This window comes from Engraulis encrasicolus, chromosome 22 (genome assembly GCF_034702125.1).
Source record: "Engraulis encrasicolus isolate BLACKSEA-1 chromosome 22, IST_EnEncr_1.0, whole genome shotgun sequence".
Taxonomy (NCBI): Eukaryota; Metazoa; Chordata; class Actinopteri; order Clupeiformes; family Engraulidae; genus Engraulis; species Engraulis encrasicolus.
The window spans coordinates 40883744-40955832 of NC_085878.1; the positions used below are offsets into that span (position 1 = coordinate 40883744).

Below are 72089 nucleotides of genomic sequence, written 5' to 3' on the forward strand. Positions count from 1 at the left end.
GTGCGAGACTAGGTAATAGACTACAAAGTGCGGCTCACATATTTGATGTGAACTGAGGCTGAAGGTGCGCAGCCAGCCCTACTGGCTACTGCTGCACCGCAGCTAAGTGGCTGCACGTCAGACATGCAACTTCTCTTGTGTAGTCCAATACTTACATGTTTTTACATGCTCTCAACTCGCAAATCACTTGACAAGTTGACAGTCACACCATTGTTTGTCATTAATTCTGAGGTACAGCATATGTGCGATCAAGGGGGTAAGGCGAGGTGGATTGGAAAATAGGTTTGATCAGTCCACTACAACCCAATTTTTTTTACTTCTCAGGCCCCATGAACAATCTAGAAGGGGCGGAGATTGAGGCACCTCATGAGTAGTCAAAGCCAAGGCATTGATAAGGTGTAGCCAGCCCAGCGCATTACTTGTGGTGATTGGAGGGTATGGATGGTCAAAAGCTTTCCATCGATATGGTGTAGCCTGGCCAGACCATTGCTTTCATTGAGTGGGGACTATGGATAGACAAATGCTGGGCATTGATAAGGTGTAGCCTGCCAAGACCACAGATCTGTACTAGATACGTCATCGCGTATTCCAGGACGTCCGCATAGGTCGGCCATATTAGCCCAGCCAAACTCTCCACAGATTCTCCGTTACAGTGGAGGTAAAATGAAGTATTGAAACATTGAGGTGCTTAAATATGTATACTGTTATCTTGCTAAAATGTTGATGTGTGGCGTGTATATAAATGGTAGGGTGCCTTAAAACTTAAGTGTAGACTGGGATAATATGCTTCCCGCCTATTTGTCTAAAAATAGAGATGGGCCTAGAGCAAAATACACATTTTAACCGTTGCTATGCATTACGTTGACTGCAGGGATATATTGATTGCACCAAATAAAGACGACAGAGACGACGTAATGGAATAGAGATTTATACATCGCAAGTCATACCAATTCTGGGGATCGCCTAAGCGTCACGACTAATTTTGAACACAGGGTGGAGCTGTCGTACCCAAAGCAGAATGGGAATGTTTAATTGTTATTTTCGGAAAATATAAAAGAATACTGTGTGTATTTGTTTATGGGATCTATTTAATTACCTGAATATAGGCATACTAAGATATATTACACAGGATAATATCCTATGTATATTATAATATAATGTAATAATATAATGTTCATATTCATCACTATGCACTGTCAACATAATATACTTCCGTTTGTTTTTAGAAAATACTTTTTAACAAGCCAAACTTTACAAAATTCCATGGAAATTTGAAGGAGATACGGCCATGTGAAGAGTGTGTATCACTAAAAACTCATTGCAATAGGTTGGGCCAGCAGGCTGGGCTAACATGGCCGCCATGCGCCGACGTTCGACTTTCATTGATGGGAATGCGGATGACGTATCTAGTGTTCTGTACAGATCTTAACTTTTGGTGGGTGGGGACAGTGGATATTAAATAGTCTTCCAAAAAAAATACCTTGAACATAAAAATGCATAAAATATGCACTTGGCTTGATTGCTGTTTGGTTGTTTATAAGTTTATAATTCTCTCTCTCTCTCTCTCTCTCTCTCTCTCTCTCTCTCTCTCTCTCTTTGTTTTTTCCAGGTCTTGTGAAGTTCATCGAGGTTAAATACTGTATTTGAAGACTTTCTCTTCTATTCTGGGATGTGAAATAATTTTAATTCCTTCTCTGTCCTGTGTGTAAAGGTTGGTGGACCTAATAAACAGAGCAATATTCACATGTCTGTTGTCTGCTGTCGTCAATATTAATAGACTAAATAGCCGCAGTGTGGCAGAGGGTTTCAGTGATGATGATATGGGGTCCCTTTCAATATCTCACCTCTCAACCTCTCCGTGAGCTTGTGGCCTTGTGTGCTTCGCTGACGTCCCGCCTCTGTGTAGAAAACAGTTTCCTAGTTAGCAGTCGGCATAAACACGACTTTTTAGAAATTTCACCCATTCCTTTAAATTGTGCTTTTGTGAGATACCAAATCAAACTACAATCGTCGTTTGACGTCTTGCCTCGCATTATAAGGCCAGCCACATGTAAAAGGTGAGGACTCCACACACCCCTGTTCAACTGCCAGGTAATAAGTTAAGCTTTTTATACCGACATACAGTACTGTATATTAGCTATTCTAGGTATATAAGATGTGTGGCAGTGTACACCAGAGATGTGAACTTGGACTTGAGACACACTTGAGTCACAAATGACTTGACTTTGCAGTATTAGGAATTACTTGTGACTTGACTTGTACACTATCGACTGGAGACTTGACATGGCAGTTTTAACTTGCAATGACATGTCAAGTCTACATATACTGTATTCCAAATGTTGACACAACATTCTTAATGACAACTATAAGGAGTTGGAAGCTAGAATGTTGCATTTTTCCTGTGTATCTGGGAGACAACATGGCAATACCACAGCTTACAAAATAGGCTCATTCAATGTTGATGGTTAGGGTAGCTTCAGCTGTTCGAATTGTACTAAGACACTGGAAGGCACCCAAACACACTTCATTCCAAAAATGTAAAGTGATAATCACCATTTCCCAATGTCAAGTGTTCTACCCTTGGTAATGTGTGAAACGCCCAGTGATTGGATACTCTTCGCGGAGTAGTGAATGACTGGAACTGTATCATACAAAGTTATAATATGCTCACTAGAAAAGCCTAGTGTATGTGTAGGAGCCTACTAAATTTCATGTGAAATCGGCTATACCACATAAATCAACATGAAAACCCGTTCATGCAGGGACTGATAGATGTTAAGGTGCATATACATTTCATGTGTGCAAATATTCAGTAGGAAATCTATTGTAGGCCTACAGAGGTCTGAGTTCATGAGGCCCTTGAACTAATCTGGCTTGCAGGTAGGGATGGCGAAAATTGAAAAAACTCTTAACCGGCTACTGAGACTCATTAACCGGTGGTTAACCGGTAATCTTAAATTATACAACGTTTGTGTGTCATATGCACAGTACTGATTTTTTTTTTTTTTTTTTTTTTTTCCACATAAGCCTTTTTTTTTGCTGTGCAGACAGGACCTGCCATGTCCAGCCACTGTTACCAGATGGAAAATGCTAAATTATTGTACTAAAACCTCAAAATCATCGTATTTTGGGGCGTTTTGGAGGAAATTATTATTATAATTATAATTATTATTACAACCGGTTAACCGGTGGCAGAACATTTGAACCGGTTAATGTTGATCCGGTCGACTATCGGTTAAACGGTTACCGGTTAACATCCCTACTTGCAGGGCATTACCCAGTGTGCCAACACATCTCAGGGGCCCGGCCAATACAGTGTGGGTGTGTTTTTTTTTTGTTTTTTTTTGTATTTCCTGAGAGGATGCCCCACAATTCAGAGAGGGATGAACAAAAAAAACACAGGCTCTTTTTGGCCCCAGTTTCAGCCCTCTAAGGTTGTCAGCTAGATGTCATGTAAAGAATGTGATGCGATGGGCTGGTAACCCCTTCCCAGGGCAATGTGGTTGTGGTGACTGAGTGCTGAGTGTGATTTTGGGAATCGCTATAGAGTTGCTGTGTCAGCAGGAATGACCTGACCTGAATCACAAGGAAAGAACAACTCTACTGTTTACATTTAGGTGGCTGGCTGACTCATGGGGCTGACTACTACTTGGCAGTAACCTATGCCTCTGCCTCTCGTGCTCTCTTCCCCACTCTCTCTTACTCCCTCCCTCTCACACTTCTGCTGCTGTGTCTGCTGTATCTTAAAGGATAACTTCTGCCAATTTCGACATGCAGTTGTAATGCTCACACTACCCTAGACTTGTCAGTACCTGAGAATATTTTGTTATTTATTTCTTCAGCCTTTTCTGAGATCCTGGTCATTGTGATGGGGGCAGAGTTTGTTTACATAAAAAAGCATGTTGATTTATTCCCAATAACATCCAAAATGTTATTATGCAACATTAGCAGACAACTAGCAAACAGCAATACCTTTTGGGATAGTATTTGGAGGAGGCCTATGTTAAGGTTTTTAATGTAAACAAAGTCTGTATGTGCAGGCCAGCACAGTTTACATCTCAGGCATCCATTACACGCCTCGACTTCTCCTCAAACACACACACACACACACACACCTGCAAAGCACTGCTGAGCTTGTTTTCGCTGGCAGAATCATCCACACTCACTCACCTCATCACCTCCGCCCAGAAGAGGGCAGCAGTATCCCAACAACTACATACTCTAGTCTTTAGTACTTACTGGAGGAATATACATCTCAAAATCACAATTACAGCCTTATGGGGTTTTTATTTGTCTGGTTGTATTGTGGTTTCTGGTGTGTGCCTCTTTGTTTTACCTCTGTATCAGTTATTGCGTCCTCCTGTCAATAAAACATTTACATTTATTTCCCACTGCTAATAAGCAGGTGTACCTTGTGAGGTAATGTCATTACACACATGAAAAAAGTGACAAAGAAAGCCACTTGCGTTTTGTAAAATTATTCATTGAATAGAGAACTATTTTAATCTACTGTTTGAGTTAGTTATTCAGTGTATTCCACCCAAGTTGGTGTAAAAAATATATAAAGCCAACTGACCTTGACCTCGACCTTGCAAAACCATGTATTCAGAATGCATATAAAAGGGTCTATTGTGCCAACAATAGGCCTACAGAAAATTGTAAAATTTAAGAGAATAAAGTGTAGATGAGTTAGACTGTTAAATCATCTGTCATTTTACTGAATTCATCTTTACATGCCCATTGATTGCATTGCATCGTGCAGTCTGCATTTTGAACATTTTAAATATGTAATATGTTTTTCTATTATCAGATTAAAGTGAGCTATTCGGATGAGTTGTTAAAGTAACAGGGGCTTAGGTCAGGATCGTGATGACAGCTTGGGGAGGGTTCCACAAGAACAGACATGTCAGTAGGTGTGGACTGCTATGCCATTCAGGGTCCACTCAGTATCACTTCCTCTTTTTGACATCCAGGTGGTGCTGTCGGACCCAAAGCAGGAAGGGGGAATGGGAGAGTGGGAGAGCCGGAAGAGTGGACGCAAGGAATATTCCATTGGGCAAAGCCTGTCAACGTTAGCACCATTCACTGTTCAGTTTAACATAAATTCAAGTGAATTTTAAAGAGAAACGTGCACGCGGTGAAGGTATGTACATGGACTTATGTGTTGTATAATTTTGAAGCAGCATTAGATGTTATCCTGCGGCAAAAATGCGAGATGGAAAAACAGCTCCGACAACCAACAGTAAATCATTGACGTTAGCTAGCAGAATCTCAAGGACCGAAGGACTGGAACAGGAAATACCTGAACGATGAATGATTCTCTGCGTTTGTAATTGACTGGCATAGAGCTACTCCACTTATGGACAATATTTGTCCAACATTGGGTGTCTGTCTGTGATGGCTGAGGATTTTGTCGCTGAAGCACAGTGTGTTAAACAAAGAAATCCTTTAAGTGTTGCTGAACTACAGCTAAGTCAGTAGTCCAGATCATTATCTTAAGACATGGGATGATCTGATAACGCAATCCATTTGTAACATTTAAAGTGTATTTTACGTTTATTCAGTAGGCCAGTGGTTTTGGGACTACTACTACTAGGCTCTCCGCCTCAATAAACAGTCCAATATTGTGTCGTGTTCTGTGTGCCACTTCCATCAGAAAGGGTTTCCTGGACCTGGCCGAATTGGCCTACTTTCCACGATTAAGGTTTGTAGATCAGTGGTACGTTTTGGTGGCTAGAACTCTAGCTGTTTTGTTACACCTGTGGCAGCGAAATTATGTATCAATCTGTCAAGCGGGGTAACAATAGCTTGTTAGGATACAATGTGTCCGACTATCTAGGTTGGAATGTTTGGGTCGTCCTCACATTCCAGCATTAAAGCGAAATACATTAGTCTGCCTCTCGAGACGTATGACCTGGTCATTACGCAGGCACACCTTCAAAGCTACTTTGAGTACATTAACACAATTCCCTGGTTCTCTTTGACGTAACTATAGTTAAAAATGCTAAACAGCCCGCTGGGTGTGGTACCGTCGCCCAGCTGAAGTTGAGTGTTCTCTGCTCTGCTCATAAGGCTATCGGCTTAGCCACCTCGTCAGTGGCTGAAATATGCCGTCGTTGCCCGCTGATAACTGGCTCAAAGCGATGCCAAGGCTGTTTCATCTTCAGAAGCGGAAGCATGAAGACGAGGCCACGTCGGATGGTCTCCAGTGTGCCCGTTATTAAACACAGATGTGCCAGTTCAGTTCAGCTGAGTCAGAGCCACAGTCGTGTCTACAGTACAGCCTCTCTGCAGTCAGTGCCAAGAGAACCACTCCATTAGGCCAGGTCACAACAGTACAGTACTTAAAAGATGTTTGGATATTCAAATATATTTAGGGCAGGGGTTCGGGCCGTTTTATCTGGGGCCCCGATATAATTTTGATGTCATGCAGCTTCACATGAAATTTGACATGTTTTGTAAAGGAATCGTAGAAAGCACATTTGCAATACAATTAAGTTCAGGGGACCTAGAGAAGGTGGGGGTCTGTTTCATGGGCGGAGTGGGAAGAGTATTCCCACCGGGAGAATTTTTCCCTTAGCAGCCCTTTTTACCCCCCCACCAACACCAAAAAAAAAAACAAAAACAAAAAAAAACAACAACAACAATGCGAACAACATGGTTCCCTAACCAAAAAGACAAAAACCACGAAATCTGCAGTCGTAGGTCTACTACATGTGGACATTAGTGTTGTCAAAATATCAACCTGAAGTGGAGAATTGTAGCCTACACTTGATGAAATAGGCCTACACAGCCATCATCACAGTCCAAAGCATTCACCATAGAACATTGCAGGTTAGGCTACATCACGCTACTGTTCCATGCAAATTTGCACTCCACTGTCATTTTGACAGTTAGGCCTATTGAAATATCGTTTAAGGAAGACAGGATGAGCACGGGCACAAAGTTTTGAGTGTGGGGATTTTTAGAAGAGTAGGCTATAGCTTACAAAAAGTCTGTCTACATTGTGCAATAAACCCACCATGCAGCAACTAAGCCAAACCTAGGCTACTTCAAAGCACAACCATAAGTCAACAAAATTAATAACCAAACGGTGTAGGCCTACCTTAAAACGCTGTCTTCGTCGCAAATGTCTTTGTTTCTTGCAATTACATTTTAATCCACAGTTTAGGCTACACACCCAGCACTGCTCACATCAGAATCTTGTGTGGTAATTATTTTGTTCCTTTTCTTCAGACATTACATAGGCTACATCCTAAATGTGCCACATATAAATATATGTATGATATCACATTATTTCGGCTGTAAGGAGATATACCGCTAGTTCTAACAAACCAATGCCATCAAAACATGTACAACGTGTTTTCCTGCTTAGCTGCAGTTCACTTCCTTACCACTTGGTGGAGTCTGTTCGTAACCCAAGTCAATAACCACAGAAGAAGTGAATCTGGAGTGGCAGACTGTAAACTGTAACAGTCATGTGGAAATCGGAAAATAAATCACAACTTACTAATATTTCCATCCCTTGGTAACCAATCTAAATATCACAGGTTCTTGAAATACTGAAAACGAAACTATGTTACTAAGATCTAGTAAACTTCCGCGATCTACGGTGTATGAACATTATCAGTAGAGAAGAGGTGTGGCCACTTTACTGTTTGACACCGTCACTGAGGTATTGCGGTCGGATAGACGGTATATACTGTATACTGGTGAGTCAACTCATTTAAAATAAGAGTACAGTCGGAGCTCATTGGCCTTTGTTCTGATATAATAACACTTTAGGGCCGGCTGAATACATAATGGGGCCGGCTGAATACATAACGCGGCCAAATACTTTGAGGCCGGCTGAGAATATATTACGGCCGCTATAATACATTTCGCGGCCGCGGCCCACCGGGACAAGTCCCCGATCTCCCGATGGCCACTCCGCGCCTGGTCTGTTTTAAATGTGTCTGCCATCAATAGGCCTAAAGTGCAGTGGGAAATCCTGGTTTGTGTTCATAGAACGGCCTTGGGAGGAATTTGAAGTGGCCCCTCGAATGAAAAAGTTCCCACCCCTGATTTAGGCGAAGGTGCTGCCAACCTCTTCATTAATCTGCATAGAAAGAAACGGATTTGGTAAAGGGTTCATGAAGGCACGGCCGTCATAAGTCATGAGCTGGAATGGTTTCCCTGCCTGAAGTATGAGCATGTTATTTAGTGAAAGCCGTGAAGTGAAAACTCAACTGGGAAACTCCAACTCCCATTGTCATTGTGACACAGCACTCCACAGCACACAAGTGTTCACTGCACACAACAAAATTGCATTCATGCCTCCCCAAGGGAGCAGTGTGTGGCGGGACGGTCACGGTACCATGTTCAGGGTACCTCAGTGATGGAGGAGGATGGGGGAGAGCACTAGTTAGTTACTCCCCCACCAACCTGGCGGGTCGGGAATCGAACCAACAACCTTTGGGATACAAGTCTGACGCCCTAGCCGCTTACCCATGACTGCCAATAATTGTATTTATTATTTATTGTCAGATGTGGAAGGCAGCAGCTGGCCAGTCTGTGAAGGTCGCAGTGGATGACGGAGGGGACGACTGGGAAACAGACCCAGACTTTGAGGTAAGCCACCCGTGCTATACACGCAATCTATGTAGTTTCTTCAACCTTTTATGTAATGTAAGAAAGAAGTAAGGCACTTCTAAATTTGCTTCACTGCCCTTAATGCAATGGTGTAGTCTACATAGAACGCAGGTATATGCAGTATACCCACTTCAAAATTTCAGGGATTTCAGTATACCCTCTTAAAATGTATTGATCCATTATTTAGAATAGCACAAATATATGCAGTATACCCACTTCAAAAAATGCTCAAATATACAGTATACCCACCACAAAAAAGTAGACTACACCACTGCCTTAATGGGTTACAAGGGCACAGAGTATTTTAGTTTGGAAGTGTGGGACGGGACCGGGATGTCAATGTCTTTGTATTGGAATGGGAAATAATGTTGCCAAAACCAAAAACTACTTTAGTGTTGCATGTGTCTGCTGCCAATTTAACAGGGGTTGTATTGTTCAGCATCACTTTGCTTCCACCATGTAATATGACACAAAAGGCTGACTCCTGTCTGATCTGCTTGGTTTCAGAACGATGTGTCTGAGAAAGAGCAGCGATGGGGTGCCAAGACCGTGGCAGGCTCAGGACACCAAGAACACATCAAGTGAGTCACAGGCATTTCTTAGCATTCAGTTAAAAACACTGCTCCTTGACAACTGGCTTGGGAAAGCTCAGGGCAAATGTGTATCTTATGTATATTAGGCCTAATTCACACCAGAGCAGGGCGGAACGGCAGTGAGACGACTGAGGTCTTTCTGCTTAGTTTCGGCCGGCGTGTTCTACTCGGCCTTTCACACCGACAGCGTCGGCGTGCGCGGGCAGTCCTGTTCAGTATCCAGCCACAACCAAAGATGGCATGCTACTTTGCCATTCATTTGAATGGGAAACCGCCGGTCGCTACCGTCCAAATTCCGCTCAAGTTCTATTTTCCAAATGCAGCGCGAAACGGAGCCGGCTACCGCAACACTACTGCCCAACTACTACCGCCGGTTGGTGTGGAAGGACTGATCTGTTTCCATGTATTTTCGCCACCGGCGGTAAAAATCGCTTCCGTCCCGCGCCGCTTTGGTATGAAATAGGCCTTAGTGTAGTAGTCCCAGATAGGAAAGACATACTTCTTTTCTCTAGTGGCCAAATAGACAAACTTCGCAGTAGCTGGGATACCTCGGTATGGACCATATGCTTGCATCCTCTTCAGACACAGATTATGGGCCCATTCCATCATCCAAACTCCCATCCTCCCTTGTGCTTGTGGCCTCATGATGTCGTCACAAGACGCCTTTGACAAAATAAGTTTAATTCAATATCTTACAAAAGCGCAATTCAAAATGTCATTTTCTCATTTGGGATCGGGATGTTGAATGGGGAAAAGTCCCGCAACAGTTGCTGCGCTTAGGCTGACAGCGGGAGAAACTTGTTTTCTCCACGGAGGTGCGGTGTCAACGGAGCGCAAGGCCACCAGCACAGGTTGAGGACGAGAGTTTGGATAATGGAATATACACTGTGCCTTAAGTGCACGTAATTCTGCCCCCTAATGATGAACGCAGGAAGGTGTGTCAAAATAAGTGCTTGAAATTCCTTTTATGGTTCTGCTTTGTTGTAGATGTTGGCCTGTAAAGTTGCCCACGACAAGAGTTTTTAAAATAGTAGAAGGAAAGTTAGCTAGTGTGCCGTCGGTAAAGCACCACTTACAAACTTTATTATAAGAGCTCAGGTCAACACATGTATTTTATTTCCTTTGTGATCACCACAGAGTTATAACAAAAAAATTCTTGTCAAAATATGAGCAAAAACAAAAAAAAGCAATTCTTCACATTTATGTCATTGCGTGACAACTGGGGTGCATTTCTAGAAACCAAAGTTGCTTACTACTTTAGCTACTTTGTTGTTTTCTATGCATTTTCCCATTGACAACTACTGAAGTTGCTAACAGGCTAACAACTTCTCTTTTGAGAAATGCACCCCTGGATTTTGGCTGACGCAGCAATGGAGTAGTGGAGTAGTGGCAGCAATGGAGTAGTGGAGTAGTGGAGTAGTGGCAGCAATGGAGTAGTGGAGTAGTGGAGTAGTGGCAGCAATGGAGTAGTGGAGTCAGGGGTGTAGTGGGCGTGGTACGCGGGGGTATGCAGTCCACCCACTTCTCTTGAGATGAGATTTAAAAAGAAAAATTATGTCCGTGTTTGAATACAAAAAGGGGGTTGACATGATAAGTTTCTTAATTAATTGATGACCTCACAAATCGCGTAATCCCAGTTTAAAAATCCCCACTACACCACTGAGTGGAGTAGTGGTGTAGTGGAGTAGTGGCAGCAATGGTGTAGTGGCAGTAGTGGAGTAGTGGATGTAGTGGCAGCAATGGAGTAGTGGCAGCAGTGGAGTTGTGGAGTAGTGGCAGCAATTGAGTAGTGGAGTAGTGGCAGCAATGGAGTAGTGGCAGCAATGGAGTAGTGGAGTAGTGGCAGCAATGGAGTAGTGGAGTAGTGGAGTTGTGGCAGCAGTGGAGTAGTGGCTGCAGTGGCAGCAATGGAGTAGTGGTGTAGTGGAGTAGTGAAGTAGTGGATGTAGTGGCAGCAGTGGAGTAGTGGCTGCAGTGGCAGCAGTGGAGTAGTGGATGTGGGAAGAGCCAGGTGCACAAAGACCTGGAGGTTTTACCGTCCTTGAGTAAACGTGCTCGGAATTCCTCTGTGGCAGGAAGGCAGCACAATCCTCTGACTGGATGAGCAATCCTCTCACTGTAGGGGCAGTCCACTACAAGCCCTCTATACGTCAACCTCTATAAAAGAGCCATGTCATGCACTTTTGAATCAGTATGGTTACACATTGTATATGGAACCCTATCCAGACAACACTCCAATAAGTGAATAGACATTGTGTAACAATATAGCAGGCAGAGATGCCTCATAGCAGACTGACGCCCACTCACCCCCTCTCCCACACCATCATAAAGAAAGATTACATAGTATACACACAATACAGTACACCACACCACACCACAAGAGGTGTTACCAATGCATCAGGACATGCATCCCTCTCTCGTCCCTCATCCCTCTCCCACACCATCATTCATAAAGATTACATAGTATACACACACAATACAGTACACCACACCACACCACACCACAAGAGGTGTTACCAATGCATCAGGACATGCATCGCTCCCTCGTCCCTCATCCCTCATCCCTCCCCCACAGCATCATGTACATCATGTGCTGTAGCTGCTATACTCCTCTAGCTACCGCACAGTAGTGTGTGTGTGTTTGGTTGGTTGCTAAGATTAACATCTACTAGCCATTTTGGCTACTGATGAAACAAGTTATTTTACAGTAGAGCCCTGGTTGTGACCAATAAACTGATGCCCTCTCATCCGTCACCCCACGGCATCACATACAGTAGACATTAGGCGGCACGTCAGTATACAATACAGTTGGGTCAAGGACGTGCAAAATGGCATTGTCATTCAGTGTAACGGATACCGTCTGCTGACTTTAACTGTGAAAAACATGACTCTTTTTATTTATTTATTGTTACATGGAAGTCATGAAAGCCTCGGCTGTCATCCATTCACTTGAAACAATTTAAAAATCATGTTTTTTTTGCAGTTACAATCGGCGGAAGGTGTCCGTAACACTGAATGACAAAGATGTCTTTGACCCAGTTGTGACACAAGTCAAGGTGATCAGTAGACTGATGCTCTCATCCCCCAGCATCATATACAATAAACTTTAGGTAGTATACAATGCAGGAGTGCATTTCTCGAAAGCGTAGTTGTTAACAGTTAGTTGTTAACTGCTTTTGTAGTTGCCAATGGGAAATTGCATTGCAACCAACAAAGGAGCTACCGTAGTTAGCAACTACGCTTTCGAGAAATGCAGCCCAGTACAGTTGTGTGACACAATACGAGGTGATCAGTAGTCTGATGCTTTTCTCTCATCCCTCCCTCACCCCACAGCATCCATGCCCTGCGGGACAAAGTGTCCTCCGAGCACTCCACCCTGAAGGCCAAGGAGCTGGAGAACATGCCCAAGGCTTCCCTCGGCTACGGCGGCAAGTTTGGCATCCAGGAGGACCGCATGGACAGCGTAAGTCACGCGGCTAACTAACAAATACGCCGACTTTGTACACGCGCTGGCACCAGACATGAGACACAGTGAGACGCAGTTATTTGGTGCTCAAAATGTCCGTCTTCTCTTTCAATGTTGTCGCCTTTTGGTTCTCTGTGATGTACTTTGTCAGCATGTAGTGAGTGAGGCTAATGTGTGGGGCTGAAGTATCTTCTCAGTAGGGCTGCACGATATTGGAAAAATAATGCAATACACGATAACATGACCTGTATACTGCGATATCGATATTACTCGCAATATTTAATATATGCATATATTTTCCCCTCTCTACTTGCCATTCTACTAGGGATGCAAACGATTAATCGATTAATCGACTTTAATCGACCAATGCATTAATCGATTAAAAAACATTAATCACAATTAATCGATAATTCAACTGACAAGAGACCCAGGTGAAATGGGCATGTGAAGAGTGTGTGTGAAGAGGGGTGTGAATAGAGTGAATATTTAGATTACCTTTGGATTAAAGAATTGAAATAGAATTCATTTAAATGTGGTATTTTATCTCAATTTTTAATTCAAAATGTTCAGATTTAGTAGGGTTTTTTTCGAGAAACATTGAGATTTCTGGGGGAAAATGCCGCTTATCAATTAATCGTAAGTCGATCGATAAGGCTATCAACTAATGATTAATGAATTAATCGATAATTTGCATCCCTACATTCTACACTTTATCATGTATAAAACGACTGAGAGCAATGTTTTATTGCCAACATTATTTTTTATTAGGAAAAAAACATGGCTGATATACAGCATCAACTTAAAATGACAACATTTTTAATGCATTTTTTAACCTTCTCACCTATTTGCCATTATTAAAAATTAAAAACGGTCTGCGATACGTGCACAACTTTTGCGATACGTGTATCGCCAGCTGTGATATGGCGATATCGATACATTTTCGATATATCGTGCAGCCCTACTTGGCGGTGGTAGCTCAGGTGGTAGAGGAGCCGTTTGGCAACCCCCAAAAATCTATGTAACAGGGTTCGCACAGATGTTTCAATTTGTGTTTGACCAGTCTCCAATGTGCAGTTAAACTAACTTAAATATAAAAGAGGAAAAGAGGCATAAGACGACTAGAAAATGCAAACCTCCAGGTCCTACAAGACCTGGGTGAATGAATGGGAGTCTCCACATTCACACCACAGCAGCTGCTTCTGAGAGGGCTATAGTCCACGGGCTGAAAGCTAAATGACTAAAAAAGAATTTGTCAGAACCAATGATCGTCCTTGAAAGCCGCCTGAGGCTGCAGTCTCACGTGTGTGTGTGTGTGTGTGTGTGTGTGTGTGTGTGTGTGTGTGTGTGTGTGTGTGTGTGTGTGTGTGTGTGTGTGTGTGTGTGTGTGTGTGTGTGTGTGTGTGTGTGTGTGTGTGTGTGTGTGTGTGTGTGTGTGTGTGTGTGCGTGCGTGCGTGCGTGCGTGCGTGCGTGCGTGCGTGCGTGCGTGCGTGCGTGCGTGCGTGCGTGCGTGCGTGCGTGCGTGCGTGCGTGCGTGCGTGCGTGCGTGCGTGCGTGCGTGCGTGCGTGCGTGCTTGCGTGCGTGTGTGTGTGGAATAGTCAAGGAGTGTAATGGATGCCTAAGATGTAAACTGCTGGCCTGCACATTCCTATACACGTGCGCACGCACACTCACACACACACACACAGGAGCATCAGATCTATACAGTGAACCACAGCAGGATCAGCAAAGCTACATGTCTCTTGACATCTGATGCCAATGGTGAATAATGTGGCCGTTTTTATAACCGAAATGATGAATCTTTTCTCGTTAAAGGAAGCATTTGCCCAGTCACAGTCATAAGGGGTGTGTGAGTATGAGGCACACACAATTCTGTGTGTGTGTGTGTGTGATGAGCGATGAGCTGAGCTGAGCTGTGTGAGACCCATTATCTCACTGTAGTCCTGGCACTGACTGTGGCCTTTATCACAGTGTGGGTGTGTGTGTGTGGTGGTGGTGGTGGTGACAAAGCCATTGTACAGTACCTTGTGGGGAGTGTGTAAGTTGTAGTTGTGTGTGTGTGGGCATGCTTGTGTGCGTGTGCTATCGTCCATGTGTGTTAAGTTAATGTGTATGCGCCAGGGCTGTGTAATATATTGAATTTATATCGTTATATCATATATCAATATTGCTGTCAAACAATATAAAATTTCCTAATATCAAGTTGAAACACTATTTTTGTCATTTTTCTATACTGCCAAAGGGTTGGTTACGCTATACAGTCCCTTCCACTTGAGCCATTGCGAACACAGAGCAGACTTGCTGCCCAACACTCGTGTAGAACACCACTGTGTGTTTCTCTATGGCCCTTCAATCACACTGCTGTAGGGAGGGAGGTTTGTGAATTGTTTAGCGCAATTATTTGTCTTTAAAACAAATATCGTCTAAAAAAAATTGTGATACCAATATTGACTGAAATAATCGTGATATTGATTTTTCTCATAATCGAGCAGCCCTAGTACAGTATGTGCACATGCAGATATGCCTAGAATGGCTTGTGCTCCAAAAGGGCTTAAAAGTTCTCCAATGTGTTAACAGGCCATACAGTAGCAACGCTGACTCAAGCGTGTGTGTGTGTGTGTGTGTGTGTGTGTGTGTGTGTGTGTGTGTGTGTGTGTGTGTGTGTGTGTGTGTGTGTGTGTGTGTGTGTGTGTGTCTCTCTCTCTCTCTCTGTCTGTCTGTATTCTGTGTGTGTGTGTGTGTGTGTGTGTACGTCTGTCNTTCTGTCTGTCNGAGTGTGTTTCTATTTGTGTGTGTGTGTGTGTGTGTGTGTGTGTGTGTGTGTGTGTGTGTACGTCTGTCTCTCTGTCGGTCTGTATATATTTGTGTGTGTGTGTGTGTGTGTGTGTCTGTCTCTCTGTCGGTCTGTATATATTTGTGTGTGTGTGTGTGTGTGTGTGTGTGTGTGTGTGTGTGTGTGTGTACGTCTGTCTCTCTGTCGGTCTGTATATATTTGTGTGTGTGTGTGTGTGCGTGTGTGTGTGTGTGTACGTCTGTCTCTCTGTCGGTCTGTATATATTTGTGTGTGTGTGTGTGTGTGTGTGTGTGTGTGTGTGTGTGTGTGTGTGTGTGTGTGTGTGATGTGTGATGTGTGATGTGCTAACCCGGATCACTGGGCCAAAGAGGCCATGTTTTACCTCTCTCCACTCACGAGGGATTAGCAGTCATGCACACACACACACACACACACAGACACCTGTGTCTACTATTGTCCATTTCAGTGGTAGAGCTTGAATGTGGTTTTCTGGTGTGGGTTTGAGTTCATTCATTTGTTTCTCTCTCTCTCTCTCTCTCTCTCTCTCTCTCTCTCTCTCTCTCTCTCTCTCTCTCTCTCTCTCTCTCTCTCTCTCTCTCTCTCTCTCTCTCTCTCTCTCTCTCTCTCTCTCTCCAGTCGGCTGTGGGTCATGACTACCAGAGCAAGCTCTCCAAGCATTGCTCTCAGACAGACACCTCCAAAGGCTTCGGTGGCAAGTTTGGGGTGCAGGACGATCGCGTTGACAAGGTATGGTTGTGGTTGTGTTGTCCAGTAGCCTAGTGAACTAGACCAGCGGTTTTCAAAGTGGGGGCGGGGGGACTAGGGTAGTAGGGAAGCCACAGCAGGTTGGAATGAAAAGTAGGCCTATTTCAAAACAAAAGAAATAATTGAATACGGTACATTAAATAACTAAAGGAAACCTAAATAAACAAAAGTATAAGCCACAATGTATTCCCAATAGTTACAGTTTCTAGTCTACTCTTTGAAATGGCCTCAGTTACACACTACTCTACACTGCTAGGCTATATTGATTGAGTTGGCATGACCCATGTTAGGGGGGCCTTGGCTGAAATGTCCTGCTATATCCTGGGGCCATGTCATGGGTAAGTTTGGGAACCCTGAACTAGACATCCTAGCAGTTAAAAATATTTCTGGCTGGCGGCTTTTGTCTAGCTCCGCAGTTGCCATGTTAATTGACCAGATATAATCACAAATTGAGCAGGAAGATATGGCCTACTGAGTGAGCATGTTTTCACTGGGAGCTCAAGGAAGGAAAATGCTGCATAGCAAGTCCGTTGCAACAAAAAAAAATGTGTTACAGAAAATATGCAGCTGAGCTGTCAAGACGGACATTCAGATGAACGATGACTTTTGTTTTGTATTCTTTCCAGTCCGCTGTGGGTTTTGAATATGCTGGGAAGACGGAGAAGCATGCCTCGCAGAAAGGTAAAGCAATCCGCTTCTATATCCTGATCCTGTTACAGGAATCAAGTGGAGCTCTGGTAGGTTTGGTGTAGGTCTGGCTCACACTTGGCATCTACTGGCATGACTCAGGATTCCACATCTAGATCTAGCCAATCAGCACCTCCTCTAAAAAACTGTAGCCATGGTATCTCCTCTATGATGTCACCTCTCCTTTCCGTAATGGTATCCAAATTCTAAAATATCAATATGGAGGAGACTGACTGACTGGAGGCAGGGAAAGAACAGATGACTATGCGTCATTCTATAATATGCATTTGCACACAGTAGATATATCCGGCCTAGACAAACTGCGCACTCCTCTGTATATATGAGCAGGACCGCTGACAGGCGGGGACAAACGGGTATTTTGTCCCGGGTCTAGGAATGAGGGGGCCCAGAACTGGGTCCTCATGAAGTTTGTGATTAATGGTTCTATTTCATTAAGTTGGTTTGAGGGAGGGAGAATGCACTATATTTGCATCAATTAAATGATTGCGAGATCTTTTGCCTCTCCTGTCCTTAAGAAGGGATTAATAACCCCCCAGCTCCCCCACCCCCAACGCACAAATTGGTTTGGTCGGGAGGGGGGGTCTCATTCAGAGATTTTTGTCCCGGGCCCAGCCAAACCTGTCAGTGGCCCTGTATATGAGCTCCATACAGACTACAGTAATGGATTTCCCCTTGAACTATAATTGGCCAATCAGAATCACTTAAATGACTCGGCTCTGAAGAGGTTCTGAAATGGTCTGATGTGATGATACCACGTGGACTGCCAGGCAGGCCATGCTTGTATCTGCTCTCAAGTCGTTAAGTGCCCAATGCAGTTTCACTTGCATGTGGCTGTTGGAGAGGCTGTGTATTTGCCAAGTGTGAACAGAGCCTCCATCTAGAAGAGTGAGTGTGTGTGTGTGTGTGTGTGTGGTAGAGTAGTCTCATTGAGGATAATCAACAGCAGCCCTTAACAAATCCCCCTCGTATCAACTGAGTCAGGTCTTTAATGCTTTTTCCATGAATATTGTATCAACTGGGATTAGGTATAATCCTGCACGCATTTCTTTTATTTTCCAAGCAATACAGTGGAACACAAAATAGCTACTTGCTTAAAGTAGAGCGAGCGTTGTGCAGTATGTGAGTGGAAAGCAACTGTATCTATCCTGGTGTGCAGTTATTCTGTGCCGTAGCCAATGCGGCCAGGCCAGGGCCAAACGGAAGGGGTTCGCCACAACAAGACCAGACAATCATGCAAATCTCCTGAGATTGTATCAGCACAGGGGAACGATTGATGTCCCTTGGTCTCAGGAAGTGCCACTGCTGTTGGGGAAGCAATGTGGGCATGTAATCAGAACTCCTGCTTTACATGTGGGGAAGTTGCAGTTGATTTATTTGGCTTAGTTTGTTTTTGCTCTGGCATAGATGTGCTTCATGCTTTATGCCCTTTAGCACACACACACACACACACACACACACACACACACACACACACACACACACACACACACACACACACACACACACACAAAGCCTGTAAGCCTTGGGTCATTTATTGAGTAATACAGTAAAAAACAGGCAGGTTCCAACAGTGTAAATCACTGATCCTTGTTCTCAATTTGCATCTTTGTCAAGTTTAGTTTAGGTTAAATATATTATGATGCATTATAAATATAGAAGAATGTGGGTCATGTATGGCATTGTGGCTCTGATTTCCTCACCCAAGAGCTTATACAGGAATTTGGCAGGGAATTTGGCCATAGTGACTGTATATCATGCAGAATACCAATAGTGCCCAGGGTTGCCAGATGAGGCTGATTATTTCCAGCTGATGATTCCAAAAAATGCTCAAACCGCGCCTGGAAGCACTAAATCCCGCCCAAGTCTATTGCAGCCCAATTGGGCAGGAAACCGCCCAATCTGGCAACACTGATAGTGTCATGCAGAATGCCAATAGAGTAATGTCAGACTGTTGGACAGCTGTAGTCCTTTTTAAAAGGGCTGATCTGCAGTCATATACTCTGTTTGGAAACACAAAGCACATCTTCTCATCTTACCAAAACATGAGTATGCAGCTAACGATAGGGCCATATCAACACAGACATTTTGCACATAAGCAACAATCCTCAGTGTTGGCAGCCTTTATCAGCTGTGCTGCTTTCTGCATTACCAAGTCTCCTTTTTTGCCTAGTAGACCATCCCTTCTCCTCATTTACCCATCTCTCTCTCTATCTATCTATCTATCTCTATCTCTATCTCTCTCTCTCTCTCTCTCTCTCTCTCTATCCGTCCATTGCTCCCTCCATCCCCTGCCGCTGTGCTGCCGCTGCTGTGTGTGCCCCTGGTGTGCTGTGCGCCCCCTGACCCCTCACCCCAGACTACTCCACGGGGTTTGGTGGTCGCTATGGTGTGCAGACCGACCGCGTGGACCAGAGTGCCCTGGGCTTTGATTACCAGGGCAAGACCGACAAGCACGAGTCCCAGAAAGGTTGGTGAGACTGAGACGCTTCATCACAATCATAACGCAGTGCAGCGTAACGTAACGCAATGCCTCACAATGCAAGACTTCGTCCTCGGAGAACGACACACACATAGTCTAAATGCACACACACACACACGCACACACGCACACTCGTATGTTATATATACACACACACACACACACACACACACACACACACAAACACACACACACACACACACACGCATTACAGACACACAAACGTATTACTTACACAGAAGTTACACACACATGCACACACGTGTCACACACACATGCACAAACACATTTATGAAGGGTACACAGCGCATGTGTGTGTCCCAGCTCCTGACGGGCCAGAGGTATGTCGGTTCTGTCACTTTTTACCTGCTCCATACTGTTCCTTTTTCATGTGTGTGTGTGTGTGTGTGTGTTTTAAGCCTCATACCTTTGTTATGTTTTGTGGTAGTTGCTATGCTGTAGTATAGTAGCAGCAATGCTGAACACACGTTTGGGTTTTTGACGGGTGAACCGCTCTTGGATGTTCAGGTTCAGTTCCCTGTTTTGGAAAGTTTACACTCTGTTAGCCTGTTGCCAGTCATCCTATACTGTACATGCAGTTTCCAGCTGTTTCAGCCATTGATATATTCTGAGAATTGTATGCCTTTTCACATTAACCTGAAAGTTTTTTCATTAGCTCATGTAATAATACATTGGTATAGCTGCGGTTACCGCCAGACCAAGTGCTTGACAGCTGTTCAATACATTGAGCAATGCACATATTCTTTGTCTGTTTAAATAGTAAAAACCTGAAACTGAGCTGATATGCTGGCTACAGGCTACAGCAGTGGTTCCCAACCAGGGGCAATGACAATAAAAGTGTAATGACAACAAATGAATCGAATACGGTCACAGGTCACATTGGGATAGAGGCAGAGATATAGAGTATGAGTTGGCGGGTGGTCATGGAATGAGCAAAAGGCTTAGGGCAGTGGTCTCCAAATAGAGGCCCGCGGGCCAGATCCGGCCCAGGCATGGCAAACATTTGACTCGGTTGGAACAAATGAAAACATACATGTGTTCTATCTAGCTATACGGTTGGGCGATTTGTTTGGCCCTCAGCCTCATTTGGGCTACATAATTTGGCTCTTGAGGAAAAGTACTTGGAGACCACCGGTTTTGGGTGGTACACAAGACAAAAATAGGTTGGGAAACACAGGACTGCTGTGTGCTAGTATCTTACGTGTGTGTGCCATGTTGATGCTCTCCTTCTCTAGACTACTCTAAAGGTTTTGGCGGGAAGTTCGGTGTGGAGACGGACAAGGTGGACAAGAGTGCTGTCGGCTTTGAGTACCAGGGCAAGACCGAGAAGCACGAGTCACAGAAAGGTGAGTGCTCTTTATGTGTGTTTTTACAAATCTAATACAACCTTTTGACTGCATTTCCTCATCGCAGGCTGGTGAGAAATCCAGACATTTTTGTTATTGGCTGTCAAAGTACTAACTATATACATGGGATTTCCCCTGACTGCGCACAACTCGACCTCTGATTGTTGGAAACTGCTGTTGGTAAAAAAAATAGCTCACGTGGTTGGCTGCCAGTGTCTTGCCCCTCCTCACAACACCTTGTTTATAAACAAAAAAACCCATGCATATGCTGCTAGCAAGAAGCAATGGCACCTCTCTCCTGCAGGAAGTTTTTTAACACTTGATAAGTCTACTCAGCATGTGGGTATTGCTATATTGTTTTGCTGCTGTATTTACCTGTGGAGCACACATTTTACGGTCATTTAGAGGCTTAACCATCAGCTGTAAAGAATGGAAGTAAACACGAGACTTGTACTAATGGGTGTAATTTACGGTGTGGATGGGATGGAGGGGACATGTCCATACCACTTTTGGTGTAACCCTAGCTTGTCCCCACCACTTTTTCACAAATATAATGCAAACATAGCATGCCCAGAGAATTTCCCATATTAATGTCCCCACCACTTTCCAACCCAAACCTACACCTCTGCTTGTACTGATGTTTCACAGCCTCTGTGGCATGGTACATTTATTGTGGTGTTTTCAGGGCTTTAAATCACGTATCAACAAGGCAACAAGAGTCCAAAGGTCTTGTACGTACGTACGTGTGTTTTTGACCTGCTGGGATATAATAGTCCTTCATTGGGCACCAGTAAATTAACACTGCAGTGTCACAGACATCATTGCACCCAGACTGCACAACAATGGACTCAACAATATCAGTGAAAGCTATTTTTTTTCTATTGCCCCCCAAAAATCTATTTTTTTAGATGTAATTTCCTGCATTTTAAATTCCATTTCAGCTCAATACGGAACCCATACTTTTATTTCTAAATACAAGATTTCTTAATACAAGATTTCAAGGGACGGTTGGCAACCAACCACTATGTTTTCAGCAAGTAAGCATGTAAAAAGATAAAATACACAGAGTACATTTGCAAGCATATGAACTGTACAACTACGGAATCAAGGGGTCTCTGAAGTCCTGGGGAAAAAAAAACATGAACTCTGCCTTGAAAAACTCTCCCATACCATTGGAGTGGCCCTGTTTCTTTGCCGTCCCCTCAGAAAAGACAGCCCCTGTTTGGCCAGCACCCTTCGGGTCCAGCTCCCAACACAGTAGGATACTATTGGGAGCTCTCTCAGTAGCAGCAGGACCACTATCAGTGGCGGGCCAGCTGTGGTGGCATTACGTCTGAATAGCTCATCAATGAATAGTGGATCAAATGGCTTTGGAAGCCAAAACAAAAACAAAAAAACACAGAAAAGCTGCCATGCAAAGCCTCCCGCCTCATGGGGCCAGCCCCACACTGGGTCATCCCTCCCTTCAGCAATAACAAAGCCAGCTCGACTCGTGCTGTGTGGACCAACAGCAGAAGGCTCCATATTTTAGCTCCAGCAGCATCAGCAACAAATATGGTAGTAGCCACTCCAGCAGCATCAGCAACAGATCTGGTAGTAGCTACTCCAGCAGCATCAGCAACAGATCTGGTAGTAGCCACTCCAGCAGCATCAGCAACAGATCTGGTAGTAGCTACTCCAGCAGCATCAGCAACAGATCTGGTAGTAGCTACTCCAGTAGTTGTGGTAGGGGCAGCAGATCTAGTACTTACTCCAGTAGTAACCAGGGCTTTGAACCATACATTTTTTTTCCAATCAGTTCACTCTGAACAGAAATTAAATTTTCCGGTTTTGTGTTCCACCAATAAATTGAAGGGTTAATGACACTCCTTGTCAGCTGTTTAACAAATGGTTATAAATTTGTGTCTTATCCAGATTCGACCAAATGTAATACTATTACAACATTCATTGAATGAGAGGTCAAGTAATTCAAGGCAATTTTTTATTTCAAGTGTGTTGTTTATTGTTAACCGAAGGATTTTCAACACAAATGTCAACGACATCATGAAGTAGCGCAGCTATGCCACTCAGTGGGCAACAACAAAATCCCACACCCTTGAGGAGCAAAGAAAACATTATTTTTAATAAGTGTTTCTGTTCTGGAACATAACAAAAATAATTAAAGTTTCTGGTTTCGTTTCAGTTCCTAATTCCAGTAGTGGTAGTAGTAGTAGTAGTAGTAGTAGTAGTAGTAGTAGTAGTAGTAGTAGTTGCAGTTGTAGTAACAACAACAGGGCACCATGAGAAGCGTGCCAGTCGTCCCTCTCTACGCACGGTCCCTTCTCGTGGTCCTCTTGGGACATGGTGTCCTGTGGACGAGTCTCAATGAATGAAGCTGAACCAGGCCCCAGTAGCCAGAACCAGGCCCCAGCAGCATACTCCCTGCTGACACTGTTGGCAGACATGCTTTTTTTCCCCTCCTCTGTGACCTCCTCCCTCATTCAGATGTTTGAGAGAGAGAGAGAGAGAGAGAGAGAGAGAGAGAGAGAGAGAGAGAGCTGTGCCAACCAAGGGCTGTGCTGCTGGGAGCCTCGTTGGCTGAGCTGGGGTCCTTGTTTTACACACAGGTCATTCCACTCTCCCTCCCTCGACACTGTAGAGTACAGTAGAGATTTCTGCTTTTAAAATGAAAAGTGAGGCTTCCGGCCGGCCATGACGCGGATGGCAGCATAAAGCGGTAGCTCCCGAGTAAATTTATATTTCAAGCCCTAACTCATTAAATTTCAAACAGAACTATAATTTTCACATTAAGGGGCAAATATGGCAGGTAGGGGCCAAAAAGACTCGAAAGAACCCAGGACACAGAGGCAAACAGGGACTCGAAATACTGCTAATCCTGTCGAGGAGCCGACGGCTAATTTGGATCTGATACTTCGAGAGTTAAGAGAATTCCGACAAGATAACAAATCACAGATGGAAGAAATCAAGGAAGAACTTGCCAGAACCAACACAAAGCTGGAGGAAGCCGAAAGTCGAATCGAAAAGGCAGAAGAAAGAATTCAAAATGTCGAGGATATTGTGTCTGAAATGCTAAAGCTACATGCTCAGATGGAAGCGAGGCTAACCGACCAAGAGAGCCGCTCACGGCGCGATAACCTTCGGTTATACGGGATCCCAGAGGGGGCTGAAAAGGTCAGTACATCAGTGATTGAGTTTGTGGAACAGTTGATACGGGACAATCTTGACGTTGGCGATACAGCCCTGAACATTGAGAGAGCCCACCGCTCACTAGGAGATGTGCCCCCACCAAACGCCCAGCCAAGATCTGTCGTTGTTAAATTCGCCAGCTTCCTGACCAAAGAGATGGTTCTCAGGAAAGCGTGGCAAAAGAAAGGCTTATTGCTGGATACAAACCAAATTAACGTGGACAATGACTACCCCCCGAGGATTCTACATAAAAGAAAGGAGTATGCGGCGGTTCGAAAGATCCTCAAGGACCATGACATCAAGTTCAACACGCTGTTTCCTGCCCGGTTGAAAGTGCGATATCAAGAAGGAGAGGAGATCTACGACACGGCCGAGGAGGCAACAAGAGATCTGGCTCGGAGAGGTTTCGATATCGCCGCCCCTGTCAAGCAACCGGAGACGATGATGGAGCGCCTAAAGAAATTATCATGGCAGAGGACCGGGCGAGCCTAGCCTGGTTCACACCAGACGGTGTGTGTGTAGCTTTGGCGCCCCCTGGCGGAGCAGAGCTACACACACTACCGTCTGGTACACAGCCATAGAGCACGCTCCGTCTCCAACCAGAAAATAGACGGAGCATTTATTTCTTCAATATAAACGGTAACTCACATTGAGGAGTCACAAGACAGATTAGAGACTATATTGACTCTTTAAAGATTAACAGGAAGGTTTTTGAAGGAATTTGTTGGTGAGGAGGCCGTGCAGAAGCAATAAATTCTCAGCTTATTTTCTGGTTGGAGACGGAGCGTGCTCTATGGCTGTGTACCAGACGGTAGTGTGTGAAGCTCTGCTCCGCCAGGGGGCGCCGAAGCTACACATACACCGTCTGGTGTGAACCAGGCTAGGGCGAGCCCGCCGGCGAGGGAAAAACACCGGCGCAGAAGCGCCAAACTACAAAGAGCGTTTACAAGCATTCCGAAGAGATGAATCTTCCCACAACGCGGGTAGCGGTTAGTAAGGGGAAAAGTGAATGGGCTTGATCCCTGCCTCAATATGGTGGTGAGTTTGCTTGTGTGTAGTCCATAAAAGAACAATGGTTCAAACCTTTGCTATAAAAAGTTATATTGTGCTATTATACACTCGGGAATACAAATGGACATGGGACCTAAAGCGGACACTTCAGGGGGCCCTCCTACTTACCGAGAGGGAGGCTATCCCCCAAACCCACCTACCTCCACCTGGTGGAGGGTCTTCAGTAAGACTCATTGCGTGGAAGTTTTCTTTTCTGTTTATTTCTTCTTTTTCAGTTCAATGTTTACAATGTTTGCAGTTGTTCTTTACTGCACAGGGGTAGTTTTTCACTCAAATAGGACATGATTATTGACGAGCCTTAATGCAGAACGTAAATATAGCCACATATAATGTTCATGGTTTAAATAACCCAGTCAAAAGAGGGAAAATTTTAGCACAGCTCAAAAAAGATAAGGTTCAAGTAGCCTATCTGCAAGAGACTCACCTAAATACCACAGAGCATGCCAAACTTAACAGAATGGGTTTTAAATATGTCTTTGCATCATCAGATAGGTCAGGACACAAAAGAGGTGTTGCTATACTGAAGTAGGGATGGCGAAAATTTAAAAAACTCTTAACCGGTTACTGAGACTCATTAACCGGTGGTAAACCGGTAATCTTAAATTTTAAAATGTTCGCGTGCCTGATATGCACAGCACTGATTTTTTTCATTTTTATTTTTCACATAAGCCTTTTTTTGCTGCGGAGACAGGACCTGCCATGTCCAGCCATTGTTCCCAGATGGAAAATGCTGGATTATCGTACTAAAATCTAAAAATTCTTGTTTTTTGGGAGGAAATTATTATTATAATTATTAATATTATTACAACCGGTTAACCGATGGCAGAAAATTTTAACCGGTTAAAGTTGATCCGGTCGATTATCGGTTAACCGGTTACCGGTTAACGTCCCTAATTGATAGCAAGGGGTGTGAATTATGAGCATATGTCAGAACTCACAGACACAGAAGGCAGGTATTTGATGATTACAGGTAAATTAGAAGGCACTGTAGTTACTTTACTCAATGTTTATGCTCCTCCAGGCAGTGGATGGCTGTTTTACAGGAAAATGTTTGATTTGATGACAACTAAAGCGCAAGGGGTGGTCATTTGTGGAGGGGACTTCAACACACATCTCCAGCCATCGCTAGACGTCTCAAATGGCAAGTCTGAGACAAAACCTATTAGTAGAAAAATGGTTGACTTAATGAAGGAACTGGGTATTATAGATATATGGAGAGAACTACACCCTACTACCCGAGACTATACATACTATTCAGCGCCACATTCAGTGTATACCAGGATAGATTATTTCTTTATTTTCAGTAGGGATTTACATAAAATTGAGAGGTGTAACATAGGTCCAATTACTCTTTCAGATCACAGTCCTGTGTTTATCCACATGTCATTTAACAGGGAAAAAAGATCTACACTATGGAGACTGAACTCAAATATACTGAACAATCCAGATATTAAGAGGTGTTTACTAACGGAAATTGACATATTTATGGACTTAAATGATAATGGGGAGGTCACACCTGGTATCCTCTGGGATTCACTTAAGGCTGTTATGAGGGGTAAAATCATCGCCATATCCTCCTTTTTAAAGAAAAGTAGACTACAAAAGCGTCAAGAGTTGGAGACTAAACTAAAGCACCTGCAAAGGGTCCACAGTACCACCTCAGATGAGGCCGAAAAACAGAAAATCAAAGAGGTTAAGAGAGAAATAGAGGAAATGAGCACACAAGAAATACAAAATAAGCTTCTATTTCTAAAGCAACGGTACTATGAGGTTGGAGGGAAGGCAATGAAATTATTGGCATATAAATTGAAAAAGCAGCAAGCAGACAACACAATTTCTAAGATTCGAAATCCAGATTCTGGGGCAATTGAACATAGACAAGGGAAAATCCAGCAGTGTTTTGAAAAGTTTTACCAGACATTATACTCTCAGCAACATATAGACAATTCTTCACATATTGATACATTTCTGGCTGCACTTGACCTCCCCACTATCTCTGCAGAAGAAAATCAACAACTAGCTGCACCAATCACAACAGATGAGATTAATGCCGCCATCTCAAGGTTAAAAGCAAACAAGTCACCAGGCCCAGATGGTTTTACTGGGGAATGGTACAAATCTTTAAAAGAAAAGTTAGCTCCTATATTGTTGGACACTTTCAACTGGGTCTTGAGGGAAAACAAAATTCCACCATCTTGGAAAGAGGCAACAATTTCATTAATCCCCAAGGAAGGGAAAGACTTGTTGGAGTGCGGCAGTTTCCGCCCTATTAGTGTATTAAATATAGACTACAAATTATTTACATCTATACTGACACATAGAATTGATAAAATTCTACCAATGTTAATCCACACAGACCAGACTGGTTTTATAAGACAAAGACAAACTCAGGATAGCGTGAGAAGAACACTTCATATCATCAATCATATTATACAAAAAGATACAGAAGCTATGTTGGTAAGTCTGGACGCAGAGAAGGCGTACGACTCAGTCCGATTGTCCTTCCTATACAAAGTTTTATCAAAATTTGGATTTCATAAATCAATCATTAAGACATTCCAAGCCCTATATGATAAACCTACTGCCAGGATTAAGGTAAATGGAGCCCTTTCAGAATCATTTACCCTGGAACGGGGAACAAGGCAGGGATGTCCAGCCTCCCCTATGCTTTTCGCACTATTCATAGAACCCCTGAGTCAGTGGATAAGACAGAATGGGGACATCAAAGGGATAACTATACACAACGAGGAACACAAACTTGCCCTTTTCGCAGATGATGTTTTAGTATACATAACAAAGCCTAACCTGACATTCTCGAAACTTATGACTGGATTGGAAAATTATGGTGCCCTTTCTGGTTATAAACTAAATGTCCAGAAGACCCAAGTGCTAACATTCAATTTTTGTCCCTCCAGCTCCCTGGTAGGAAAATACAATCTAAAATGGGAGACAGACCATATTAGATATCTTGGAGTAAATCTCCCAAAAGATATCACAAAACTGACCTGCTTAAATTATGGGCCACTAAATAGCAACATTAAATCTGACATACAGAGGTGAGGCTCTATTCCTTTCCTTGGTCTCTACTCAAGGGTGGAATCTATAAGAATGAATGTGCTACCAAGACTTCTGTACCTCTTCCAGAGTCTGCCAGTGGACATACCAATAAAACAGTTCATGGAATGGGACAAAATGATATCTAGATTTCTGTGGCAAGGCAAAAGGCCCAGGATTAGGTTCAAAACTCTCCAACTACATAAAGATCATGGCGGTCTTGGCCTTCCCTGTTTGCGGGAATATTATTTTGCAGCCCAATTAAGACCTCTTCTGGGCTGGAGCAACCCATCATATTCCGCAAGATGGAAAGATATAGAGAGCAATTTCAGCAAGATTCCTTTAGCAGCAGTAATGGCAGACACAAAATTAATAAACAATATGATTGGGAAAAACAACCCATGGATTAACACTACATTGAAAATATGGCAGAAAGTAATAAAACTTTGTGATTTAGAGCAAAGCATAAAAATACTACGTTGGTGCGCCTATGACACAGATTTCTCCCCTAACACTTTGGATTCTAGTTTTAAGACCTGGTCTAAAGTAGGGCTGACTACTTACCACTCCTTTGTAAGCAAAGGCGCACTCAAAAGCTTTGAGCTTCTGCAGCAGGAGAATAGATTACAGCCTCAAGATTTCTATAGATACATTCAACTAAGGCGATATTTTCAGGAGAATATCGCCAGTGCGATAGAGGGGCAAAAAACGGGCATCTTAGATGTGCTCCTTGTGACAATTAGCTCAGGAACTTGCAAGAAGGGTGTATCTAAACTATACCAAGCATTACGCCAAGCTAGCCCAGACAACACCCTGTACATTAAACACAGATGGGAAAAAGAAAGTGGCATTATAATATCTGATGAAGAATGGGGAAATCTGTGGAGATTGCAATGGGCAACAACATGCTCAAACACATGGCGCGAATACAGTTGGAAAAATGTATCTAGATTTTTCATAACACCACTACAGCAACGTACACAACTACCAAGTACTGCCTGCTGGAGGGCTTGTGGGGCAAAGGAGGCCAACCATTTTCACATCTTCTGGGATTGCCCTGTAGTATCACCTTACTGGCAGGATGTCCATTACCACCTGAACAAGGTCTTTGATGTAGACATTCCTTATAGTTTTGAGACTTTATACTTGGGAAATATTACAATGGATGTCTGGGATTACTGGGATAAAAAGCTGTTACTTATTCTGCTGGTAGCAAGCAAAAAAACAATATCCAGGAGATGGTTAAAGCCAAACCCTCCTACAATAGGAGAGTGGTTAGATGTAATTCATGATGTATATACAATGGAAAAGTTGACTTACTCCCTAAAAACAAAGTTAGGAGACTTCTCCAGTCAATCTTTGCCAGATCCTGGATATGTTAAACAAGCGAATTTAAGATCAGATTTTGCTTGAGGCACCTTTTTCTAATATATACTATGTACATGTCCTTTATTTCATTTTGTCATTTCTTTTTCTTAAGCAATACAGTGAAACTCCCCTCAATGTTCAATTCCTGTTTTGTTTTCTCATTGTAATTGTAAAAAAAACTTTTGTTGGAAAAAGTGGCTTAGTCATACAGTGTTGAGAAGACTATGGTGGGATATTCTCCTGGGATTCTTCTGCCGTAAACAATCCTATATATACGTTTTTTTTTGTGTGTGTTTTTTTTTGTAACAAGTTGTGGATTTGGCAAGGAAAGTGACTCTATAAACACTGAAAGGAGAAAAGCATGAATAATATCCTGTGATGTATGTATCTCTTAAGCCTTAATAAAGAAAAAATTACAAAATAAATAAAATGAAAAGTGAGGCTGGTGTCATTATTACTTGAGGGCCTGGGAACGCAACGCACTGTACTGTACCTCATTTGGCCTTTCTCTTGCAACAGACCTCCGTTCACTCAGTCACAGTGTATTGGGTCAAATAATCAGTTTAATACATTGCAATGTGGTATTGTATGATTTGTAATGTGGTAATGTGGGATTGTTTATACGATATCAAGCTATCAATGCTGCATCACCTAACTGTGTGTGTGTGCGTGTGTGTGTGTGTGTGTGTGTGCTTGCGTGCGTATGTGTGCAGACTATGTGAAGGGTTTCGGTGGCAAGTTTGGCGTGCAGGCTGACCGCCAAGACAAGTCAGCTGTGGGCTGGGACCACCAGGAGAAACTGCAGTTGCACGAGTCCCAGAAAGGTAATGCTGAACCATTTAACCCATTTAACCCGTTTAACCCAGTCTGCAGGCCTAGATACACACGTGCAGTATACCCGACCCAGTTCACAGAACATAACAGAACACACACACACACACTGTCTCTACCTTTCTCTCTATGTCTTCCTCCCTCTGTCTTTCTCTGCTTCAACTTCCCTCTGTTGCCGTCTTATATCACTCTATCACTGTCTCTTTCTCTTTCTTTCTTTCTTTCTGTCTTTCTTTCTTTCTCTTTATTCTGCATGGGTATATTTTTAATTCTAATGTTATATTGTGCCCAGTAATAAATGGCGCTTGTACAGTGTTGTAACAGAAGGCTTCACCTCTCCTTTAAGTATCTATGTCTGTGGGAGACCATCTAAATATAGCAGAGTAGCTAGCCCATCTGGCAAAATATGTACACACACACACACACACACACACACACACATATACACACACACACACACACACACACACACACATATACACACAGATTGAATTCCATGTGATTGTCTGTTGTGGGAGTTGTGCGTTTGTTGTTTGTTTCCTCATTTTGCAGCCAAAGCTTAATGTGTCGTGTAACTATATCCATCCAGTGTGTGTTTTTTCGACATAAGTCGACATAAACCTAATAACTGACGATGTACAAACCTCACACTGACACTATATGAACGGAATTGGAAGTCATTGACTCCATCCTGCATCATGAAGGAGGGTTTGACTTTGTTTTGGTGGAGGGTTGTAGTGTGTGTGTGTGTGTGTGTGTGTGTGTGTGTGTGTGGTAGGGTTGGGGTTTAGACACACTGTTACTTTTCCCCGGTTTCTGGTGGAAGAGGAACTAGAAGTGAAAGGCTGTGGGTCAAATATAACCTCCACCGAGACCTAATGCTACTACTACTGAGATGTGAACTCGGAGAACCCAGAGAGCCAATGCTACTAGGCAACCATTTCAGTTGTTGTTGTACGTCATTGTTGTACCTGTCCATGTGTTTTGTATGTATATATACATGTATGTATGTACTGTATGTGTGTTTGTCTGTCCTGTCCCTGTCTCTGTCCTTGTGTGTGTGTGTGTGTGTGCGTGCGTGCGCGCGCATGTGTGCGTGTGTGTGCGTGCGTGCATGTGTGTGTGTGCGTGCGTGTGCGTGTGTGTGTGTGCGTGCGTGCATGTGTGTGTGTGCGTGCGTGTGCGTGTGTGTGTGTGTGCGTGCGTGTGTTTTGCGCCCCTCTTGCAGACTACAAACGTGGTTTCGGAGGGAAGTACGGGGTAGAGGCCGGCAAGCAGGACAAGTGTGCACTGGGCTTTGAGCACAAGGAGGCCCCGGCCAAACACGAGTCTCAACAAGGCACCTGTCACCTCTCCCTCCTTCCCTCCCTCCCTTCCTCCCTCCCTCATTCCTTCCAGATCTCTCACCCTCCCTCCTCCCCTCCAGACACCTCCCAGCCTCCCCTCGCCACCTCTTGCCCTCCCTCCGCCTCTCCCTCACTCCTCCATCCCTCCCTCGCTGCCTCACTCCTTCGCTCCCTGCTCCCTGGCCAAACACGAGTCTCAACAAGGCGCCTGGTACCCTCCTTGCCGCCTTCCCTCCAGACACCTCCCAGCCTCCCTTGCTCCCTCGCTCCCTCCGTCTTCCCGACCTCCCCTCGCCACCTCCTGCCCTCCGCTCCGGACCTCTCAGCCTCCCCTCGCTCCCTCCAGACCTCCAGACCTTCCAGCCTCCCTCCCTCCGTCTTCCCGACCTCCCCTCGCCACCTCCTGCTCTCCGCCTCCCCCTCACTCCTCCTCCATCCCTCGCTGCCTCACTCCCTGCTGCTCCTTGCGCTGTTCTGTTGTCTGTACATGTCAGTCAGTGTGCTGCAAAGTGCTGGCTCACCCAAAACACACACACACACACACATACGCCCTCTCCCTCCCTCTTCCACGTCCCCTGTTCTCAAAGTGAATCCACCTGAAACCTCTCGGTGAATTCACAGCAGTACCCTGAAGAGCAGAGTGTGCCTCAGTTATACCAGTACTCATTCCTAGACTGGTGGAGGTTACATTAAATTACATTACATTGCATTTGGCAGACGCTTTATAACCAAAGCGACGTTCAAAAGAGGACATAATCAAGCCAACATCACAAGCAAATACAAAGTGCACAGGAAATATACAGAACAACAATTGCAGTTGCAAATAACGAGTAAACACACACACACAAACTAAACTAGTGTCGCCTATGTAGTATTTCCTGTCCTCGTGTAGCTCAGTAAATGACAAAAAACAACAGAGGTCGGCGTCTGCGCCTACACTTTAGACCTGTGTATTGCTTGGTGCGTCCACTCCCAAAAAGTAGAAATCACTCAAGGACGAGGTAATGAAAAAAGGAGGCGCACACAAGGCTTGTGTGAAAAATGTATGTTGTAGCCGAAACGTCTGTTGCGTCTGTTGTTGTACATTTTCAGACCTAGTCCGTTCTCAATGTCTCCAGTAGGACAGTAGGACTGTCCTCGTGTAGCTCAGTTACGCCAATAGACCAGACATTCGTAGACTGGTAGATGTGTCACACATAGTCACACATCATATTCTCTGATCCCCAAAAATTAGGTACCTAAGAAGTACCGGTAGCCTACTACTCAAGTGTCAAATCCTGTCTGGATGGTAGACATTAGGTGAAAAGATGACAAATTGTAAGAAAGATTAAAAGACCAGGAAAAAAAACGTGTCTAAAGTGTTAATTTAGTTGCTCCCCCGTCGGAATGTTTTATTTGTGCAATTTGTCTCGGCACATGTGACCCATTACAGTAGTGATATCATGTAATAATTAGAGGTGTCTTAGTCGAGCGTGTCTTTTTGAAAAGTGTTAATTGCTCCTGTCGTTAAGAGTAATGCTCTCCTGCCTTAACTGTTGTCCACTAATGACTTGGCAGAGTATGTCGTATTCATCAAATATCTAGAGCGGCTCATTTGCTCTCACTTGGAGCTACGAGAGAAGAGCTGGATTTGTTGTCCTAGTGAGGTGATTTGTTGTACTACATACGTAGAAGTATTATTTTATTGTTCGCTTGGCTAACGGACAAATGCACATCTACCGAATGCCTCTGTGTGCTACTGGTCAGAGGTACAACCAGTTAGTTAACTGGGAAATGTCTGGAAATGTGCTGTATGTGCAGCATTCGTGTTTTCATTGGACGAGGAAGAACTGAGAAGTCAGCTTGTCTGGATTGACATAAATGTGAAATGCAGAGTATTGTCTTAATGTCTTGCAGGCAGTATGGGCGTCCCCCGTCTAGTATAATGTTGGGTGGAGTAGTTGAAATGAAGTCAGATAATGTGATCTCGTTGGTGTTGCCCAGCTGTTAGAGCTCACCCTTGGAGAGTTTAGCTTGGGAGCTTAGTCACTATGTGGGTGAAGTTATTAGTCAATCTTTGCATGTTTAGTGTTCGTTAGTTACTGTTGTTTGGTTATTATTAGCCAAGGCACTATGTGGTTACGATGTTAGTTCATCACCGAGTGGTTAGCATTGTCAGTCAGTCGAGTTACTGTGCGGAGAAGTCAGTGTTGTTGTTGTTGTTAGGGTTGAAACAGTGTGCTATGTTTTCCCGGCCAGCCCTGCACCGCTAAGCCCTGTGCTGGGCTGCACCATGCTCTGTTGTTGTGCTTTCTTCAGTGTTGCCAGATGTGTCTGACCAAATCCCGCCCAAAAGGTTCTCAAAAACCGCCAAAATTCGCTAGATTCCGCCCAAATTCAACAAATTACATTGACTTCTATGGGCCCAACACGGCTGAAAAAAACGCCAAATGGCCCATTTTTCCCGTTTTTACCCGCCGGCACCCGCCCAATCTGGCAACACTGGCTCTCTTGTGTTGTGATGTGCTGGAACACCTGATTGGGTTAATCCCCAGCTTTGTTTACGTGGCAACAGCAGCAGCAGCAGCAGCAGCAGCAGGGGTGACAGCAGTGTGTTTGCAGCCAGGCAGCAGGACGGGAGTGAGCAGCATGACTACTACTACAGGGCAATCATGTGCTCATCTGCCTGCCTGCCTGTCTGCCTGTCTGTCTCTCTTCCTGTGTGTCTGCTTTGCTGGCCCTCAAGGCTTCGGATTCGCCACCAAACCGGTTTGACAGCGAGTGTGAACTTGTAGTACAGTAAGAGCTGCTTGCCTCTCCTGATGAGGCCTGACTGGGTTGTAATCAGTTAGTCCACTCCTGTCATGCGCTGAACTATTCCTCTCCTGTAATGGTTTTTAAACAAGGTGAACGGCACACCTGTTAGGGGTGTAACTTAGCCTAGCCCTAGCTCCATAACATAATAGAAGTGGAAAAGCAATTGGAAAAAAATTGAATCTTATCGTATTCTGGGGCATTCTTAAATATCGAAAATAAATGAATCGCTGCCTTAAAAAAATGATACCAAATCATATCGTCATGGAGGCCGTGACTTAACACCCCTAGTGCAAGTCATCTAGGCAGAAAACTGGGTTCTGATCGATGGCTGGCCTGGACAGACCACACAAACATAGCGTCAGTCACTGCAGCACGCGACTAGCAACAGTTTTTAGTCTGCTCTCTCAGGCTCCTGTGGGTAACCCAATCTGCCCTGATTATTTGTGTGTATTTGTGTATGTTTCGTGTTGTATACATGGGTTCTAATTTTTTGTTTTCTCCTGGCTGCGCGACACTAGCTGCGCACAACTCCACCTCTGATTGTTAGAAACCACTGTTGGTAAAAATTAGCTCACGTGGTTGGGCTGCCAGTGTCTTGCCCCTCCTCACAACATCGTGTTTATAAACACGGTGAACCCATGTATATGTTCCCAGAATGTCCTCCCTTTGTGACTCCTGCCTACACTGAGCTATTAGCAGCCCCTCATGCTATAATGACGAGCTATAAGCCCTCGTGCTAAGCTAAGAATATCCTCATCCACCTGTCGACCTTCGTCCCAGACCTGTACTAGAGTGCCCAATTCTATTGATTTCTATGGCAAAAATTGGGCGGGTTTTTTCAGCAAAATGTCATTTTTACCCGCACACGGCCATCCTAAGCAGCCCAATTTGGCGGGAAACAGCCCAATCTGGCAACACTGGTCCCAGCCCTGTACCAGAATTCCCTCCTACCCCCTCGCCAACCTCAGTCCCTTCCAGCCCAGCCCCTCATCAAGCTCCCCTGCCCCACCTTTCTACCTCAACCTCGGTCCCAGACCTGTACTAGAGCATGACACGGGAGTGGATTTTCACTCCCATCCCATCCCGGTCCCAGAAAAAAAAAATCCCGTCCCATCCCGAGCTGGAGTAAAAGAAACAAATCCCATCCCGTCCACTCCTGTACGAATGTCTCCCAATCTCGCCCACTCCCACTCAAAATCGTTCATTTTTATTCCCGCTTCTGCCCGCTCCCATTAACCTTTATTCGCGCTCCTGCCCGCTCCAGTTCATCTTTAAAATGTTGACTCCCATTCACGGGACCCACAGGAATTCCCGAAAAATGTCATCCTCTCTACCCTGTACCTCAAACCCCTCCTTGTCCACCCACCTACCCGTGCGTGTCCACCGCTCTTCCTCAGTCCCAGAGTCTCATAACTGCACCGCAAACCGCTCCTCTCAGTCCTCCCTTGCCTCCCTCAGCCCCTCCATCCCTCTCTCCTCTCAGTCCTCCCTTGCCTCCCTCAGCCCCCCCCATCCCTCTCTTCCTCAGTCCAGTCCCAGACTCTCACAACTGCACCTCAAACTGCTCCTCTCAGTCCTCCCTTGCCTCCCTCAGCCCCCCCCCATCCCTCTCTTCCTCAGTCCCAAACTCCCAGGCCTGTCCTTCCCACAACCCCCTCCTCTTCTCTCCTTCCTCATCAACCTCAGTCTTTGCCCCATCCCTCCACCTCAGTTCCCAGGCCTGTCCCTCAAACCGCTCCCTCCATCCCCTGCAGCTTACCATCCAGTGGTTACGCTCATGTCCCAATTACGTGTCGTGCATGATGGCTGCACAGTCCAGTTGCAAAGGTGCCTCCTGAGAAGGCCACTACACCATGCTGCCTGCAATGGCCACTACACTACACTAAGCAGTGCATCCTACAATGACCACTACACTGCACTGCACTACACTACACTACACTACACTACACTGCACTACACTACACTACTCTGCACTACACTACTCTACACTACTCTACACTACACTAAGCAGTGCATACTGCAATGTACACTACACTACACTACACACAGTGCATCCTGCAATGACCGCTACACTACACTACACTACACTACACTACACTACACTACACTACACTACACTAAGCAGTGCTTCCTGCTAGCTATGCCCACTACACTACACTACACTACACTACCCTACCCTGCAATGGCTCGACACAGACCCCCAACACCACCACCACCACCACCACGACATGACATGGCTACCCGCACACAGAGCTTGTGCAGACATGGCTTCTGTCAGTCGGACACGCAGAATGCAACACCACAGCAGTGAATGCATCACCAGGCCATGTGTGTATTGTGAATGATGTTCTTACTAGTATTGCTATTGTAAGTGTCCCAGGTTGCATGGCTGCCTCTCAGCCGGTTGTGTGGTCTTCTGGTCTTTGCTCCTCTGTTTGTGCCTATGCCATCATGACTGGACGCCCTCCTCCTCCTCCTCCTCCTCCTCCTCCTCCTCTTCCTCCTCTCCCGTCATCCCTGTCTGCACTTCTCACTAGTCTTCTCTCTTCTCCTCTTTGCAGACTACTCCCATGGCTTCGGAGGCAAGTTTGGGGTGCAGAAGGACAGAATGGACAAGGTATGGTTATGTTATGTGCAGGGCTCTACGTTCACTTTTTTCATCACCAGCCAAAAGGGCTAGTTGGTGTTATAGTAGACTCGAGTAGAGTAGAGTATCAATTATTGATCCCAGGAGGAAATGAAGGTGTCAAGTAGCATACATACTGTACATACACAGCATACACACACATAAATATAAAAATACATTGCCCACGAGACATCATACACATACTTGCACATAATAAAAAAACATATATAGCTCACTGTTACATACATTTAGCCAAGCCAATCTCACTCTCTCTCTCTCGCTCATACCCACACACACACACACACACACACACACACACACACACACACACACACACACACACACACACACACTCGCACTCGCACTCGCACTCGCACTCACACACACACACTCTCACACATCACTTAATCTTATTAGCCAAACACACACTCATAATGGGTTGAAGTGGCCAGTAAGTTGGTCTTTTCTACCGGCCAAACTGAAATGTCACCAGCGTTTGGCCTGTTGACTGGTGTTAATTAAGAGTCCTGGTTATGTGTCAGGCAGTAGTGTTGTAATATTTGCAATACTTCACATGACTGGGCAACTTGCTGTGACTTGTAGACCCCTATGTTGAAAAATGCAGAGTATGTACAGGTATTGTTAAAGGCTGTTTCAACACATTTTTGAGTGTCTTTTGGTTATTTTCAGATCTACATGTATAACGACACCAAAAATGTGCTTTTATTATTAAACTCACTTTTTAGTTTGTTTTGGTTTAATGCGTCCAAAACAAATCTTAATCTAAGGAGCTCATGTCCTTAGTCATATAGACTACACAAGAACCTGTAACCACTTTGCAGCATTAGATGCTGAGTAGTTTGTTGCTGTTGAGTGTTGTGGTCTCCTTTGTGACCTCCTGGCTAAACATTTGGATGCGGTTGCAATAGGGCTGTAACGATATTGTATCAAACCGAGAAATCGTGATACTCACAAGTGACATGATACTGTATCGCAGTGCAAAAAGGCAGTATCGTGATATGCCCTTTCAAAATTCTGTTACCCTTCATCCAAGCTTCATATGTGAAAAAAGCAGATTAATTCATTACAATTTTTTCTTTTTTAAGAAATCGTTGGGTGTATCGAACCGTAGGTCCAAAATCGTGATACAAACCAAATCGTGAGTTCAGTGTATCGTTACAGGCCTAGGTTGCAATGCTGAGTGGACTGTGATCTGGCCTCAGTCACCACCTTATCAGGAGCACAGGAGCCTGCAGTCTTGACATGAGACATGCAAATTAGGGCTGTAACGATACACTCAACTCACGATTCGGTTTCACGATTCATGACCTACGGTTCGATACACCCCTCGATTTTACATTTGCCAACATTGTAATCTTTATTAATAAAAACTATGATGGTTCAAAGGTAGAACAGGTTACAAGAGGCTACAAATAATTTTTAAAAGTTTCTATAGAATAATGATGATGCTTGGAAGCACTATCACTTCATATCATGAGGTTGTTTTCTGGGCAGATGGGTATCAGAACGTTAAAAGGGCGTATCACAATATTGCCTCTTTGTATCACAATACAGTATCGTCACTTTGTCTATCACGATTTCTCGGTTCGATACAATATCGTTACAGCCCTAATGCAAATATTTACCAGCAGTCTCTCTGTGTGTTTGTGTTTCCTTCAGAGTGCCGGGACCTTCGAGGAGGTTGCGAAGCCTGCGTCTGGCTACCAGAAGACCAAGCCCGTGGAAGCAGGTGGCGTACCGTACACATGACACCTGACACCCCGGGATGGGATCTCCTTACAACCCATTTTCTTGTTTTAATTCATGCACCTTTGTAAACTAGCGCACACACGCACACGCACACGCACACGCACACGCACACGCACACACACACACACACACACACACACACACACACACACACACACACACACACACACACACACACACACACACACACACACACACAATTATGCACACTCATACACACAGGTGCATACAAATTAGCACTGTATCCCTATTGCAAGGTCAACCATTACCCTGGTTTCACTCTAGATATTCCCTTGTGTGTGTGTTGAAGCTGGTCTTTCTCCTGTTTGTTGTTTGAGTAAACACACTTGCATTCTCTCGCCCAGTATCTCTCTGTCCCAGTCTCTCTCTCGCTCTCTCTCCCTCTCTCTCTCTCTCTCTCTCTCTCTCTCTCTCTCTCTCTCTCTCTCTCTCTCTCTCTCTCTCTCTCTCTCTCTCTCTCTCTCTCTCTCTGGTGTGATGAGGTTGATGTGGTATGTTTATTATAATGATTTGATGATGACTTATTTAACTCATTTTAGCCTGATGACTCGTATATGTTGGAGACGCACACATGCTGCATTCAGGCTCTTGAGATTTTAGCTTTTTTAATAAAAATGTGTGGGTATGTTACTGAACACATTCTTAATGCAAGATGAAGGTCTTGGGGTTTAATTGCAACTTATTTAAGGAATATTAAAGCTCTCCCTCCCTCCCTCCTTCCCTCCCTCCCTCCATCCCTCCTCCCAACCCTGTTCTCTCCCTCCCTCCTCCCAACCCTGTTCTCTCCCTCCCTCCTCCCAACCCTGTTCTCTCCCTCCCTCCCTCCCTCCCTCTCTCCCTCCCTCCTCCCAACCCTGTTCTCTCCCTCCCTCCCTCCATCCCTCCTCCCAACCCTGTTCTCTCCCTCCCTCCCTCCCTCCCTACCTCCCTCCCTCCTCCCAACCCTGTTCTCTCCCTCCCTCCTCCCAACCCTGTTCTCCCCCAATCAGCCAGTGCCAACACGGGCAGCATCAAGGCACGCTTTGAGAACATCGCCAAGACGAAGGAGGAGGAGGACCGCAAGCGGGCAGAGGAGGAGCGGTCGCGGCGCCAGGCCAAGGAGAAGCAGGAGCAGGAGGAGGCGCGACGCAAGCAGGAGGTGCAGTATTGCATGTGGGGGGAGCAGTGGGAGGCATGCGCTTACAGAGATGCAGTATTGCATGTGGGAAGGGAGCCACAGTGGGGGGTCCGTTCCAATATGCTACCTTGCGTCATCCACTTGTGCTTTTGGCCTCGCCCCGCCTTCTGGCCCCACCTCCGTGGAGAAAACATAAAGTTTCCCCGCTGTCAGCCTGGCCAAAACAATTTTTGGGGGACTATTCTTCATTCACTATCCAGTTTGTAAATGAGAAAATGACTTTACAATTGAGCTTTTGCGAGATATTGAAATATAATGCTGTTGTCAGTGATGTCATCATGACATATTACTTCCTGGTACAAGGCCACAAGCACAAGTGGAAGACGCAAGGTCGCATGGTGTGTAGTCTGCATGTGGAAGAGCATTAGAATGCATGCAGAGGAAGTGCAATACGCATTGAGCTGCCATAGGGGGCAGTATGCATGCAGGGGGAGGAAGTGCATGCATGGAGCTGCAATGAGGTTTGCTAGGGGCGGAATGCATGTGGTCAGGGGGGTGTAGGGAGTCTTGTCTGCAGGTAGGGGGCACACTACTGCTCCTACTGTAGGAAAGACCTCCTGCCAAGCCTTTAAAGCAACACTATGTAATTGTACTTACAGTAGGCTTGGGCGATGTCCCCCTAATTGGCAGCTGACGATGTTTACAGTGAGACGATGCGATGGACGATGACATCGTCGTCGTTGGGGGGCGGGGGTAATATTATTTTTTTATCATATGTTTCGTTTTTTTGGCTTTCACTAAGCTATTATTTTAATATATTTGCTTTAAGAGTAGGCCTAAGTCAAATATATTAACAGTTTTTAAATTCTTACAAAAAAAAGTTTGAACCTCCTCCAGCTGCGCTACTGTCTGCAACAGAGATGGTCGCTCCTCTGCTGTCTGTGAGAGCGACTCTCCCCGAGCGACCCCTCCCCATCGTCCTTCTTGTCTCTCGTGTCACCATCAGCTGCTTCAAGCCCGCTCTTCCAAACACCACCGGGTGGAAACTTATTTTCAGTAAATTTCGCAATGCAGCCTACTGCAGGCTGCTACTAGAGTGTGTTATTTAACGGCCTAGTTCTGTTTCACTCAAGAAAGGCTGCCAGACGGCTAGCCCAAGGGGCTGGAATATAATCCGCGCATGCGCGAGTTCTGAGGTACATATATCAAAACTTTATCACGTGAGTGTGCCGCGCTACTGTACACAGTATATAAGTCCCAGCGCGGCATACTTCGTCCTCTTTAATCCCTCACGCGATCTGATAAGGTACGAATTGATACTGGTAACGAGGTGCCTACTGGCAGTTAGCTGTCCGAGAGCTGGTGACTACTGTTGCCCCTCTCCAGGCTATCGTTATCAGGCTATAAATCCCCCCGCCTTATTAAAAGTGTGCTATCGCAGCTTATAGTAACGGTGGCTTCTCCCTGTAGCTTGTGCTTTCGCATGTGAAGCTACTCTCGTGGAATCCCCGAGGCGCATATCCACCTGAAATTCAACTTGAGGTAAGTAATCTGTTGTTGTGGTTTGCTCTAGGGAGGAAAGGAGATTACAGAGACATCTCTCTAGCTATATCTCTAATGTTGCTACGGGCACCTTTCGGCGCCGTTCAGTAGCTCACTGTGATTCTGCCGCCACTCTCCCTCTATCGAGCCGAGTTGCTTGCGTGCATGAACTCTCTCCTGCAGGACGGCCGCGACTCTTCCTCTGTCGGGGAAGTTACTCGCTGGGCTTGTTGGTTCCGCAGTGGAATAATTATCCTGTGTAACAAACTGCCGCCACTCTCCCTCTATCGAAGGAGTTGCTTGCGTGCATGTTATACTCCAGCTGCCTCATCTGACGTGATCTCGTGCTGCGCAACTCTCGGTACCGACAATCTCATTCTCGGCACCGGTGAGAGATCAACGCTGGTACCAGAGTCGGTACCGAGGGTGATTAGTGCTACTACTGGAGTGTGAGACCCTAAATACCCACCATCTCTTGCACCTCTGCTGGAACCATATCTGGTACCAGGCAGTAACGATGCTATCAGGTTCATGCCTAAAGTCAAGGTGTGACTGAAATCATAATAATAACTAACTGGGGAAGAAATAATAATAATAATAATAATAATAATTAAAAATAAATAATAATTTAAAAAAAAAAAAAAAAAGCCTGGATTCCACAACTGTACTAATTGCAACAGTAGAATGCCAGTGGAGGATGGTCATACACTGTGTGTGATGTGTCTCATTCTCGGTACCGGTGAGAGATCAACGCTGGTACCAGAATTCAACTTGAAATTCAACTTGAAATTCAACTTGAGGTAATTAATCTGTTGTTGTGATTTGCTCTAAGAAGGAAAGAGATTACAGAGACGTCTCTCTAGCTATATCTCTAATGTTGCTACGGGCACCTTTCGGCGCCGTTCAGTAGCTCACTGTGATTCCACTTGACGTGATCTCGTGCTGCGCAACTCTCTGTACCAACGATCTCATTCTCGGTACCGATGAGTGATCTACGCTGCCTGCCTGCATGTTATAGGCTACTCCAGCAGCCTCACATGACGTGATCTCGTGCTGCGCAACTCTTGGTACCAACAATATCATTCTCGGTACCGATGAGTGATCAACGCTGGTACCAGGGTCGGTACCTAGGGTGATTAGTGCTGCTACTGGAGTGTGAGACACTTAGTGCCCACCATCTCTTGCACCTCTGCTGGAACCATATCTGGTACCAGGCAGTAACAGTGCTATCAGGTTCATGCCTAAAGTCAAGGTGTGACTGAAATAATAATGATACTTAATGATGAAGTAATAATAATAACAATAATAATATTTATATATTTTAATATAAGTTTAAAAAAATAAAAAAAATAAAAAAATAAAGGATGCCTGGATTCCAGAACTGTTCTAATTGCAACAGTAGAATGCCAGTGAAAGATGGACATACACTGTGTGTGACATGTCTGAGCCCTGATCATGCACTAGCTTTAAAGGCAGGGAGAGCGGTCTCCCCTTCTCATCACATAACATCTACTGAGTAAGGTGAATAAGGCTACATGAGATAATACACCACAGCCCCATTAGGGCCCGAGCACCAGGCTGCGCCATCAGGCACAGAGTGCCAGGTGGCCCCTTCAGTGCAGCCTGCAAGGGTGTCACCACAGCAGCTGTTAAATGTCTCGATGTGGAGATGCCTGCAATACCTGACGCCCAACCGTCTCGGTCTAATAGAAGGAGGGAGGCTGCAAACAAGCCAAGCACCCTCCCTGACCTCCCGGACTTTGTCAAGGAAATGACGACTGTGTGGGAGCAACTAGAGGCAGCTACCCCTATGCGACAGTGGGGCACAGTTTGCCAACATCCATGGAGCGGATAACGTTGGTTTTTGGCAACTATTTCGCGATGGATGACTCTATTGCTGCTCTCGTCCTCCCTCCTACAGCTCTTGTGGGGTAAGACCCTCCATGCCCGAACAAACAGTGTCGCACCACTGATAAATGGCCGAAAAAGTCATTCTACAATGCGTCCTTTGGGGCACACCTTATGAACACAACATCTTTACTCATGTTGTACCAGATGGAGTTTATTGAAGACCTCTCAGCCGCCCCTGCTCAGGGACTGGTGGAGGAGTTTAAAAAGGGTCTTTGAAATCCTTTTGCACCTTGCCAAGGGTGCAGCACACTCTAGTGGGAGATCCATTGCTTCACTGTGGATGGCACAGAGGCACCCGTGGCTGGCTCAGTTGAAGTTGCCCAAGCTCAGGACAGGAGCAGGCTCATGGAGCTACCTCTTACCCCTGGCGTTGCCTTTGGACCCGGAGCAGCTGACATGCTCCACCGGGCCAAAGAGTCTAGGGTGTCAAAGAAGGAGTGGGAGTAACTGTTGCCAAGGCCCCCTCCACCCAAGCAGCATCGGCCTGATAAGGGCTATTCAGGTAACCCCGGTGTGCCCCTCCCAAAGAGCTGCCCCAATATGCAGAGACATGGGCAAAAACAACCGGCGCATGTTTCCCCCTTTGCCAAGCCGCCGGCCTGAAACCCTGCTAGGCCTTATAGGCCTCGGCAGCGTGATGGCCACAGACCAGTTCTGCCGCCCCGCAGCCTCTTCCACACATTCAAGTGGCCCTGCCGCACATTTTCTCCCACACTCAATTGGAGGTGTGGGGAAAATGTGTTTCTCCCAGTCTTGGGTTGTTTCAACGGTAAGGTTTGGTTACCGGCTACAGTTCAGGCGCAGCCCACCCATGTTCAAGGGTGTTCTTGTTTCTCATCAGCCAGACCCAGAGCGGCAGCTGGCCTTACAGAGGAGATAAATACTCTGTTAAGGAAAGGAGCAATGAGGGAGTTAAGTCGCAACGAACGGCGGAGTGGCTTTTATTTGAGCTACTTCCTAATTCCGAAACTAGATGGTGGATTCCGTGCAATAAGTTACTGGACCTAAGGCCACTAAACCAGTGTTTACGCCCGTTGCATTTCAAATGCTGTCACTGACCCAAATCTGTCAATCGATTCAGTGCGGGGATTGGTTCACGAGTATAGGCCTCAGAGGTGCCTATTTTTCCACATTGCAGTCCACCCTGCTCATCACGCCAGTTCTTTCTCCGATTGTGTTGGAGGACAGAACTTTCGAGTTCAACGTCCTTCCCTTCGGCCTGTCCCATTCACAAAATACATGGACACAGCCTTGAGCCTGCTGTGTCAGAGGGGCGTCAGAGTCAATTATCTATCTCAATTACGACTGGTTAATTTTTTTTTTCCCAGTAGAGTCAGCAGGCAGGGCAGGACACAGCAATGGTAATGGAATACTTGCAAATGTTGGGCCTGTCTCTCAATTCAGACAAGAGCCAACTGCCTCCCTCACAACAAATCACCTTCCTTGGAGTGAAACTGGACTCTGACGATGGTGGCATGTCTCTCGAATCAGAGGGTTATTGCCCTGAAACAATGCCGGTCACAGTTCATGGGACGGAGGAATGTGCATGCTCACCAGTGTCAGAGGTTGCTGGGCCTCATGGCTGCTGCATCCTAGGTGGTACGCCTTGGCCTTCTAGATATGGGTCCAGTGCAAAGTGGTACCTGCCCAAGTACACTCAGTACTGGACAGGGGAAAACCTGTCCCTCTGCCACCTGTGTGCCTATGAGCCCTCCAATAGTGGGCCATACCCCAGAATTTGTGCAGAGGTGTACGACTAGGCAGAATCTACCAGCGCAAAAGTTCTGACCACCAGACGCATCGCTGTCAGGCTGGAGGGCATCTTGAATGGTGTAGGAGCCAGAGGAGTGTGGCGCCCACTTGGAAAACTGCCCATATAAATATTCTCGAGTTGAGACCAATATATCTTGCCCTCCGGCACCTTTTGCCAGTACTCCAGAAACAAGAGTGTCTTCATTCGAACAGACAACATGTCGGCCATAGCATATGTGACCGCCAGGGAGGCCTGAGGTCCCAGGCGTTACGCAACATGGCCCGGGAACTCCTCCTCTAAGCGGGCACTCGACTCCACTCGATCAGAGCAGTGCACCTGCCGGGCACTCTGAACACAGCAGCATACTTGCTGTCCAAGGGGTAAGCCACACCCAAGTGAATGGCGATTGCACCCGGAAACAGTGCATCTGATCTGGTTTCATTTTGGGAAGGCACACAGCGATCTTTTCGCCTCAAGGGAGTCGGCCCACTGTCCACTCTGGTTTTCCTTAAACCAAGACGACGCACCACCGGGGGTGGACGATCTTCCCCCCTCTCTCCATGATTCCTGGAGAAGACCAGGAAGGAGAACCTGAGAGTTGTCTTAATGGCTCCATTTCGCCCCCAGGTGCCATGGTTTTGCAGAGATTCAGACCCTCCTCTTGAGCATCATCCCATGGCAAACTCCCATTGCGCAAGGGGAGAGTTGTGGCACCTGACACCAGCCACCCTAAATCTGTGGGTCTGGCCGTTTAGAAGGGATACCCTCCTCGCTCGGAGGTTGTTATTCTCAGTTACAAGAACCTTGCAGTGTGCTAGGGCCCCATCGACAAGAGCCTTGTACTCTTAAAGATGGGCAGCCTTCAAAGCATGGTGCGAACAGTGGCATGAGTGCCCCCGGTCCTGCCCTCTAGCTTCAGTCCTGGAATTCTTGCAAAAGAAACTTGGTGAAGGCAAGTCCCATTCAAAGCTAAAGGTTTTTCTCTCTGCAATATCCGCCTGCCATGAGCGAGTAGATGGCAAAACGCTCGGAGCTAATCCTCTGTCTATCCAATTCATGAGAGGAGCTCAAAGACTGCGCCCAAGGAGGCTTCAATCTGTGCCGCCATGGCAGCTCCACATTGTCCTCAGTGCTCTGGCGAAGCCCCCATTCGAGCCCGTTGGGAGTATCGACCTAAAATGGCTGTCTCAGAAGGCGATTTTTCTTATCGCCATCACCTCAGTGAAGCGTATTGGAGAGCTACATGCGCTGTCCATTCATCCTGACTGCTTCCATGTTTCAGCCAGAAGGCACCGGTGTGGTCCTACGCCCTAATACAGACTTTATGCCGAAGATTCTTTCAACACAGGATCTCAACCAGGCGATTGTGTTGGACTCCTACCGCCCTCCTAACTCTGAGCCACCTCATGGTCGCTCCTGAAGGGAGTCCTTTTACAAGAAGTTTGCCCGGTGGCCTGCTGGGCTTCACCGTCGATCTTCACAAGGTTCTATAACCTCAACATGTTATCTCCCACATCCTTTGGGAATTCGGTTCTAAGTTTGTGACAGATGGTCACATATTCGGCTGTGTTTAACTTGAGTTCTGTTAACCAGTCACTCTAGCCCTGTTGGCATGTGGACATTCAATAAGGGTTTTTGACTCTTGCATTGTCCAGTGTCTTTATTCAATTGTCGTATGGTTGTCCGCCGCGACGTTTGGGCATACATATTCCAGCCCCTTGGGCTAGCCGTCTGGCAGCCTTTCTTGAGTGAAACAGAACGTTGGGTTACGGATGTAACCTTGGTTCTGTGAAGGAAAGAAAGGCTGCCAGACTTCGTCGTCGCTCTGGACTTCGCGTTCAGAGGACGAAGTATGCCGCGCTGGGACTTATATACTGTGTACAGTAGCGCGGCACACTCACGTGATAAAGTTTTGATATATGTACCTCAGAACTCGCGCATGCGCGGATTATATTCCAGCCCCTTGGGCTAGCCGTCTGGCAGCCTTTCTTTCCTTCACAGAACCAAGGTTACATCCGTAACCCAACGTTCTATTTCAAGACGAGCTGTGTCACAGCGTTTTTGCATATAACTTAAGCCATGCAGGGAAGCCCAGAACGTTTGTCAAATGGAAGAGATGAGAACCCACGAGGTTTTGCAATGGATTTTAGCCCGAGTTAGCAAATTACCCGACGCGAATGTTTCTTAAGCACACGGCGAGACTTTTTAATTAATCAATGGAAACAATTGCGGTGAAGCCACAAAGACGCGGGCAGACATGGAATCGCTTGCGCTCCCTCTTGGCAGTGGGCTAATCAGAAGTGTAGCCTACAATCTTGTGTGGCTACTTCACAAGACATCTCCATCGCGGAGAGATTAAACATTTTGAGTCGAATTTCCGTTAAACATGAAATGGTACTGTCGCAATTGCTGAACGATTTGTTGCTTTCACTTTAGACTACTCCGGAGGGAGAACCAATGCCTGACTCTCCGTTGTAAAAACTTGGGTCACATAAATAAATGTAGGCAATCAGACACTTACTTGAACTCATATGCAGCAAACAATAGTAGGGCTTAGTTCACAGGGTTATTATTTTTTTATCCCATTGCGGTTTTTTTCGTAGCTATAACATTCACTCTGCTTGAGGCTTGTGTTGACAACCTCGGTCCGTTCAGTCCTGCTACCTGCGCAGTCCGCTGCTACTAAGGATTTTACGGTAATGTTTCAGTTTATTGCAATGCCAAGCACCGTAATGATGGCAATAGCAGCGGCTTCAAAAATTCAAATTCCTTGGCATCACGATGTTGGCTGTCCATCGTGATGCCAGCTGTCCATCGCCGATGGACGATGACATCGTCTATCGGCACAACCCTAACTTATAGGTTTGAAATATAATTGTAATCCATAGATGACATAGACACCGGTTCACTAATTCACATTCTGCGTATATATCCCATGGATGTCTGGAGCACAAAAATTACTGAGTGTTGCTTTAATATCAGTTGATTAATCAATTGATATGCAGTTGATGGTGTCAATGCATGTTGTTATGCATGGAGTTATTCACATGCATGTTGAATAACTTATTGTTTGTTTTCTCATCTGTTTGGATGTTCATGCATCATATGCATTGTTTGTAACTCACACCGGTAGATAGATACAATCATACGTGCACATACACACACACACACACACACACTCTAACACACACATGCAAATGCACACAGCCACACATGCATGCAGTAGGGCCACATCAGCTAACACACACACACACACACACACACACACACACACACACACACACACACACACACACACACACACACACACACACACACACACACACACACACACACACACAAATATATACAGAGAGACAGACAGACAGACACACACACACACACACACACACACACACACACACAAACGCCCATTTTTGCAGTGTGGTTTTGTTTGTCACGTGTGATTGTTTTGTTTTGCCATTGTCATCGTCATCGTCATAGGAGGCAGCCAAAGCCAAACCTCCATCCCCCGTGCCCAGTCCCACCCCGTCACCCACCCCATCACCCACCCCTGCCGCTCAGCCAGACCCAGAGCCTGAACCCGAACCAGAGCCTGAACCAGAGCCTGTGTATGAGGTCAGGCTTGTGGATCGCAACCTCGCTCCGTTACCTGAGACAATACAAACAAATACTCTGCCCACTTCTCAATGTTCTAGTGTGTGCCCTTCGAAGTGCGTTGTCAGCCTAATTAGTCACGCCCAGTGATTGGATACTCTGTTGAACTAACTCTGCGGAGTATCCAATCACTGGGCATGACTGAATAGGCTGAGACACTTTGAAGAGCGCACACTAGAACATTGAGAAATGGCCTCTGTGTACACCGTTAGTATTAGACTTTTCAGGCCGATGGAGAACTATGCTGGTACTGGTTCCCACTCACAATCTCACACAGACTTGATGTGTACTTGATGTGTACTTGACATGCTGAAAACTAGTTATTCCTTTTTTTCCCCCATTGAATCTGGCCATCAGCTCGCATAGATAGAGAAAGTATTAAAAATGCAGAAAGTATTTTCTGAGCTAATTGTGTTGTCAACGTAGATGTCAGCAGGGTCATCCGGGCTACAGGAGGGGGAGGGAGGGGGATAATCAACGTGGGATGAATGCGGGTCGTTTACCACTAAGCACTTTGGTTCACAGTACAACTGGCATGGGAACCAGCATTGGGACCAGCATAGTTCTGTCCGACCTGAAAACGGCTTAGATGGGTTTAATTGAGGACCATTTTTGGTAGGGTAGTCCTGTTTAGAATGACTGAAGCCATATAAGACCTATTCCATTTACTATTTCCATTCCATTACTGTCAAGTTTTTGACATTGTGAAGTCATTGTGCTAGTATTTGCTAGTCATTTTTACTATTAGTAAAACTAGTAATTGCCAGATCTTTGACAGGGTGGGGTTTAACAAAGTTTGTTTTGCTGCATGCATGGTTTGGTAATGAAATGTGGTTTGCTGTGCAGCATGGAGTTGTTTTTGTTAGCAAAAATTGGTAGGCAACAAAAAGACAATCAAAAAGACAAATGTGGGGTACTTCATTTGTGATTCAAACTATAGCCTGACGTAATGAGTCATTAGTTATTCTAGCATTACCTATTAACACTTACTGTATAATCAAATTAGACGATAACAATTACTGATGGGTCAAAGACATCTTTGTCATTCAGTGTTACGGACACCGTCCGCCGACTGTAACTGCAAAAAAAACGTGATTTTTAAATTGTTTCAAGTGAATGGATGACAGCCGAGGCTTTCATGAATTCCCTGTAACAATAAATAAATAAAAAGACTCATGTTTTTTACAGTTACAGTCGGCATCCGTTGCACTGAATGACAATGCCATTTTGGACGTCTTTGACCCTAATATCACTACATATTGAAAGAGCCATTGTTTTTGCAGATCAAGACTTCTAATCATCTACTGCTCCAGGCCACTTTATTAGTAGTAGAGTAGAGTAACTTAGAATAGCATGAAAAGTTGATTTATTTCCAGAATTCCATCAATAATGTTAAACTGTCATGAATTATAGATTCATGTTTTTTTTTAGCTGGATGGCAAAAATATGTAAAAATAAACTAATTAATGATTGGAATAGTTAAAAATCTGAGCCATGAATCTATAATCCATGACGGTCTAACATTATTAATGGAATTATTGAAATAAATCAACTTTTTAATGCTATTCTAATAAAGTGGCCTGGAGCTGTATTTGTTAAAGCACAAGTTGAGATGGTTTTTTTTTTTCCCCCGAAATGCAAGTTGACAATTCATCAATCCAGCCTCATGTTGTTTCCGCATACATTTTTGGCTAATTGTTGCCCTCTGCTGGTTGCTGCATGTCAGGACACCCAGGATCAGTACGTGGAGCCCGCTCAGGAGAGGGCTGAGAACGGGGAGGCCATCTACGAGGCCGAGCCTGCCGCCGCCCCCGCTCCCGCACAGCAGACCTACGAGGAGACCCCCCAGGAGGACCTCTACCAGAACGTGGAAGCCGGTAATATAGAAACTGAAACTGTCAGTGCATTCCAATATGCAGACCATAGAGGTAGAAAATAACACAAGAGGTGACACGGCAATTTGCGACAGCACCCGGAAATGGCACATGGAGCTTCCCTACTTCCGTAGGTAGTGTGGGCACCTTCAGTCAATGCAAGTCAATGGAGACTACGCCCACCCCTGTCAAAAATTTACTAAAACTGTGTGAATATGAAGTAACACATTAATCAAGGACCAGATTTGAAATGTCAGGCTAAATATCTACTTAAATCATATGAGTAGATAAAATAAATTTAAAAATCAAATTATATATTTTATGAACATAGTTAGCAACACACTTCATCTATTGTCCTTGTATAGTGTGTTGATGGACATTACCGGTAAGCCATTTTTGACAGAGATGAGCCTCCTTCTTCGTTAATTTCCATTTCTCTGATCTACCTACAGATAATGGCCGCTACAGATTGCCGTAAAAAGGGGGGCGGGGTCACCTCGAGTGTTATTTTCTACCTCTATGATGCAGACTCCCATCCTCCTCTTGTGCTTGTGGCCTCGCCCCGCCTCCTGGCCCAGCCTCCGTGGAGAAAACAATAAAGTTTCCCAGCTGTCAACCTAGCCACAACAACTTTTTTGGGACTGTTTTATATTCGCCATCCAGTTTGCAAACGAGAAAATGACTTTACAATTGAGCTCTTGAGAGATATTGAAGTACAAAGCTGTTATCAGTGATGTCATCACGACGTATTACTTCCTGGTACCAGGCCACAAGCACAAGTGGAGGACGCAAGTCTGGATATTGGAATGCACCCCATATCACAGGCTCAAGAAGACCCCCAGGGTAGAAACCTCTTGAAGACATTGTGCTGTGGTTTAATAACCCGATGCATTAGCCCAAATTAATGCATTCATTTCACTTTGTCTTAACCTTCTTACCATGCAGCACTGGAATTTGTTCGCCCCATGTTACCCTTTATTATTTTTTGCCGTTATAAGCAGGGTTCTTAATTAACACCCACCAATCGCTGATTTTTTGCTCGTGATGTAAGCAATTGCTGAGCTGCAAAACTGACCCTCCTTGATAGGCAATGTCATGTATGCTGCACGTGTGTAGTGTAATGATCTGAGTGCTTTGTTTCCTGCTGTGTGTTTAGATGGCGAGGACCTGGGGGTGACTGCTGTGGCCCTGTACGACTACCAGGCTGGTGAGTAGGGATGCACCGATACACATTTTTTCACACGATCCGATCTCGATTTCTAAATTTGGATATCTACCTTTACATTATGTACATGACACCACTTTTTTTGAAAACCGACACGAGTACGAGTGCATTCATTTCTGTACTTGTCGATACTGATACTTATACCGCCAATATACAATGGAAATATACTGTATTCACACATACTTGTTTTTTTCCACATGTGATATTTGTGTTATACAGTTACGAACATTTAAATTTACATTTGGGCTGTCCGCTGGAGACTGTCACCTTTTTTTCTTTGACTAGTTTGCAGGTCTGAATATTATGGGATGGTCAGGACCAGGCTATAGTTCTACAGGGGTTTCCTGTATACAGACATTGCTGTGCGCGAAGCCAGGGGGGGTTCTCTCACGGAACTAGCTACTAGCCACAACTGGCTAACCCTAATCCAACCTAAGTGCAAAATGAATGGGTGTCAATGGACTTCTCTACCATTATAATTTTTTGCCCTGAAATATTAATATCCAGTTCGAAGCTAGAAATAATAAGACCTCATTTGAGTAGCGTTTCTATTATTTTGCGCCACTAGATTATTATATACTGGGTCACAAAGCTCAATTTTTATGAGGCCAAACCCATAAACATTAACGGGATGCTAGCGAGTACAGGTCGAAATCTTCTTCCCGGCTATAAAACTACACACCTGAAAGATTTGTCAATACAGCCTATTGTTAAACACCAGCCATAGTGCTTACCAGGCATGTTTTGTTGATGCGATTTGTGACTGGAAATTGCAATAGCAATGTATTTAGCATGTGGGCTCCCCTTTCCATTCCATACATTTTCCCACATGAAAGACTTACCAACGCTCGCTAACTAGTGGACACTCCATAGGAACTGCAGTGTGCATGCAAAGCTAACTGGCTACAATGGGAACCAATCAGTGTGAATCTTCTCCCTGTGTTCTAAGTTTTCTGGCGCAGCTGAGGATCCCTCTGCAACCTCTGATTGGTTGGAAACTGCTGTCACTCACAAATTGCTCTCACATGATTGGCTGCTTAGCATCTTGCTCCTCCACACAGCACGAATGTTATTATATTTTGTAAGCGGGGAAACAGGAAATCTATACACGCCATTACTACGCCCATTACCCCCGCCCATTTCAACGTTTGTCATTCTACAGCATATTTTATCTGCTAGTTCTAGTTAGGTTGCCCATAAACTTAGTGTCACCCCTGTAACCGTGGATAACGCCAAATACACCAGTATTGAATTCACTCCCTCCATCATTGGGGTGATTTGCTGTACGATTAAGCTGTACTGTACTTTTAAGCTGTACTGTACTTGCGATTAACTTGAACTTAAATTTAAAAATCTATGTGTAGTACGCCGTGAAAAGAAGGGAGTCATATCCAGCAGGCTACTGTCTAAATGTGGTAGCAGACAAACCGTGTCACTGTTTTAACAAGCATTGCATGAGTAGAATTGGTTATGTCTGAAAGAAACTGTTGGAAGTCCTTCCAGGCAAAATGTGACCATAAGTTTTGACTTGGACTGCTTTCTCTGTAACGCACACAGAGCATTTACAGTAATAAACTCTTTATTTTGACATGGCTAGTAGGTGCCGTACTGTATTCACTGCTATGGTATTTAGCAGAACATATGCAGGAGGAGAGAAGTGCCGCACACTCTCGAGTTGTACAGTATAAACAAGTTTTTAATGTGAAAACGTTTCGGCCTGTGCACACGTGACCTGAGGAAGGCCGACATGCCGAAACATTGTCACATTAAAAACTTGTTTATACAACTCCAGAGTGTGCGGCACTTCTCTCCTCCTGCAAGTGTTTTACTGGTTGCCAGCACCTCTATTTTTAGCAGAACATAAACATTGAGCCAACAAGTGAAGCTAGCAAGTAGTTGGCAAAGTGCAGCAGATGAGAACCCTGCCAAGAGATAAATGACTCTGTTATAAGGAATACACTTCTTGTAAGCTTTCACAGAGGCCGTTAGACTTAACAACAACAGCAGAACGGAAACACTAGTTAACAACAGTGCCTTTGGCATGGAGCAGACAATGGCAAATTCTTGTTGTCATCAACTGTGGCCTAATGGCTAGGGCAGTAGTCTGGCAATCTTGCGTCTGGTTTGAATCTGATATCTGAAGGAAGAAAATAGGTGGTCTCCTGCACCCTCATTGAATGGCTGAAGTGCCCTCGGGCATGGCATTTGACAACACACTGCTCCATGGACTATACCCTACACCTTTAACCCATTGATGATGTGTGATGTTACGTTAGGCAACATTGGCCCTGGCGCCTGAAGCTGCATTACGTAACATCCAGGCTTATGAGATTTGAGACAACTTAATCTCAGTTTGTTTGAGATGAATGAACACATTCTAATGAAAGGTGAGGGTCTTGGAGCATATTTTTACGTGCTTCAGAGGCTAAGTTGCATTTAAACGCTGAGATATTTAGGTTTTTATAGGCTGAGGGCAGCTTTTCTTCAAAAGGGCTCAGGCATTCAGCACCCTTTTTTTGCAGGTGCCTTAGGCGTCAATGGGTTAAATAACTGAGTTGCTCTAACCAGTGTCCACTAAATGCTCTGTAATAAAATGTCCATCAGTAAAAATATCCATTGTCTTTCAGCTGGAGACGACGAGATCTCCTTCGACCCGGACGACATCATCACCAACATCGAGATGATCGACGAGGGCTGGTGGAGGGGCGTGTGCCGGGGGGCCTACGGACTCTTTCCCGCCAACTACGTGGAGGTTCGCCAATGAGGCCTCAGTCAGTCAGAGCTGTTGCCTAGCAACCTAACACCAAACCCCACCCCACCCTACCCCAAAATATACCCCACCCTCCACCCCACTGCGCCTTACCTGCCAAGCCCCCACTCCCTGGAGGAGAGAGGCCCCTCCCATTAGTTATATATATTAAAAAAACCTATCTTTTGTTTCTTTTTTTTAAATGATTTCCTTAACTCATCCTTCTCTCTTTCTCATTTGTTTTTCTTTCGTTATTATTTCCAGTCATCCTCCTGTCTCTATGTCCTATTTATCTTGGCCTATCGACGGTGCTTCTCTTCTCAAAAAGTTTCAGGCATTCTCAGGACTGTCAGCACTGCTGCCTTCTCTTTTTTTTCTATTGTTTTTGTTTTTTTTCTCTGGTCTCCACTCCTCCTTCTCCTCCTATTCAACTCTCTCTCCTTCCTGGTTTTCATCCCTGGAGGAGGTGCAGTGGTAAGCGTGGAGTGGAGCGTGGGGGGAGAAAAGGGAGAGGAGGAGGAGGAGGAGGAGGAGTTACCTGACTGTACACCTCCTCCCTGATGGTTGGTAGGGCTCCTAACAGATCAAATTCATTCTCCTCCATAACAAGCTATAGTTGTTTCTCATACGCTCTTTTACGTCTCTCTCTCTCTCTCTCTCTCTCTCTCTCTCTCTCTCTCTCTCTCTCTCTCTCTCTCTCTCTCTCTCTCTCTCTCTCTCTCTCTCTCTCTCCTCATCATCATGTGCATTAGAAAGACATGCCTGCCTGTCCCTCTGGCCTGTCCCCCTCCGCAGTAGACCTGGTGTAGACCTGATGGGTCGTGAGGTCCACATGTCTCTCCTCTCAGCCTCACAGCACAGGTCTCGTTAGGGTCTTAGGGTCTCCTCTCAGCACAGGTCTCGTTAGGGTGTTAGGGTCTCCTCTCAGCACAGGCCTCGTTAGGGTCTTAGGGTCTCCTCTCAGCACAGGTCTCGTTAGGGTGTTAGGGTCTCCTCTCAGCCTCACAGCACAGGCCTCCTTAGGGTGTTGGGGTTCGGATCGCCAAAGATGAGCGAGCTTCATTCATTCTCCTGCCTGCAGTAAAATAGAGGGGATGCATTCAGCGCTCCATGCTTAGAGATGTCATCATATGTGGATGCCAGCGCTGCATGCTTTAGAGATGTCATATGTGGATGCTTCTTCTCCTTTGCTCTCTCCAAGGAGATCCCCAGGCCCCTCGAGTTTTACTCGCATACGCACTTGTAGTATTCACAGAGACTTGCTTCACTTTGGACTTAATGGCTATCGTAGCTTATTGTAACTTTTTTCAGCTGCTCTAATTGTTTTCTCTCTCTTTTTTTTTTAATTGTTATTTGGTATGCGGTAACTCTTGTATTTACTATGATGATGATGATGATGATAATGATAATGACAGAAAAATTGAAAACAAACAAAAAAAAAAAGAAAAAAAAAATCCCTTATGGACAGTCTCTCTGCAGTATCTAGATGGACTCCACTGGTGTGTTGGTGTGAAAGGCATTATGAACGGCACTGCTGCACACACATGATCAGGGTGGGGGAAACAAAAAAGATGAACTGACTTACTAGTCGCAGTAATGTACAGTAGAGTGTTCATCTGGAGGTGAAGATTGTTCAGAGCAGGGCTCTAAATTGACACCAGACAACCGGCCAAATGCTGATGAAATTTCAATTTGTCTGGTAGAAAAGACCAACTTACTAGCCACTTTGACCCATTAGTGAGTGTGTGTTTGGCTAGTAAGATTAACATCTACTGGCCACTTTGGCTGGCGATGAAAAAAGTAAAGTTTAGAGCCCTGGTTCAGAGTATATACTGTATAGTATGACGAGAGGATAACAGTGTTTTAAAGTAAATATATTGAGGCGTCACAGCAGCAGATCCATTCTTCCTGTATGTGTGCTGTAATAGTGTCATGTCATGTGTGGCGGTCGGATGCCTGTTGTCCCTGTTCTGTCTCGTCAGCATGCCCTGCTGTGCTGTGTCTCACACTCACACGTCATCTCGAAAGGGTTTCTGTTCAGTTTCGGTGTTGTGGGTTCCATGTGGCCTGCTTATAACGTGCTCTTTGTCATCCATCAATAACACATTTTAGCCTGAGTGGCGGGAATGATTGATTTATTTGAGGCTCTTTTTTTGTGTTTCTGTTTTGTTGGGGGAGTTTTGTTTTGATTTTGTTTTTGGTTCTAAAACATGACACTGTGTGACGCGTCTTAATTTTAACCAATGATGACAATCCCATTCTGTTGCCATGGGAATCGTTTCGAGTCTGTGGAATGAAATGATGTGTATGAGTGATATAAATGACTTCATCGGGTTGGGGTTTTTTTGTAATAAAGTGACCTTTACAAATACTTAATTTTCAGCCCTTGTTGTTCCTCCAATCTCAGGTATGTTCATGTTTTTGCATGAATATTATAGAATCAATCATAACCAAGCCACCATAAAAGGACCACAACATGTGATGTGGATTTGATGAAAAATTATGCTTGTTTTGTTGTTTGAACACATATAAATCAAGTATTTTGGATGATGTATTGTGGTCTGTAGTAGATTCCCATCAGCTCAGAGTGTACTTCCTCCCTTATCCACCAGAGGGCACCAGTACACCAACTATCTATCCTGGAGTTGTCTTACTGAGTCACTCTTTCCCATTCCTAGGTGGATGGCACATTGGGGGGAATGGTGAAAAATAAAGTGATCAACGTGTCATGTAATCGCACAGAGCAACACATCTTCCACATATAAATCTTCACATTTGAGAAGGGGCAGCAATAGCTTCTGCAGGACCAGATTAACGCACAGACTAGATATGACTGCAGCCTAGGGGCCCCCACCTGCCAGGGTGCCCCTGATTGGCCTGAAGTTTCAAATTCCAGAATTGTGACATGATTCACTATTGAAATTCCCAACCTGTAATTATGACACCAGCTTTGAACATTTGTTGTGAAAATTTTCCTTGCAGGGGGCCCACAGCAACCTGTAGCCTAGGGGCCCCAGGGCATCTGTAATCCGGCCCTGAGCTACTGCATGGGTACTGTGCCATGTTCTGGGCACTAAAGTCATAGAGGATAGAGGAGAGGGGCCTTTTGACACAAGGCTTGGTGTCTTTGATGGAAGTATAATTGAATATCTGGCAAGAACACAACTGAAAGGTCATTGTCTCATTGCAATCACAGAGGCAAGGAGTGCGTTGCAATATGCGACCTTGCCTCCTCCACTTGCGCTTGTCTCCTCGTCCCGCCTCCTGGCCCCCCCTCCGTGGAGAAAACAATAAAGTTTCCCATCTGTCAGCCTAGCCACAACAACTTTTGAGGGACTGTTTTTCATTCACCATCCCAATTGCAAATGAGAAAAAGACTCTACAATTGAGCTTTTGCAAGATATTGAAATATAATGCTGTTGTCAGTGATGTCATCATGACATATTACTTCCTGGTACGAGGAGAGAAGCAAGTGGAGGAGGCAAGGTCGCATATTGCAACGCACTCAGTAGGTCACAAGGAGGAAGGACAGCAGGAGGAAGTAGCTTGAACTTCACGCATGATCTAGCTCCACCTTCCTGCCTGTGGAAATAAAACCTGCGACGTTGGAAATTGAACCTGCTGTGACTCATTACCCATGTATCTATGAGTGAGTTTGAAATTGTTCAATTATATCATGCGTTTAAAATCTGTTCAATTAAGAGTGATGATGCGGTCCGATTCATCACCTCTCAAGTGCAGTGCGTGAATTTCACCAGATGAATGGGTCATCAACCGAAACATCTGAGTGATGAGCAAGTAGCCTACTAGGCTACATCTGGAAGGCAGTCATTTCTCAAAAAATATTTTTTTAGTAAAAAAAAAAGAAGAAAAATTGCAACATTGCAAAAGATTTTTTTTTTTAACTCATGAAAAGTTTTTGGGTATTTTGTGAAACTTAAGTCCCCCGGGGCCCAACCAAAAAAAGGGGCGGGGGAATGTTTAGATAAACCTCATATCCTCATTAAAGATTTTTTTGATCTTTTACGACTTTATTTGACAAGACCGTTTGAGAGGTGGACAGGAAGCGAATAGGGAGAGAGATGAGGAGGGGTCAGCAAATGACCCGGGCCGGGAATCGAACCCGGGTCAGCCGCATGGAAGACTCGTGCCCTACCGGTCGGCCACGGCACGGCAGGGCCCCTATTTGGTCATTTCTGTTTCCAATTTCCAATCTCAAGACATGCACTTTCTGTTCTGTCTGGAGCACTGTGCGTTTACTTGATTTCAGTTCATGCGCAACGTCGTGTCCCACACTTCTGCAGAGCTTGTCTCAGGGCTGTTAATGATGACTGTGGCTGGTCCAGAGATTTTGATAGGAAACCGTCTCTGGCTGGTCGACGATGACGACAGTGACTGACAGATAGATTGCCTGTCATGGGTCGTCATCTATCTCGTGACTGAAAGACACGCAATCAGTAGGCCTACGATTTGTGAGGCAGGTTTAGGAGCCATGGACACCATGATGCTGTTTCCCTCAACAATGGCAGCAGCAATGTTTCTCCCCATTTAGGGACCCCTAGATGAAAAATAGATATGAGCGACCCCCACAAACTGCTTTTAACGTGGCAGTGCTGATGGCTGGGGGCAATTACAGAGTGCAGATTTACAGTAAGTGAAAGCCCAACTGGGAAACTCCAACTTCCATTGTCATTGTGACACAGCACTCCACAGCACACAAGTGTTCACTGTACACAACGCAATTGCATTTGTGCCTCACCCATGCAAGGGGGCAGCCCCCAATGGCACCCCAAGGGAGCAGTGCGGCGGGACGGTACCATGCTCAGGGTACCTCAGTCATGGAGGAGGATGGGGGAGAGCACTGGTTAATTACACCCCCCCCCCCAACCTGGCAGGTTGGAAGTCGAACCGGCAACCTTTGGGTTACAAGTCTGACGCCCTAACTGCTTACCCATGACTGCCCATAAAGTGGGGCCCTATAGACAATTGCCTAGTCTGCCTGGTAAAACCAGGGGGGCAGGGAAGTGTTATTATGTTATGGGCAAGTTATTATGTTATGGGCTTAATTACCTTTCAAATGGCCCAAATTATTACGTTATGGGCAGTTATTTGGCAGATGGTCACATAGAGGTAGAAAATAACACTAGAGGTGACCCCGCCCCCCTTTTTACGGCAATCTGTAGCGGCCATTATCTGTAGGTAGATCAGGGAATGGAAATTAACGGAGAACGAGGCTCACCTCTGTCAAAAATGGCTTAATCATGTGAAAATGTCCATCAACACACTATACAAGGACAATAGTTGAAGTGTGTTGCTAACTATGTTCATAAAATATATTATTTGATTTTTAAATGTATTTTATCGACTCATATGATTTAAGTAGATATTTAGCCTGACATTTCAAATCTGGTCTTTGATTAATGTGTTACTTCATATTCACACAGTTTTAGTAAATTTTTTGACAGGGGTGGGCGTGTTCTCCATTGACTTGCATTGCCTGAAGGTACCTACACTACCTACGGAAGTTGGGAAGCTCCATCTGCCATTTCCCAGTGCTGTCGCAAATTGCTGTGTCCTCTCTAGTGTTATTTTCTACCTCTATGGATGGTCACCTAAACGCAGCGGGGTCAATGCCAGATCCAGAAAGGTAAAACATTCCAACAGTCTCCATCCAACAGTGACTTCACTGAGTAGCTCTACTTCCGTAGCCCCTTAATGCACGCCGTACCTCCTGTGGCACCCTGTAATAGACATTGAAAGTTAACTACTATAGTACTACACTACTATTACAGTGCACGGGGCCTTTAGTAATACATTACAACTTGGTCATTGCCATTCTGGTAACAGCTTATTTATAATGCCGTGTCTTAAGGGGTTAAGTGGTTAGGGCGTCAGACTTGTAGCCCAAAGGTTGCCGGTTCGACTCTCGACCCGCCAGGTTGGTGGGGGGAGTAATCAACCAGTGCTCTCCCCCATCCTCCTCCATGACTGAGGTACCCTGAGCATGTACCGTCCCGACGTACTGCTCCCTAGGGGCGCCATTGAGAGCTGCCTTCTTGCACTGGTGAGGCATAAATGCAATTGCGTTGTGTGCTGTGGAGTGCTGTGTCACAATGACAATGGGAGTTGGGAAATGGAGTTTCCCAGTGGGCTTTCACTTTGAGTTCTCGACAGGATCAGATGCTTCAGATATTGTTGGATCAAATCTGTGGCAGGGTTTTTACTATTTGAACCTGAGATTGATGGCACTGGCTAAAACTATGAACATGGAAATGCAAAATAGTTCATTGCAGGGAGTGGATGAAACGTAATGAGTAATAAAGGACAACAGTAGTGCAATGTTATATTTATTTCTTACAGTTCAATTTTGGTTGCCATACAAGAAGTATTGAGGATCTGAGGGGGGAAGAGTGCAGTTACGGGAACTTCTCTTTTCGTCATTTGAATAATTCATTAAAATCTAAACAAGAGGATCTGGCAGCACAAAATTACAGCAACATAGAGAACAGGAACACAGGTCTTTACACAAAGTAGAGCGAGAAACATCATTATATCTATGTAAAAATATAAAACAAAAAACAAAACAAAAAAACGAAATCAAATTATTGAATAAATAAATTAATTCTAGCTGATTGGCTAGAGGAGGTTGTTTGGTGGTGGGAGGGAGAGAGTGAGGCATGCTAACATTTTCGAAGCATTGCCCAAAGAACAAGGTGTGATGGTCATTAGCATTTGTATTGAAATCCACTACTACTTAGCGCTAAAGTTTCCACATACAAAAGTTAGCTTAGTGATATGTTGTTTCCATAAAATCAACAGTCACATCTAGGCCTACTCCTTTTTCTGTCGATTTATATATAAGATACTGTAAAAAGTGTCCTCAGACCTGTTGCTAAGAAGTGGCCAGATACATTAATTTACATTTACGGCAAAATGTGAAAGTTTTGGTCAGTTTTACACACACATTATACACAAACTAAGTCTGGAATTGTCAAACTGTAGTTACAATATAGGCTACGTATTGGAGGCAGGCAGACTGGTGCCATCCATCCATTCCCTGTTATTGTTGGTTTTGATTTCCAGAATAGTTCATAGATGCGAGTGGGTGGATAATACCTCCTTGATTTCTTTTTTCAAAGTCACATGGTAAGGGGATAAGGGATTACACACTTCTTGAAAACCACAACCAAAGAGATCCATTCAGTATAAATATTGCTTCTTATGTACCTCAGAAATCTACTGTATCAATTTTTACTTAAGTCGTTAAATTTTTTATATAGCTTTTTTTTTGGCAAACCACACTTTACTTCATCCAAATAGTTTACAAAATTCAATATAATTCTATATAAATCCTTAAAAATACTGTGCTCTTTTCAGACGTTCTGCTATGTTAAAATAAGATCTATTTAAAAACCAGAGGGTCATAGCAGCACAACTGGCGCAAGCCTTCTAGCGATGCAGGCTCGCAATTCCCTTCCTTTCTCCAAGAATAATCTACAATAATCTCTACATCACTCGGACATACACACATACCGACACACACCACACACACACGCACGCACACACACACACACACACACACATGCACACACACATGTGAGCGAGGAGGAGGGGGTGACTACAGGCACACTGCCACAGGAAGGACAGAAGAGAGAGAAAGACGAACGGATGGAAGAATGGATGGAGACGAGAAAGGAAAGGCAGAGAGAGCAGAAGGATGAAGAATAATGTCATATCATTGTTGCTCGCTAGTGCATCTCTCCCCTGAACACCTCATCTGATTAAAATCTCGCCCCCTCCCCTCCTCTCTTCTCTGGCTTCCTTAAAAGGAGGGATGGAGGGAGGAGGCTTCTCTGGCATCCTTAGAAGGATGTATGGAGGGAGGGATGGATAAAGGGGGGAGGTGTCTGCAGCACTGTTCAGTAGAGGAGCTCCCTTACGTGTACTCTCTCTCTCTCTCTCTCTCTCTCTCTCTCTCTCTCTCTCTCTCTCTCTCTCTCTCTCTCTCTCTCTTTACTTTACCACTGGCATTTATGCTCAATGTCCTCATTGCAGATAAAACGGCCATGAAATTCCAGTGTCATAATAATAAGTATTTTTGTGTTAAATAAACAATATATGCATATACATTATGTATATATGTAATTCCTTATAAAAACATTATTTTTTTAATACAATTTCATGATAAATAATGTGTTTTCTTTTTTTAAATATTTAATCATTTTAAATAAGTACAAATTCCCCAAATCACATCGGGAATTGGTGTCTCATATCTGAGGAGGGAGGGAGGGGAGGATTGGGAGTGGGAGTGGGGGTGGGGGTGGGGGTTGTATAGGAAGATGAACACCTGAGATGTCTCTGCTGCCTGCACTAGGACAGAATAAGAATGGAGAACTCGCTAGCTAGCTAGCTAGCTATAGCCTTGCTTGAAAACCGTTGGGTGACGAGGTCATTCAGCCATTCTTCAGAGAGCATGAAGTGATTGAGAACTGTGACCCATTTTGTCATTGTGATGACACGTCACGTGAAGGTTTGTAGTAATTGTGATCGTATCTGATGAGGAAACAACCAGTTAGCGTCTTTAATGTGTCTATGCAAGTCCCTGCCCTGCCCTGCCCTGCCCTGCCCTGTCCTGTCCTGTCCTGCCCTGCCCTGCCCTGTCCTGTCCTGTCCTGTCCTGTCCTGTCCTGTCCTGTCTTGCATTAACTCAACACTCCAAAGGTGCACTCACCCTTTCTGATGACTACAGCATGGTGATTCACTCAAGGTACTGACGTCACAGGAGGCGCTATGACAGTCTACGGCCAACAACCCCCCACCCCCCTTAGGCCTCTACGCCCATAAATACCATTTTTAGATACGATAGCAGCAATTGTGTCCTTAACTCTTGTTCACTGGGTCTGGATTGGAAAACTATCATCCTGGTGTCTTAAAGTAACACTGGCCAGTTTTTATGCATTATGTCATCTTCCAGGCTTGATGTCTGAGATTCAGAACTACAGAAAGATGCAACACTCCTCCAAACTTTGTTAGTACCGTTTTAGATGACAGAGAGAGATAATTCATCAAGCCCTTCCACCTTGTTAAAAGTTGATTGGAAACCAATTGGAAACATACTGCAACTTTTGGGTGGAATAACAAAAACAATAAAAATCCCACTTAGTGTAGCTTTAACCAACCAGTGAAATAGGCACTCTGTCCTCTGTCTGACCTACGTAACTGAACCCTAAAAGAAATGTCACCTGGACCTCCCATGACTATCAGTAGTACCTTATCACGCTGTAGTGTTTATGATGAATAATATTACAATGCCAGAGAAGAATCAATCCTCTCTTAACTCTTTAGGATTTTACTCTTGACACATCTCATGAAAAACCCTTAAACGGTTTCCGAGATATTGTGAAAACACGGTAACAGCGAAAACATTAAGCATAGTATGCGGTATGGCCGGTGCCCGTCTCTTGTGTGACTTTCTTGGTTAGCTACCGTAATATATGGATTTAATGAAGATTCTTCAAGCTGCTTCACAGATACTGTGCAAACATCGGCGTAACAGGCTTATACAGTGACACAGAAACCCCATACACATGTTAATACTTGATCAGAAAAAGGACAGTATGCTGCTCATCTTCGTAATATTGATAAAGTTACAGTCTGGCTTGCGAGACCAATAAAGTTCAGTAAAACTAGACAAACTGGCCATGGATGCTGTCTAGAAAACAACGGTGCCATAAACTTACTGCAGAGTAAAACTGTGTGTATTAATAAAACACTTTGAGAGTTAAATTTAACACTCATAGTACTGATCACTAGGGGTGTAAATCACAGCCTCCATGACGATACGATACAGTATCGATTTGATCATTACGATACTTAAGAATTCCCCACAATACGATAGGGGCCTACGATTTAATTCGATTTTTTCGAATGACTTTTCTACTTCTGCTGCAGTAGGGAGCAAGGGCATTGGACAGGGGCCAGTGAGTCGATTGTTTTCTAAGAATGCCAAACGATACGATACGACGATCCGAATAAATCAACGGTCGTGGGATCGATGCATCGATACATTCCAATTATTATTTACACCCCTACTGATCACACTCTCTAAGTGTTGAATTAACACTGCAAGATGTTACAAATGGACTGACGACCTCATCAGCATCTGTCTCATCAGTAGCACTACAGTATTGCCTATGGCGTTCTTTCCGCACAGAGGATATCGCATTACAATGCCCACATCAGGACCTCATGCTGCTACTCTCCAATGATTAACTAGGGGAAAACTCAAATGATAAACCAATATTGGGGAGAGAGACAGCAAGAGAAGAAAGTGGGTGTATTACAATGCTTTTGATATGGTATGATAATATCCTTTTATATTATGGCTGAAATATACAGTAAGACTGAAATCAATGATTAGAGCTCTGAACACATCAGTGCTCTAGTAGTGTGGCACTTATTCTAAACCAGTATTCTGGTGTGTGTGTGTGTGTGTGTGTGTGTGTGTGTGTGTGTGTGTGTGTGTGTGTGTGTGTGTGTGTGTGTGTGTGTGTGTGTGTGTGTGTGTGTGTGTGTGTGTGTGTGTGTGTGTGTGTGTGCGCGTGGTAGGGTTATGGGGAAGGGAATGGGGGTTGTCACCACGTCCACTACAGCACTCAAGTGGAAGACGAGAAGGAGGATTCACACACTTCCAGCATTTGTCACTTATGCTCCACTCTCCAACAGCTAAATGAACTCCACTGGGCTTGGTCAGGGGAGGATGGAGTGAGCTAGTGGACTAGCCATGGGGTTTAAGGGGGACAGGGTGCGAGTATTAGAATGAATACTGCAAGTCAGATCGCCACCGTTTTTACCTGGTATATTGCTGCCATCAGTCAATGACAATGCAATACGTGCATTATCCTGTAGGTGGTGATACCGATAACATCTATGAAAAATATCAATATACCGAACCAAGATAGAGGGCAATGCCCGGGGATAGGCCACGCCCAAAAGGCTGAACACGGCATCGTGTGTTCTTATGGTATCTATGGTGATGAAGTACAGGACCTGAGAACCTAGGATCGGACTAGAACTAGGTCTAGGAGCTAACTAGCAGAGAAGCACTGGACATTGAGAGAAGGAAGTAGGAGCTAGCGGACTAGTGAGCTAGCAGATTAGTTAACACCTGGTGTACTAGCACTGGTTTATGAGAGAGGGACAGGCTAGGGTTAGGACTTGTGGGCTAGCATTTGGGTATGGGAGAGGTATAGAGGAGCTAGCTAGTGAACTAGCGGACAACAGGGCTGCTACAGTGGTGGTGCCCAAGTGCCCTGTGCGATAGAGGGAGTGCGCTCTTAAGGTGGAATGGTGCAGGACTCTGGGACATAATCAGGGGTGGAAGTGTCAGTGTGGATTACTGAATATGTGTTTGTGTGGGTGAGCGGGTTACCTTAAGGACAAGCCAACATTTGTTTACTGGCTGGGGTAGATTCCATATAGAAGTTAGAAACACAAATACTGTTTGTTTTATACTTTTCTCACACTTTTTTTTTTGTCTTGAAAGTCGCGTGTCCTTCTCCTTCCTTGACGACAGCTGCTGCATCCATAAATACGTATATTAATAATAATAACCCAAAATGTTCTTTGTCTTATTTTTGTTTGTTGTTTGTTTCGATGAAGAAATATTCTCTGAAGAAACACTAGCAAAGATAATAGAAAAGGAGCCTCCAGCTCAGCTGGTTAGGGTGACCCTACAAATGAGGCGTATCTGTTCTGTCTGAAAAAGTCTGTATTCCAAAGCAGGGGGCATGGGTGGGTTGGTTGGTGGGTGGATATGCAGGAGGAGAGAAGTGCCGCACACTCCCGAGTTGCAGAAAACAGGTTTTTAATGTGACAACGTTTCGGCCGAAATGTTGTCACATTAAAAACCTGTTTTCTGCAACTCGGGAGTGTGCGGCACTTCTCTCCTCCTGCAAGTGTTTTACTGGTTGCCAGCACCTCCTTTTCTGGTGTGCGTTTTGTTTTGCACCTCCACTCATCATGGGTGGGGGGGGGCGGATATGTCACTGTGGCTTCAGCAAAGGTGGGGGCTTGGTGGAGACAGCGCAGGGCGGAGAAGAGAAGAAGGGCGGTTGTCGTCGGATTCCTCCCTTCCCTCCGTCTCCGTGGTGCTCTCGGACTATATGGACGCTAAGAAGGGACTCCACGAAGTCCTGCTGCGGTCGCTAAGGAGTCCATGAATGGCTGATATGGTCGCACAGACAGGACGACGACGACACTCGCGTCACTTCCTTCCCTCTTCTGCTCCACTAGTCCACCACTTCTGAGTGCTGTGTGAATGTGCAGATGTGACCTCATGAGCAAGAGGACAACACTGGCAGACACATACAGACACATTCACACGCACGTAGCGATCCTGGCGATCTCAGATACGTACGCGGGCGACGATACAGTACGTCCTCGGTACTCTTATGGCCCATGTGCTCATCCAGACCAGGGAAAGAGATACAGAGAGAGCGAGAGATACAGAGAGAAGGAGAGAGAGAGAGATACAGAGAGAGCGAGAGATACAGAGAGAAGGAGAGAGAGAGAGAGAGCAAGAGAGAGTTAGCGAAGTTAAGGATAAGAAATACAAAAAAGAGGGAGAGAGAGCAACAGAGAGAGAGAGAGAGAGAGAGAGAGAGAGAGAGCAAGAGCGAGGGACGAGGGACTCATCGAGAGATAAATAGGTCAGTCGATAGCTAGAAGCAACTCAAGACGTTTCGGTTTCGGTTTCGGCCCTCTCTCTCTTATCTGTCCAGCAGCAGTTTGAGAGCCCTCTCGATGTTCATGCGGTGGCCGACCCGCGTGACCCCCAGGTCGATGAGGTCGTCCTTCTGCAGGCTGGGCAGGTGGCTGCCCTCGATCTCGTTCTCCATGAAGGCGTCCTTGTGCTCGGCCAGGTTCAGGCTCTCCAGCCAGTCTGCTACATCGTGCTTGGTCCAGGCCAGCACCGGCTTGGCCGCGAAGGGCTTGTTGGAGGCGGCCTGGGCCTGGAGGAGGGTGAGCGGAGACGGGGAGCGGCTGCCCGCTGAGCACAGGCTGTAGCGCTCGCTGCCCGTCATGCTGCCCGCCATGCTGCTTGCCCCGCTGCCCCCTCCACCGCCGCCGCCTCCTGCCAGGGGAGGCGTGGGCAGGCCGAAGACGTCAGTGAGAGTCGGGGAGGAGGCCGAGCCGGGGAGCGAGGAGGCGCGGCCGGCGGAGGAGGACGAGGTGGTGGAGTCCGGAGGGGAGTTGATGGGGCTGGAGGAGGAGTGGTGCTGCAGGTGCGGGTGCTGCTGGTGGTGGTGGTGCGAGGGGTGGTGGTGGTGGTGGTGGTGGTGTGGAGGCAGGCTGGACGGAGGAGTGCTGGGGGTGGCGAAGGTGACGGTGGCACTCCGTTGAGGACCTGAGGGACTGCAGAGAGAGAGAGGGAGAGAGAGAGAGGGAGAGGGGGGTACAGAGAGGGAGAGAGAGAGAGGGAGGGAGAGAGAGAGGGAGGAGAGAGGGGGGGCAGAGAGAGAGAGGAAGGGAGATGGAGAGAGGGAGGGGAGAGAGGGAGCGAGGGGGGAGAGGGAGAGAGGGAGGGGAGAGAGTGGAGAGAGAGGGGGACAGAGAGGGAGAGAGAGAGGGGGAGAGGGAGAGAGAGAGAGAGAGAGGGAGAAAGAGAGAGGGAGGGAGGGAGAGAGAGAGAGAGAGAGGGAGGGGGAGAGAGGGGGGAGAGGGAGAGAGAGAGAGGGGGAGCGAGAGAGAGAGAGGGAGAGGGGGGGGAGAGGGAGGGAGAGAGGGAGAGAAAGAGAGAGAGGGAGAGAGAGAGGTTAATGTAAGTGTTACTGTAAATTCAGTGTGATTGTCATTTGTTAGTCATCACACATCACACCACACTGCATTTAAAGCATCACACATGTGGGCACAAAGCTGCCTTAGGAGGAGTAGTACCATGCTCAGGTCACCTCAGTCATGGGGAGCGATGGTGAAGAATGCCCGTCACTCACTCCTACTCATACCATCCATCCATCCATCCATCCATCCATCCATCCATCCATCCATCCATCCATCCATCCATCCATCCATCCATCCATCCGCCAGTGGTGGGGGGGGGGATTGGAATTGTAGCCATTTTGCGACAAGTTCAACTCGTCAACCAATAGCTATCACCATGACCACCCTCAAAGTCATCGCCACAGCAAAGCAAATCCATTCACTATTCTATTCCATTGGGTTCCATCCTATTGCGTTCTGCTCCACAAGTTTAGTAGAACAGCGTAATGGTGGGGCTGCAATTAGCATTCTGAGTCACGTGCTCATTCTATTAATAGAACCCCTGTAAGTGCTTCAAATAGGTGCATGCTTCAGGGGGAGTGGAGTCACTGTCCAACAGTCATAGAGGGTTAGCTGGTCCAATTCTACTTCCTAATGACTAGGTCCAAGTGTCCTTGAGTGTGTTACAATATGCGACCTTGCCTCCTCCACTTGTACTTGTCTCCTCGTACCAGGAAGTAATATGTCATGATGACATCACTGACCACAGCATTATATTTCAATATCTTGCAAAAGCTCAATTGTAGAGTCTTCTTCTCATTTGCAATTGGGATGGTGAATGAAAAACAGTCCCTCAAAAGTTGTTGTAGCTAGGCTGACAGCTGGGAAACTTTATCGTTTTCTCCACAGAGGAGGGTCCAGGAGGTGGGGCGAGGCCACAAGCACAAGTGGAGGACGTAAGGTTGCATATTGTAACGCATTCTTTGAGGTAGACATTGCGCCTCCCTCCACACTGCTCTAGTGCTGGTGCACTCTGCTGAATGGAAGTCATTCAACCATTAGTGTGTGACTGACTGGGAGGGATTCTGAGTATATCTGAGAACCTGGTGAGAATGTGAAACCACTTCATCAATGCCGTAATGCTGTCTACATTGCAATCATTACTTGGTGCCAATATACGGTTAGTAAGTGCATTACCCACACAATACTGTATGGACATTCTCTTTCTTGTTTTCTTTTCTTTTTTAAAAGGTGCACTGTGTAGAATGGTGGCCAGAGTATGTATTGCAACTATGCTGCTCATTGAAACTGTGCTGCCCATTACCACATTTGATCTTTTCATGAATATTTACTAAATAATAAACCAATATTTACTAGTATAACCAAAGTACAGTAAGTTTTGCAGCTAAAAATGTCTATTTCTGGAAATTCAAAATGGCGGACCATGGAGAAGATTCATGTATGAAAAGTGCAATTTTCCCAGTCATAAGGAACACTTAAAATTGAAGCATGAATTTTGGACATGAACTAGAAAAAACATTACACGGTGCCCCTTGTAATGTCTTTTGTGTCTTGATTGATTATACAGTAGGTATTGATTATGTGGAGAGTATGACAGGAAGAGAGTGGGAGAGAGGGATGGGGCAGGGTTGACAAAGGACCCAGGCCAAACTCGAACCCGAGTCGCCATGTGCGTGGGGCTTAGAGCACAGTGCAACAGCTCCCCCTCTCTTTCTTTTTTGTAATTATTGAAGGTTTTTTTTAAATCTTTTCCGATTTTATTCGACAGGACAGTGTGAGAGGTGGACAGGGGAATGGCGAGAGAGACGGGGAGGGGTCGGCAAAGGACCGGGAATCGAACCCGGGTCAGTCGCATAGTAGCCGAGTGCCCTACCAGTTGACCACGGCAGGGCCCCCTCTCTTTCTTTTTTTACATATTTATTTATAAAAGAGACATTTTAGGGGCTTACATGCCTTTAATGGATAGAACTGTATTAGATGGCGAGAGGTAGTGAGTGGGAGAGAGAGGGAGACGGGATGGGACGGGGACAAGAGAGGGTCAGGAGAGCTGCTTGAGCCACAGCACTTGACTGCACAGCACAGCCTTTTACTGATGCAACTGCCATGATGAAAACATGGACTGACAAGAAAATGCCATTCTGTGATGTGATATAGACTGAGGTGGGAGGTTCAAAATCAAGACAGACATGTGTAATCCTATTTTGCTCTGGTCTCCTTGCTAACCGCTTTATATTTCTTGCTGACTGTGCGACCTGTTAGAGTCTGTGTGTCTCGGGCCGGGCGGGTTGCTCCATCTAATGCAGAGCACGCCTGTGAGGTCACCAAAGTGGCGAGCAGAGCAGAGCTGTCGATCACATCCTGGATTCAGAATGTTAAAAACACTCCTACAGTACCGCCGATCCTGCTGAGTCCTCATTATTATTCAGAGGACATTTGCATGATATACTCAGGGGCGGAGCTATAGGGGGGACAAGCAGGGCATTTGCCCTAGGGCCCAGGGCCCTCTTGTGTTGATGTTAGGGGCCTTGTTGTGACCATTGCAGACTGTATGGAGGGGCCCTATTATAGGTGGTTTGCCCTGGGACCCTGTGTGCAATTGTTCCGTCACTGGATAAACTGTATGTTGTAGTGTGAAGTTTTCACATTTGCATGATATACTGTACTGTACTGTATGTTGTAGTGTGGAGTTTTTACATTTTAAACGTGGGATTGGCACCACCGTACATTAGGGCTGGGCGATATGGAAAAAAACTATATCACGATGTGGATTACTTTATATCACAATAACGATATATATCACGATATAGCACAATTACATACGTTTTCAGTTATTGTCTTTATTCGCTCTTTATTTTTTCATGTCGCAAATCAACCTTTCCTTAAAATAGATCTTTTTATTGTTGTTTTTACAGTTACATGAACTTATAGTGTGTATTGTGACAACATGAAATGTAATTAAATGATACTCACTTGTATACAACTGGTAAAATTACCATCACGATATAAACGATACAGGAGAAAGGTCACGATATATACTTTTATATCACGATAACAATATATATCGTCATATTGCCCAGCCCTACTGTGCATAACGGCCAACTGGACCAAATCAGACCAGACCAGACTGAACTGAACCGGGCCGGTGTCGTGCCAAAAAGCGAGTCCCTGCCAGAACACGACTGCCCTCATTGAAACCAAATGGAAACCAATGACCAATTTTTCTGACATTTTTTTTTTACCGATTTTTGCAGACAAATCCGACATGGAATGCCTATCAATAAACCATCTACATTCCTTCTGGAAGTACTACAAAGAGCTGGTTACAATTTCAGTGTTATTTCCATAAAATAATCGAAGAATTGTCATCACAAATGTTACGGTTTCATTCAAATAGCTCATATTAAGTGGAGGACGAGTAATGTTCCATAAGCACAGGTTTAGTTCATTAATTATGTAATTCATTAATTTTTCTCAAAAAATGTCATTGGTTTCCATTGGTTTCATTGAGGGCATTTGTGTTCTGGCAGGGACTCGCTTTTTGGCACGACACCGGAGTGTGACAGATCAGCTGTGCCGCCTGTGCTACCTCTGTCTTCTCCCCCAAGGGT

The 72089-nt window shown here is 45.1% G+C and overlaps 3 protein-coding genes across 8 annotated transcripts in view; 2 read left to right on the plus strand and 1 right to left on the minus strand.

The window, feature by feature from the left end:
- The window catches only part of LOC134439028 (cytochrome c oxidase subunit 5A, mitochondrial-like), a 5572-nt gene extending 3827 nt beyond the window's left edge, over positions 1-1745 (plus strand). The window contains exon 5 of the mRNA XM_063188829.1: positions 1610-1745. The gene's annotated coding sequence lies outside the window, so the exon portion shown is untranslated. The remainder of the gene's footprint in view (positions 1-1609) is intronic.
- Positions 1746-5002: 3257 nt separating this feature from the next.
- On the plus strand, positions 5003-57070 carry LOC134438774 (src substrate cortactin-like). 6 transcript variants are annotated; one of them, XR_010032650.1, is made up of 18 exons: positions 5003-5143; positions 8527-8610; positions 9139-9212; positions 12558-12687; positions 16120-16230; positions 16875-16929; positions 19313-19423; positions 20692-20802; positions 30195-30305; positions 31541-31651; positions 37016-37071; positions 38761-38830; positions 39861-40009; positions 48678-48812; positions 50578-50728; positions 51882-51932; positions 54578-55596; positions 55669-57070. XR_010032650.1 is itself a non-coding variant. In XM_063188423.1 (17 exons), the coding sequence occupies exons 2-17, from the start codon at positions 8527-8529 to the stop codon at positions 54712-54714; spliced, it is 1647 nt and encodes a 548-aa protein (XP_063044493.1). In that variant the 5' UTR covers positions 5003-5143; the 3' UTR covers positions 54715-57070. The 6 variants fall into 6 exon arrangements, 3 of the variants coding, with proteins under 3 accessions (XP_063044493.1, XP_063044495.1, XP_063044494.1); XR_010032649.1 differs by having other exon boundaries at positions 54578-55560; positions 55633-57070; XR_010032651.1 differs by having other exon boundaries at positions 54578-55560.
- Positions 57071-67348: 10278 nt separating this feature from the next.
- LOC134438328 (SH3 and multiple ankyrin repeat domains protein 2-like) overlaps positions 67349-72089 on the minus strand; it is a 258811-nt gene continuing 254070 nt past the window's right edge. Inside the window, exon 21 of the mRNA XM_063187875.1 lies at positions 67349-68115. Coding sequence (XP_063043945.1) covers positions 67470-68115 — 646 coding nt within the window. The 3' untranslated portion in view covers positions 67349-67469. The remainder of the gene's footprint in view (positions 68116-72089) is intronic.

Excerpts from the sequence above, each read along its gene's own strand:
- LOC134438774 (XM_063188423.1), top strand. The coding sequence starts at position 8,527 with ATGTGGAAGGCAGCAGCTGGCCAGTCTGTGAAGGTCGCAGTGGATGAC. Across the intron at positions 19,424-20,691 it reads CAAGCACGAGTCCCAGAAAG|ACTACTCTAAAGGTTTTGGC; the intron begins GTTGGTGAGACT and ends CTCCTTCTCTAG. Across the intron at positions 40,010-48,677 it reads AGGCGCGACGCAAGCAGGAG|GAGGCAGCCAAAGCCAAACC; the intron begins GTGCAGTATTGC and ends TCATCGTCATAG.